Here is a 72,089-nt window from a genome sequence, read left to right on the forward strand (position 1 = left end):
ACTACTTTCTTCTTGTGCCTATCGTTCCCTGTGACTTTTATCAAAACACTGGAGGCTTTTTTTTTTTGCATTTTTACTCAGTGTCTGTCTTCCTCTTCTAGACTCAGATCAGGAACCCTATTTTATTCATCCTTGGATTGCACACCCTCAGCACAGCACCTGGCGGGTAGTAGGTATTCAATAAAAGTTTCTTGAGTGAATGAGCGCTGAGTCATCCTCAGACAAATAACAAGTATGTTTACACTTAGGATTCTCTTTCTCCTCGACTTTCTGATGTAAGACTTGAGAATACTAAATTAGAACTTCTTTGGCCGCAAATGTCAGAGACTCAACTCAAATTTGCTTTCTCAGACTGGTACAGGTAGCTGAGAGGGATACTGAGAAGCTCACAGAATTGAAGAAAGATATGAACAGTCGGAATTTGGAAGGGTAGAGCCCAGAGACACCGGGGGTCTCAGAAATAGGCTCTTTTTGGATTTTCCTTAGAAGGTGCCATTGGTTGAATCACCTGTGTATCTCTCATTTCTGCTGCTCTCTGCTTCTTTTTGTGTTGGCCTTTTAATCTCCTAATGCAGACAAGTCTACTGCAGGTTGTCAGACTTTGGGCCCTTAGCAGGCTCAATTTAACAAGATGGCAAAGAAAAGTCTCATGGCCATGGCAGGGTATGAGCGGTGAGAAGTAGTGTGTGTATGTGCGTGTGTATGTGTGTGTATGCATGTGTGTGCATGTGCGTGTATGTATGTGTCTTTGCGGGGGAAGGTGCGGAGGAGCAAGGTCTGTGAACAGAAGAAACGAGATGGATGTCTTACTACTTTAAAAAGAGTAGCCACTCTAGTCAACCAAATTACCTGCAGTTCAGAAAAATCGTGGGGAAAAGGGAGGGAGACAGATGGGCTGAGAGGAGGACTAATGCAGGGAAGCTAAATTCATCTTCTCCCATCTCCTCCCACTAGTGGCAAGCACTGGCGCAGTCTGTCGGGAGTACGCGGGAACCGACTGTCCGTGCGTGTCAGTACCCGCTCCCCAGGGCCTTTCAGCCGTGTGCGGCGTGCGCCAGCAGCACCGTAGAAGCCTTCCGGTCAGAAGGCGTGACTTTCAAATCACTGACTAGCTCTGGTTCTCTCATCTATAAAATATGACTAATTGTAACACCCACCTCACAGAGGTTTTGCGAGCCTTAAATGCATGCATGCAAAGCACTGACTTTTACTGAGCTAAGAGCAAGCAGTGGAAGCAGGACTGCGGTCCCTGCCCAGAGGTTCTGAGGGTTCAGGAAGTCGTCCTAGGTCACATAACTTGCAGCTTAAAGAATAGGGTTCTAGACTCAGTCTTTCTGATTTCTGGGCCCGTGCTTTTTTCACTAGATCTGTAAAGACGTGTCCTTTTCATACAGGGGTTTAAGGTAGAGAAATTTCCCCCTGCTTGTCACAGCCCGTTATTACACAAGAGAGCAGTTTGACCACAACTCCCCTGAGAGTCCCGGGGAGGGTGGGAAGAGCTACAGTGAAAAGCCTTTGCCAGGGACCACACATGGCAACTCCATCATTAGAATTAAGTCCTTAGAAACAAATGAGGACAAACCCCTGGGAGTTTGAAATATGAACAGTGGTTTATCTAAAAGAAATGCTTCTCCATGAAAAAAAAATAATCTAGCAGTATTCCACTTGAAAGACTGAATTTCCTCCTGATCTCTGTTTTTAGGTTATTTGCTTTGCAGTTGTTCTGTTGTCACTTTTTAACACTCTGAACTCTTTCTCGAGGTCACTGTCTTACCCCAATCGCTTGACCACCTCAAGAAATGCAAACTAACTTTAATATAGTCTAAGCAAAAACATAGGCTGGCTGTTGAAAAGGAAAACCGTGACACATACTTAAACGCATGAGAAGAACATGGTGGATAATACTCTAGTGTACATTAGCTCATCATGGCTTTCATAGGGACATGTCATCTACAGTGAAATGATATTCCGTTTTTCTTGCCTCAGTGACCATGACTTGTCTGTCAGGGATCTTTGGACTTGACTAGCAGCATAGCTAGTCCACTTTGGCTAATAACTCTGCCATACTCTCCTTCTTGTGATTAACTTTGAGGCAGTAACAAACAAAACAAAACCCAGAAAACAAAATTCAAACAAACAAAACCCACAAAACAAAATCCAGAAACAACACGATAAAGGGGGGGAAAAAAACAACCCAGAAATGTTTTCTTTGTCTTTTGAACCCTGTTCTATGGTTATTTTTTACATATTTTATAACCATTTTGTCTTTATCATTTTTTTACTCTTAGTAGCCATCAAGAAAAAATATCAAAAATGAACACATACACATCTCTTGCTAAATGTCTTTAGCCACTCTGAAATTGTCTTTGGAACAATCTGAGTGTTTTATCAGCAGTTGTGACTGATGAGTGAAGATTCTCAAGCACCTTAAGAAATGAGAACAACTGCCACACCCTGGGCACACACAGGTGCCAGGCAGAAGCCAGGAGCTTTACATCTTTCAACTTCTTTGATCGGAACAGCACCCCTTGAGGTAGGGCTTTTCCTTGAGCCCATTTTACAGATGAGAAAATCCAGGCTTATGTATCTAATTAGTAAATGGGGAGGCCTGATTTCAATAATCAGCATTTATTAAGCATTTATCATTTTCCAGGAACTCTTCTAAAGGCTTGGCATGTGTTAACTCACTTAAACTCCTTACAAGCTCTCAGAGGTAAGCACTATGAATACTTTCATTTAGGAGGTGAGGATATTGAAGGACAGAGAGAGATGCCCTATATGGATAGCTCAAAACTTGTGCTGTAGGCAGGGTTTGGAGCAGCTTCCTTCTCTGTGCTTTGCTTCTGCTTCGGATGTGTCCACCTCTCGGAGACTGTCCTCCGCCCCTGCAAAGTTCTGGAGGAGACAGCATTCAGAGGGTTGCTTGTATAAGCTCTATTGTGACCTCTTCTGGCTATTAGATTAGAAAACAATTCCATTTAGCTGCAGCATATTCACTGGGGGAGAGGGTTTCCTGGAAGTTGAGTCAAAATGGCATTCATTTCTCCAGAAAAAAAGAAATAGGACCATATTAAATATTTTCTTCTAAAACTTCATTCTCAGCTATTCTGCCTGAAAGTTAGTGTTGAAAGAAAGTGACTGAGGCTGGACCTGCCTCAAGGGCTGCAGGATGTTGCTGCCTTTGCTGCAGCAATTTTCTGCTCAGATGAGGGGAACAGGCCATGCCCTGCCAGGGGGTCAGGCACGGGGATCTCCTGGGTCATTTCCAAGTGGAAAATGAATATACCTGGGAGGAGGAGGGACCTAAGGACCCAGGAAATTTGGTCAATACTGGGCCAGTGTAGATACTCCTCTGGCTGCTACAGGATGTCATTGACCCTGGTGGATGGTAAAGGCCAGTGCATACCAGTGCTGGTTATATTTACACAGTGGGCTAAAATTAGCTGGCATACTCTCCTGGCAAGCAGGAAGATAGAAGGCTCCCAATTTATCTAGCAATGCTAATTTGGGCAAAACCAAAAATGGTTCTTCTGCTGTTCTCAGTGGATAGGCATTCAACAACAATAACATCCTTTTCCTTCCTCTTCCTCTTCTCTACATTTTAGGAAATTTCAAATATAAATCCAGGCTGATTTTCGTTCAGGACCAATACCTACAAATATGGAAACCTAACAGGGGTCCTATAAACACAAGAGTTTAGGGACTCCTCTGGCTTAGAAAAAGAACAAAAATAAAAACATTTTACTCACTATTTTCCATTAACACTGGAAGAACAGCGAAGTTAGAAGGGCACCAGCTGGAAGATTGGCATTGTGCAGCTGGAACATTCAGGGAGGGGTGAATAGAGGCCTTGAATGCCATGGTAAATGCCACCCAGGATGGAAGCAGACCTAGATCCACCCTGGCTGGGACTATGAATGTCTCTTCTTCTTTGAAGGGACTGTGGTCTGTCTAGAAGAAGAGTGAAGCCCAATGTAGGTGGGCTCACCATGAAAGGGTGATGAGATCAGTTATTCATGTCTACCAAGGAGCAGAATCAAGACATGTGGCACGTATTTGTGTTACATTCAGCAGACCCACCGATTGGAAGAGAGAGTAGAGTAACGAGAAGCACCAGTTTTAGGTGTTAAATAGACCTAGGTTCAAGCCACATGGTCTCGCTAGTAGCAGGTAATTGACTTGAATTTACTACTCAGCCCGAGACTTGTTCTTAAAGGGTTATCAGGGAAGCCAAGGATGATGAAACTTAAATTTAGTATCTGGTGTCTGAGGATGGCTAAATGAATAAACAGAAAACATAGAAGGAACATCATCTAAAAAAATAAGTTTCAACAAAGTATAACAATTATTATATTAAAGGTGTTAGAAAGATAGATTGGGAAATGAAAGAAAACCATTTTCACTAGGGTATTTTAAAATATATGTCTAAAAAATAAAACTTTGCTCATTTTTCTATTGTTGATCCTTTTTTATTTGTACTTACTATTATTAAATTAAGGCTGTTAGCTTTTGTCTACATCTGGGTTTTTTTTCCCTTCTACTTTGCCATTTGTATGTTGGATATGGCAGTATCTCTTGACATGTAAAAATATATATGTATGTGCTCCCATGTGTGTTTTTAAAAAGTTAATTATTAACCTGTTGTTTCACGGTTGGGTTTTGTGTCAAACTTATAAAGGTTTCTTTTTCTAGTACTTTTATGAATTCATTTTCCCATTCAAATCTTTGATCCTCTCTGTAACTCATTTTGGTGTGTGGTGTGAGGTCCATGACTTACTTTTATTTTTTTCCAGCTGGCCACCCATTTGTCTGAACATTATTTGTTGAATAATAATTTTCTACTAATTGAAATTCCTTTAACAATTTTGTCCATTTCTCAATTTATGTGTATCTGTAACTGGCTTTCTATGTTAATCCACTTATTTGTTTATTAATTCATTTAGCATGCTACTTAAATCATTTTAGTTTCATAATATGCATTAATATCTACTTATTAATTTTTTAGAATATCTTTGGCCATTTTATAATTTTTTCCCATACGAATTTTAGAATTAGCTTGTCTAGTTTCAAATGATTCCTAATGGTAACTTTATTGGGGAGTGTTTCAAAATTGTAAGTTAAACTTTGGGAGAATTGACATTTTCACAACCTGATGTTTCCTATCTAAGAACAAGGCATGCTTCTTCATTTGTTTAAGTCTTCTTTTGTTTCCTCTATAAAATGTTTCTTATAAACAGTATATAGTTAGATCTTTCTCTGAGTATCAGTTTGACATAATAGATGATTTTTACTTATTTGTAATTGTTGATATGACTGATACTTGAAATTAGATCCGTCATTCTGTTTTATATTACATGTGGTAAGCAGAAAGGCCTTATGCTTTCTCTTCTCAGAGATTAAATAAAACCTCACGTTGTATGATCTGTTTGCTTTTCTCTATTTATCCATCTTTGTGATAATGCCACACTGTTCTGATAGCTTTAACTTATAAATAAGTCTTGAATGGAGTACTGTAAGTCCTCCAACTTGCTGTATTCTTTTTATTTTCCATTAAATAGCTGGTGGATTGCATCTTAGTTCAAGTGATAGATACCTACATGCATGCGCGCATACACGCACATACAAACATAGCTGATGTCCTGAGTCCTCCCTACTCACAAGATGTAGTGGCTCTGTGAGTTCATGTAGGTTAGGACATTTTGTAGGAACTTAGTCTACATTGATTTTCTTACCTCATTTCCCTACCTCTGATCAAAATGACCTATAGCCAAAGACGAAACAGAGATTTCTTCTTACCCAAGGGCTGGACTTCTGAAGAGTTGGAGGGACAGAAGAATAGCAGAGGGGACAGGAGTATTCTCCTGACTGATAAAGGGAATCAGCCTTCCAGAAATTTCCCAGATCAGGTCCTATCAGAAGAGGAGTCCAAGTTTTGAAGCTCACCCAAGGCTGTGGTCATTACCATTATCTCAGCTATTTTGGTGTAATGAAATTATTTGCAGTCCGAACACCTGGGCTTAAATCCCAGCTCTTCCACTTACTGTGTGACCTGGGATGAATCATCTGACCTCACTCAGTTCTTTAATCTTTAAATGGAGATATTATTATTTTCTTTGCATATATCATAGAATAATTTTAATATATTTATGTATGACAGGGACAAGGAAGAGGACCATGGCTGTGGATAGAATGTGTGTGATGTAGGTGCGATTCAGAGGTATAGTCAAAACTGCTAGTGGTTAAGGGGCAGGACTCCAACTCATAGCAGGAAACCAAGGAGCAAGATTGGCCACAAAATGTGGTCAGCATGGCAGGGGTTAGAGGGAGGGTTAGCACAGTGGTCACGTGGTGGGAAACAGCATGCACAGGGACCGTAGAACATGTGCATCTATGCCACAAAGAATGATCTGGTAATGGGGAAGAGACATTGATGCAAAAGAAAGAGCCAAGTCCTGGGTAAGTTGAGAAGTTGGGGGGATGTGAATATTTTTGCATTTGAACCAGAAGGCAGGAAGCAGCAGTTAGGGGCAGATGTAGTAGGTTAGTAGAATTGCTCATGGGTAGATCAGAGAGTTCCCACACAATGTTTGCTATCCTTTTCAATGTCATATGAGATAAAGTCATCAGCTGAATGTAGTGGTTGATGAGTATTGAGAAATAAGGAAAAATATAGTGATTAACTTGGTTTTTATATATTTTTTGTATAATCCCAAGGTGAGGAAGAGGGCAAGGCTTTACCATTTTAAAATGGTAAGGTATAGAAGGTGTCTCAAATAACTCCCTCATTCTTGACTCTGTCTTCCCTATTTCCCCTGCTTTCTTCCTATAACTCTTCCCACCCTTCCATTGTATTCAGCCTCCATTCTCCTCTCTCAGTTAATTCCACTCTTTCTTGTAGCCCTCTGTCCTTTGCTACTTCCTAAGTCCTGCAAATTGCTGCCTCGACTATCAGCAGGATTTTTTTTTAGTGTCTTAGACAATATAGTTCGGGAATTAATTGAATTTTTATGATTTAATTTTGTCTTTGTTGGTTTATAAGTTTTAGCTTTTTGTTTTGTTATTTTAGTGATTACATTAGGGTTTACAGAATTTATCTTTAACTTATCACCATCTACATCCAAGTGAATACCACTTTATGCATGATATGAGAACCTTACAACAATATGCTTCCATTTTTCTCTTCCTGGACTTTATGATATAGTTATCATACATTTTACATGGTGTTATACACACACATATATATTATAAATCCCATACTACATTGTTATACTTTTTGTTTAAGTGATTATATTTTAAAGGTATTTAAATAAGAAGAATCATGTATCTATCCACGTAGTTACCATTTCTGAATCGCTTTGTTCCTTTGTGTACATTCATATTTCCATCTGCTATAATTTTGCTTAACATTTCTTATAGTGTGGGTGTGCTAGTGATGAACTATTTCAGCTTTTCCATTTCTGAAAAAGTATTTCACTTTTGTTTTTGAAAAATATTTTCTCTCTGAGTATAGAATTCTAGTTCAAAATTTTTTTTTCAGTAAAGATATTGCTCCACTGTCTTCTCACTTGTATTGTTTCTGATGAGAAATCTGTTGTTATAGTTTTCTTTTTGCCTCTGATTTTCTCTGTATCACCGATTTTTGAGCAATTTGATTATCATAATCCTTGGTGTCTTTTTCTTTTTTGTTTCTTTTCTTTTTCTTTTTACATTTCTTGTGTTTGGGCTTTGTTGACCTTTTTGGATCTGTGGGTTTATAGTTTCCATCAAACTTGGAAATATTGGCCATTATTTTTTCAAATTTTTTTTGTCTCTCGCCTCCTTTGGGGACTCCAATTATGCTTTCATTAAGCTGTTTGAGGTGCTCCTCTTCTCATTGATGCTCTGCTCATTTTTAAAGCCATTTTGAATAGTTTCTATTGTTCTGTCTTCAAATTCACTGATATTTTCCTCTGCAATGTCTGATCTGCCATCAATCCCACTCAAAGTATTTTTCACCTCACATGTTGCAGTTTTCATCTCTAGGAGCTGAGTTGGAGTCTTCTTTAAAAATATCTTCTATGTCTCTACTTAACTTTTGGAACATAAAGACTGTAGTTATAATAGCTGTTTCAATGTCCTTGTCTGCTGATTCTAACACCCATGTGAGCTCTGAATTCATTTTAATTGATTGGTTTTTCTCCTCATGATGAGCTGTGTCTTCCTGCTTCTTTATATGCTTGGAAATTTTTGATTGGATACTGCAAATTTTACTTTGTTGTGACCTGAATGTTTTTGTATTCCTATAAATATTCTTGAGCTTTTTTCCTGGGATACAGTCATTTGGGAATACTTTGACCCTTTTAGGTCTTGCTTTTAAGACCAGTTAAGCAGGAGTGGAGCAATACTCTGTGCAAGGCTAATTTTTCTTCACTTCCAACGTAAGTCTCTTCTGTGTACTTTACCCAAGGCTCATGAATCATAAGGCCTTTCGGTGCGGCTGGTGGGAACAGGTACTATTCCCACCTGTATGTGACTGCTGGGTGCTACTGCCTCTAATCCTCTCAAGTGGTTCTTTCCCCAGCCCCATGTCGCTCTTCACATGTATGCACTGATCATTACTCAGCCGAATACTAAAGGGGGACACTCTTGAGATTTTCAGAGCACTCTTTGCTTGCTGGTCTCTCCTCCCCAGTGTTCTGTGCTACGAATTCTGGCTGCCTTGGCCTCTCAGACTCTCAGCCCCATCCTTCCTTTCAGAGAGCCCACCACACTCTACCTGTGTTTTCTCTTCCTGAACTGCCACCTGTGAAGCCTCCCAAGCCAGTCAGCTGGGACAATCACTGTACTCATCTTCTTTGTTCTCAGTTCTCAGAGATCCTTTGTTGACTGCTGTTCAGGCATGAAAACTGTTCTTTCATGTATTTTGTCCATTTGTTTTGTTTTGTTTTTATTTGGGAAAGTAAATCTGATCCCTGTCAGTCCATCTTGACTAGAATTAGAAGCGCCAATCTAATTTTAAAATATTTCAAAGAGGCAGTTATCATGGAGCCTAAATGGCTACGAATTGTCCCAAGTAAAGGTCTGAGGGAGCTCTGGGCAGCATTTGCTGGGAGAGGCAACTAATGGTGGCTCCAAATCCTTCTCCCAAAGAACTTTATTTTGCCACACAAGCCATCTCTTTTTCATGCTCATTCTAAGCCAGTCTTGGATAAAGGTGATGTCCCCAGCTGGGTTACTGCTTTTTTTTTATAAATGGCAAATTACTGCAGTTTTACAGAGATATGTTCTACCACCTCCCTTGGGAATTTAAAGGGAATGACAAGGCCCAAAGACCATCAGCTGACTTCAATCAGCACAGCTCCAAGCTGTATAGAACTATAAGGATTGGAAAGTCATAGGCTTCTGGGCCAAAATGAGATTCACATTCGTTGTAAATAAGAATTAGTCTGTGATCCTGCAGTTTTGTTTCCTGACCCAGCACCTCCTGCAAAAATAGAAATGTCAGTGCCTGGCGGTGGTGGAACATGCCAATGATATTGTGATCTGAAGGACCAAGAAGGCGCTGGCTCCACAGCCAGCTGGCAGGCTGCCATTGCCAATGGGAAAATCATTCCTGTGTGATAAGACAGCGACAAATGCTTTCCCTGTGGCTGCGATTAAAGCGGGCTCTGCGTTATGACAACAGTGCTTCAAGCTTCGCATAGCAGTCATTTTTGCTAAATATTCATATGCTTATTTATACTCCCCCAGGCCTTGTCTGAAATCAGGGAGTTTAGAATTTCAGGCACCAACTATTCCCTTTTTGGGAAGAAAGATTAGTGGACACAAGCATGGAGGAGTTTAGGAGTTGAGACAGGGCTGAGGACAAAGGAAAGATGATTCTGTAATTAATCTTTAGGAGAACGTTGTGTGTCTCCAGATGCTCAGCACAAGGGAGTTGCTAATTGTGCAGGGCATGTGGCAGTGTAAGCTCCAATCCTGGGGGGCTGTATTTTTCCTAACCCAGCAACCCATAAATGTGTGTTGAATAAATGAACGAATGGTCTGTAAACGTGGTGCAGTGTCCTCTAGGGCAGAGACTGAAAGTTGTCTTTGTAACCATAGCATCTAAGAGGGTTCCTGGCTCATAGAAGAAACTCAAATACATGTTTAGTGTACGTGGATTAGTTAACGAGTGAAAAAGGAAGGGAGGAAAAGAAGGTGGGGAGGAAGGCAGAGAGGGCAGAAGGGAGGGAGGAAGGAAGGGTTTGAGGACAGACAGCTGGGCTGGCACCTCACTTCCCTGATGGGTATACCTGGCTGCCAAGAAGCAGCTTTGTTGGCCTTCTCTAGCATTTGTTATACCTGCTTTGGGGCCATAAAATCTCAGGCCTTTATAGGGAGCCTCTGCATAATTTGTTAGCCCTTTGTAATTTACAAAGCATCTCAAAGGTTTGTACCTGCTCTTGTACCCCTCCCCTAGCCTGGCACAGTGTGTATGTCTATGAGAGAGGGGGAGAGGGAGAGAGGGGACAGAGGGGAGGGGTAGAGGGAGAGGGAGGGAGGGGAAGAATGAGAGAGAGGCTGGGGCACAGCTGGAAGACAGCTCCCCCACCAGTCCTCTAGAAGCTCACACATCAGCATCCTTTGGCCTCCACATCCCCTTCCACATCTGCAAGGAGTTCTGGAATTTTGTTCCTGCTTATGTCAACATAAGACCTTATGGGCCTATGGCTTTGGGAGTGGAAATCAATAGCGACACTTTATGGCACCTGGGCAGGATTATGGAAGGGGATTATGGACATTTCACCCTCCTTTAAGTGTCCCCCAACAAAATCAGTGGACAAAATTTTCTCTGGGGTCTTCCTCTGTGTAATAAACTAGGGACTGGTCTGAGAATCAAGATCATTGGTCCCTGTGTTACCTCTGCCTCCGACTGGCTGTGTGACTGTGGGCAAGCCTGTTCTCTTCTCTGGGCCCTGGTTTGCCTGTGGTGACAGTGGAAAGGCTGTGTTGTAGGGTCTCTAGAGTCCTTCTTGGCGGTGGCTCTTCTGCAATTCCAAGGAAGGCCCTGACGCCCCCCACCCCCTGGTGATGCTGCTTCCCTGGAGCTCACTGCTCCCCGAGGAGCCGGAGAGAAAGGACACTGAGTAACCACTGTCCCCAAGCTACCCCTGTTTGATTTTCTCAAGCTTAGTATGTGCGGGAGAGAGAAAGATAACCTGGCACACGTTGGAGGCAGCCAGCCCTGGAGCCGTAGTGCTTTGAGGGCACAAGAGCGCCTCCTGCCTTGCCTCCCTGGTCCTCCTCACTGTATACACAAATATCTTCACTCTGCAGCTCAGCCTTAGCTAGTTCCTGGGCCAAGGCAGGGATTACTCTGGTGTAGATACAAAGTCTGGTGTGACTCTCAGATAATAATAAAAAAAAACCCAAAACGATGATGTATTCAATTGAATCTACACCCACAAATTTTGTAGTGCCAGAAATACTACATTTCTGTATTTTTAAAAAATAATATTAAACCTATCTCAGTCTCCATCCTGCCAAGCTAATGGGAAATCCATCTTAGTTATCACTGAGGCTCCGCGCTGATGGCTGTTGAGTAAAATGTTCCTGGGTTTTCCAGTGGCAGAGCATTTGCATGACCGCTTTGCTAATTGATTGGCTGGTTACTGCTAAGACCTTTGTTCAAGTCCAAATGGTCCCTTCATATGTGGCATCTCTGCGGATGTGCACACACACACACACTGCCATGGTATTCTAGAATGTGAGTTGGAGCTAGTGTGCCAGGGGCCAGCTTCCCTGGGGCACCATGCAGTGGTTCCCCCTAAGACAGGCCACTCCTGGGACTCTCCGTGGGGTGAGGGTCCCCACTGCTGATGGGCCCTGAAGACCTCCATCCTCTTCTCTTTCCTCTTGTCCAAAATTCATTCCTTACTCTCTCTTCCTTTCCCAGAAACATTATTCAATAAGTGTAGGTATTTAAACCCAAGAGAGACTTCAAGCAAATTTCCCCTTTGGCCTTTGGAAGAAAGCTTAGATACAAGGAAATAGCATGTGTTTTAGTTGGGGTACAGGCTAAGTTCCTGTGACAAGGGACCCAAAAGTAAGATGACTTGAAAAGCAGCCTGGAGCTGCGCCAGTAGCTGCAGCTGTATCTGCTCCGTGTGGTCACAAAGGGACGCAGCCTCCTTCCGCCTTCTAGTCCCACCATTTTCCCAGGTGTTGCCCCATCTGTATGGCCAAAGCTGGGTCACCTTCATGTCTGTGACCCAGCCCACAGAAAAGAGAAAGAGAGAAAGTCCAGGGTCAGAAACTCGTCTTTAAGGAGATAATCTAGAAGCTATCATGTCACTTTTATTCCCAAACCACTGACTGAACTAATTCACAAGGCCACACCTGGCTCAAAAGAAATATGGTACCAGAGGGAATTCTAGTACTAAGAAGAAGAGACTATATATTGGAGGACAACTGGGGCTATCTGATGAAAGTATAAGGGAAAATATAAGGAAAAGAAATCATAAATTAACATTTTACCAAATTATCCTGTTATTTTCATCAACAGCATTATCAGTCCCCTCTCATTATTGAGGCCAGTTATGTGTCTGTCACTCTACCCAGATGTACTGGTATTGTCTCTAGTCCTTTACGATAATTCTGCAAGGAAATTATCACCCCTCTGTTATTTGGGGGCTCTGTGGTGGCTTTTTACATTTAGAGAAGCACAGTTACATCTCTGTATGATTTGGGATTAGGTTTGGCCACCAGAGAAATCTGGATGAGATGTGGAAGACAGAAGTGAAGTAGCCTTTTCTGCCCCAGGCATGGTGGTGGCTCATGCACATTGTCGTTGATCTGCTGGCTCCGTCTGTTGGTCCCCTTGTTGGTGTGGGGCAGCACCCAGGCTCCCAGATCTTCCACCTTCCGCTGCATTTTCTCCTGCAACTTCTCCGAGGCATGGGCCAGGTGGACGTGCAGCTCAATGGCAAGGGCGCTGGCTTCTCCCACAGGTCACCCGTGTCATTGAGGTTGGAGGTAGTTTGTCCTTGTGTATTCCAGTTTGTCCTTGTGAGTGCCATTCGTCTGCACGGGTTCTAGTTCATCCTTTCTCTCCCCCATTTCCCGTGCAGCTTTCCTTCCTGGCAGCCTGGCTGATCTGTCGTGGCTCAGGTCCAACGGCAGGAACAGAGGCAACAGCCTTACATAGATTTCACACATCCCACCATTGTGTAAGGTCTGAATCCTATAAAAAAAAATCCCTTATCCCATAGCACTCATACTAGTCTGCTTTTCTGATCAAATCCTAAGTGATAGAGACATTTTGGTTGCAAGTAATAGGAAATCACCTTCACATAGCCTAAGCATGTAAAGGTAATTTATTTTAAGGGTATGGAGTATCTCAGGGAACCCAAGCATGGGAAGGCAGTTGTGTCCATATTAAAGCCAATAACAACACAAAAACTGTTGTTGAAACTGCAAGAGGGTTTTAGTCTAAGGCCAGTTGCTCATTGCATAAAGATCCAGTTATGGACACAATGAAGATTGCCAAGGAAGAAAGGAATTTTTTAATACAACAGACATCTTGTCGGGAGAAGGGGAGAAGTTGCCTCAAATCCATCTCTTCAAATAGACCATCTGTTTAAAATCATGGGCTTTTAAAGGAGGGGCAGAGCGTGGTGTAACTAACAAGGGGCCATGAGCACTGGGGTGAGGTTAAGGGGAACAGTGAATCTTGGAGTCAGGCAGTCTGCCCAGGGGCCTTTGGAATCTCAGGTCCTTTGTCTTGCAGAAAATCCATCATTTCTGGGAAACAATTCCGAAGGTCAAGTAGTCAGTTCAGGAAGCTGATTATATAGGGGTCATTGAAATTTTTTTATTAGGGGGCCAGTTACAAAACCCTTCTCTTATCCCCATTCCATTCTCTAGACTCTACCCCATGTTTGAGGTCCCCTTGAAATGCAAGAGTCATGGGCACACTCTCCTGCATTCTCTCACCTCCAGATTCTTCAACCCTCTAAACATTGAGTTCCAACCCACCATGCCACCAAGCCGTATTGTCAAGAACAATGTATACTTTCACACCCTCACCTCACCTGAACCTTCAGCACTGCTGACAACTTGTTCTCTCTGGGTGACGCTGAGACCCACCACCGAATCCCCCTTCGGTGAAGGGCCATAGCCCCAGCTGCTGGGGTGAGGAGGGCAGAGCCTTCAGCTGTGAGCCTGTTCAAGGACCACCTCAGCTGCACACAGCCCCTCAGCCAAGATCACGCTTCTTTCCACATGCAGTAGGACTGCATGGGGGTGGCGGGAGGCCTGGCCACCCCAGTGAGACTCCAGCTCCAGAGCAGCCTATGGGTGGCCAAGGTGCCTTTGGTTCTGCATGGAAGCTTGACTTGTCTTTCTGCCCACTCCCTCCTCCTTCCCTTCCTTCCATGGCTGTCAAACCCAAAGAGACCCCTCAGTTAGGGTCCTAGGATGCCAAAATTTGTCTCAGAGTCTGCTTCCGGAGGAGACTAGCCTCGAACACCTTCCCCTTCAAATGCTCCTCCTGACCCTACTTTCTCTTGGTCCTTCTCCCGCTTCTCTGTCCAGCCCCTGTTTCTCTGAAGGTTTTCAATCTTCTCTCTGCCTCTTCTAGATAGGAGTTTCTCACTTTTCTCCCCAGGTGAATTTATCCATTCCTCTGTTTTCAAGTGGCAACCAGGTGCTGATGAACCCCACCCCAATTTATATACCCAACCAGACTCCTCTTTAGGGTTCTGGTCTCTTCTATTCAATATCCAATTTCCTTCCTGACAATTGCACTTCAGTAACTTATAAGCATCTCAAACTTGACGTTTCCAAAACCAGACAATTTTATTCCCTCTGAAGCCCGTTTTGCCACCAGAGTTTTCCAACTCAGCAGACAGCATCCACCCCGTGGTTCAAGTCAGACACCTGACTCCATCTGCGATTCTCCTTATCCTTCGCCCCTGCGATCATTCAGCAAGTGCTGTCTCTCAATGTACACAGAGCCATGTACATGGTACAAAGCCTCCAAAATTTTTTTATGCTTCCTGCCTCTTGCTTCCACTATAAGAACAGTACAGGGTCTGGGAAATCCGTGCGGAGGCAGGCAGGTGTTGAACACAGGTCATGCACACAGCCTGTAGGTCAGCTCCCAACATGCCCTTTGAGGGCTACTGAGTCTCTAACAAAGGCACAGAGATGTGCAACAGGTGTGAGGCTCCTTAAGGCATTCTTACCATTGTGATGACACCATATTCTTTATTCTAAGGCATTGCCTAGAAATTGTCGCCACTGGTCACTTTTAACTGAATATATCCATATCCATATATACTTTGTATTAATATAAATGGTGTACATTCCTGGTATGGGTGGGGGGCAGGAGTTGCTTTGCTTTGTCCATAGCCCTTACTCCCTGGGAATTAAGAATAGGAAAATATTACAGATTTACAGCAGGAAGCCAAGCAAACAAAAGTAGAGTGCAAACCTTTTCTGTAAACAACACAGTCAATCAAATATTTATTAAACACTCACTTCCTACCAGGCACTCTGCTAAATGCTGTGAAGCAGTGTACTGGTGAATAAGATGTAGTTCCTGTGTGTTCACAAAACAGTTAAGAAAACAAGGCACAATAGGTCAAAAGTTAAATAATAAGAAGGAATTAAGTAAGGTGGCTTTGTTTGTACAAAGTAATACAGAGAAATTATATATTGGGATTGCTTCTAAACAATACTTTGCAAGTCATTGTAAAAGCAAGCACTGAACAATATGAAAAGATCCTTCGTTTGTTTTCAGTCCAGTGGAGTATGTACCTCGGTGAACATCAGCACCTCAGCTATGCGTTTCCATGGTAACTGACAAGTCTAGGGGAGTAATACCATTAATATGTACCAGGGTAATTAGAATAATGAGAGCATATGCCAAGGTTCGCCATGTCTCAGGCACGGGCAATACATTTTTTTCCTAGTATTATCTCATTTAAACCTCACAACAACCCTATGAGTTAGCAACTATTACTGAGGCTCAGAGAGGATAGAGGGTCTCCCAGCCTGTAAGTAGTAAGAGCTGGGACTTGAACCCAGGTCATGCTTCTAACCAGTAGGTGAAATACCAAAGTCAGGGTGGAAACTGGTGTCATCCCTTAGCTCCTCCTTCTAAGGGGAAAGAATGAAGAAAGACTTTAGTTGAGTTATATGGGGAAACAGGTTGGCTGGGAATAGGAAGTAGTGCACATGCTCTTGGGGACATTCCATTGACAAACTAATGGGAGAAGGAAGACTTTGTGGGTGTGCATTTACACACAGACTGCTGGAAAGTCAACTTTTCATTCAAAAGCACTCCTGCCTGTAGGGCTGGCTAAGTGTCATATAAAATGGATAAAGAAAAGAACATGGAGGGTCATTCCTGACCCTTGCAGGAGTGTGTATGTAAGAGTGGTCTGATTTTTCAAGATGAACTTATAAATTCAAGAAATAATCCAGAAAACTGGACTTTAGTTTCTAAAAAGTAAGCAAAACTCTTCCGTGGGAATTTATTATCCTTCTAGCAGAAAGTCTTAGGATTCCTTGGGAACAGTGACGTATTGCAACTGACTTGTACCAGCATGGGAGAGCTAATTGTTGAATTTCTAGAAACTTCCCAAACCGGTTGCTATCATGGTGGTTAGAAATCAGCATGTTGGGAGTACTTACACTATGGAAATCAGTAAATGCTACAAATGCCCCAGAGAACCAGTTGTTAAGCATTTACTGCACACCATTGCCTAGAAGCAACGAGGGTTTTAATTAACACCCCTTTGTTTACTCGCAGGGACCTTAGAAAAACTATTGTGGGGAAAACTGGGAGTAGAGTAAGTATAGAGAAGGGAGGTGGGGAATAGAGAAATAGAGTTAGAGCAAGTGATAAACATGCTACAGATTGTTTCCCGCATCTGGTTGTATGTGAAAATTACCTGGGGAACTCTTAAAAGATAGAGACCTCTAGATCCAGTGAAGAACCTGGCACATTTGACACCTGCAGCAGATAAACACCTTCCTCCTCTACGTGAGAAAATTATTTTCATAATAATTATGCAATGATCAGTACTAACTGATAATATATAAAAATCTATAAATGTTATATATGATGATATATGTTATATAATGTATATATGATAAAATAATATAATTTTATATATAAAATAACATTTTCTTGACTTATTTTTAGTTTATAAATAATTAAAATCAAAAAGAAAGAACTTTCCATTTAAATTATTATTCAGTAAAATAGTCCATGAATGAAAGAAAATTCATCCTTTTCAAAATGTAATAGTATACCCCATAATTTATACCCCGTGTCCCTGTTTTAAATTTGAAACACAAATAGAAACCTCCAGGTGATTACATAAAATGACAGAATTGAAGAAACTCAAGTTCTGCTTTTCAATCTTTACTAAGACCATTAACGCATGTGGGGTTTTTTGTGTTTTTTTGTTTTGTTTTGTTTTGTTTGTGTTAGTTTTTGTTGTTGTCTTGTTCACTTAGAATCTACGGTTTGCAGGAAATTGTAGAGCTGCAGGTGCCGAGGGCACAAATAATTAAGAACAAAGCAAACTCAAACCTCCCAATTGTTAAAAACTTTCTCTTCAAATGAATGTATAGGTGAGGCCGTGCGGCTGACTGTGTAGCCGGGAGTTCTCCAAATTCACTTCCAGGTAGAATACAGTGTAAATTAAAGGACAAGTAATAACAATGTGTAATTTAGAGTTTGCATATACATTACTTAAACTCAACAGTAACTGCTTAGAACTTAGACCAAAAAAAATTTGAGGGGGGGAAGCAGTATGTTATCACTTTGTTCCCTCCAAATCTCATATTGAAATTTGAACCCCAATGTTGGAGGTAGGGACTAGTGGGAGGTGTTTGGGTTGTGGGGACGGATCCCCCATGAAGGGTCTGGTGTCAATCTCACTCTTAGTGCCCATGAGAACTGATTGTTAAAATGAGCCTGGCACCCCCTCCCCTCTCTTTCTTCCTTCCTCTCACCGTATGATACCTGCTCTCCTTCACCTTCCACCATGATTGGAAGCTTCCTGAGGCTCTCCCCAGAAGTAGATGTTGGCACTATGTTCTTGTACAGTCTGCAGAACCATGAGCCAAATAAACTCTTCTTTATAAGTTACTAAAACAATCCTTTATAGCCACACAAAATGGACTAAGACGTTCACTGACATGGTTTAGAACTGCCAGCACTTGGGGATAATAAAAAGGAGACTGACTTTTGATTGGTTCTATGACTGTTCTTTAAATCTTCAAAGACAATGCACCCACTTATTGCCTGCACCTGGGTTTACTGCTGCCACCACCTTGCCCTTGACACATCACTGCCTAGATCCCACCTCCAGCTGAAGTGTTCAGAATCGCTTTTAGGGCGGGGGGGTGAGGCCCAGAAGTCTATTTTTGTAAAAAGTTCTAACATATGATTGTAATGATCGACAGGTTTGGGAACCACTGATATGGGAACAACAGGGACAGAAATACTTATGACTTAAAATCAAGGGAGTAGGCTGGGATTCCCAAGGAGCTGCTCAAGTCTCCAAATTCTAAAAACTCTATCCTTGGTTGCATTGGTTGGTAGATGAACCATATTAAAAGAATCTCCAAGGGCAACTACAGAAAGTTCTCCTGTTACGGTGTGAAAAATATTTAGCACATAGATATTTGCATGTTAAAACAAGAAAATATATCTTTTAATTTAGTGATAAATTAAGAGGAGAGCTTTTTTAAACTTTATTTCTTTGTTTATAATTTTAAAAATTCTTATCAACTGGTCTTCATCCTTATTGGTCCCGCTGCTCCCTCCCCTGAAAATTTCAGAAAAGTCTATTGTAAAAAAAGTCAGAATTTTAAACAAATAAATAAAACTTGGATGTTATTCCTTTGCTCAAGTCCCTTTAATGGGGTTTCTCTCACCTTACTCAGACTAAAGGTCAAAGTCTGGCTGTAGCTACAAAGCCTTACACCATGTTTCTTCCATCCCAACACCACTACCTCTCTGAATGTGTCTCTTCACTCTGTTCCAGTCACAATAGTCTCTTGCTGTTCCTCAAATGCACTAGGCCCTGCCACCTCAGGGCCTTTGCACTGGCTATTTGCTCTGCCTGGAGCACTCTTCCCTCTGGAATCCACACAACTCCCTCCCTCACCTCTTTCAAGTCTGTGTTTAAATCTCTCACCTCATATACGTGAGCTTTATTTTTCTTAATTGCACCCAACACCATCTGACATACCACATATCTTACTTGCTAATTAATTTTCTGTTTCCTCTACTACATCTTTGAGGGCAGGATTTTTGTTATGTTTAATGTGGTATTTCCAGTGCCTAGCCTCTGTCTTGCCCATTAAGTTGGCACTTAATGATATTTGTTGAATGAACAAATGAATCAAAATGCAGATGATCAAAAATCAAATAACAAAGAAATAATAATAAAAGAACTTATAAAACCTCCTTTGTCCTAAACCTTCTTAGTCAATCATGCTACTAGAGGTGATCTCTTAGAACTTTTTAAGCTATGTCTTCCGCATGTTACCCCCAGATCTCTGAAGAACATGCTTCTACCTACATTTCTTTATAGACTTTCAACATTATCTATTGACCCCCTGCTATGATAGAGCTGGGGTTAACACACTTGTACCTCTGCCTTCCACTATAATCACTATTACTATTTTTAGTTTGTTTAAAAAAAGTTTACTTGTAACTCAGTTATATTATACCATGTTTATTTTCATGTCTTTGATGCACTATTTATTGTCTCCCCGGTTTCTGAGATGAAGTTATCAACCACTTGTTCTTTCCTCTCTGGCTTCCTCCCAGTTTTCATTGTCTTTCCTGAGCCATTAGTTTTTATCGCCACAATGTGACTTGGATCTCAAGTCTCATCCCTGAAACTGTCCAGAAGATCTCTAAGAGCGGGTGGCTGGTCCTAATGAACATTTCACTTTCCCTGATCTCCTGTATTAAATTTGGAAAGACTCAGAGGCAAGATTGGGATTTTGCCCAGAGAGGGTGGAGGGCAGGTGACCCCCCTCGGGTGGGGGCGTGCGAGGACAGCCTTCTGTGGCATGCAAGCTCTGAAACCTGCTTCCTGCTGCCCGCCCAGGGGGCTCTACCCCTCGAGAGGGAACCCAAGTTAACCATGTCCCCACGACTGTTGTGCCAATGCATGTCTTTCCAATGAGAAACAGAACTGTGACACCAAAAGGGACATGCATATTGGCAAGATTAACTTACTTTCTCCCAGTAGATAGACTTATGTAAGAAACCAAATTATAATCAAAGGTAGCTTGGTAAGCATACAGCCAAAACACGCAGTTAGATGAAATGGATGTTAAATCTGAATAGACACAGGTAGCCTGATCAATCCTCTCACCAGGAAGAAAAGGTTTTGTCAATGCAACCATAGTTCCTCAAGTTCTGATGCCTGTGACCTCTTCTGCTGCTGCTTTTCTTCCTTTCTGTGTCTCCATTGCTGATCAACATGTATTTTAAATGTTTCCATGGTTCTCATTACAATCGAGTCTAATTGTTCTGAGAGCCACGCTCCCTAAAGTAAGTTAGCACATCTCTGGATTAAAATAATTCTCTGAGAGCCATCTTATTCCCCTCACTCCCAAATTCACAGGCAGTCACAACACTAGTGCCTTCAGGTAAGAATATAATATCTATGTTCTATTGATTGAAGGCATCCTGAAAATTCAGTGTCTCATAAATATAGCAAGCTGAGCGTCGTATTTCTGTAGTAAGCACATTTCTGAAATGGATGGTGGCATTTCTGTGACAGCCAGAAGACTGTTTGGATGTCAGACCAGGTTCATGCTGGGCCTTAACATGTTTATAGCTGCTGTGACTTAAATGATTTACCACCAGATGGTCTATCAGACCTTAAGGGGAACTGCACAAGGAATATTAGAGTTAGTCAGCTATGTGCAAGGCTTAGGATTTCTTTTGAGTTGTTTACCATTGTACGGAATTATGTAATAGTGCAGCTTATGATAATACAAAATAGAAGGAAGGGAGGAATTAGACAAATAAAGCTAACGTGAAAAGTTTTTAAATGAATTCATTCATTTATTGGATATCTAATTAATATTATTGAGCATCTAGTAATACTATTTGCTGGGTACTGTACTAAATCCCAGGGATACAGCACAGTGATGAACAGGGCAGATTACAGTATTTGACTTCATGGGAGCTAACAATCCAGAGGATAAAATAAAATTAAACAATAAATACACAAATAATTCAGCAATTATATTCATGAAAAGTGTTATGAAAGAGAAAAACAGGGTACTATGAAAATACAAAACAGAAAAAAATAATCTGATCTGTGCTAGGTAGGGTGAACAGAGATGACATTCCCAAGGATTATGAGTTGAGGCTGAGGATGGGCACAAGTTAACTTGGGAAGAGTGTTTCCTGTAGAGGGAACAGCACGTGCAAAGACTCAGAGGCAGGCAGGAGAGCAGCATATTGAAAGAACTGCAAGGCCAGTAAAGGGTACACACCAACAGACTTAGGTGGTTAATATAAGCACAGGAAAGCAAGTCATCAAATTCTTAGCTGGTGACAATTAGACCACTTTCTGGATGGAGGAGTTGTTTAGTTCATATGGGTAGAATTTAGTTACCTGTTCGATAAAGGAGAAAGTCAATATTGTAGTCCATGAATGGTAAAGTTTTGAGGTAAACTAATAATTCTGATAGCTGGGACTTCATCTATTCCATCTCATGTAATTTTAATTACTTTGAAATAAATACTTCTGCAAATCAGAGTGCCTGCAATTTTCTTGATGAATGAATTCAGTCATCCTCACTAAGAAGCGCTTGCTTCCCTCTGTTGCCTATGCCCTTTGGAGTTGCTCCCAGTTATCAAGGCCATCCTTAAGAGTTCGAGTCTGCCTTACAAGGACGTGTGCCATTTGTAAAGGTCTTTTCCTAAAAGATTAAAAGATCGGGGGGAAACAAGCTTGGGCTTCCAAACCACTGGTGGTCTCATTGGATTTTCTTTCCTTTTATTTTTGTTATCAGTTAAAAAAGTAGTATCACCCCAATTCACTTTGCTGTCAGACACACCCGTGTCCTTCTTGTTCCAATTCTAGTTACCATGGTGACCCATGCACTATTTCCAGTTTCAATTTTTATTGTTCTTTCCCTTCCACAGGAATAACTCAAGTGTCTCATTTATGCAATTGTGTCTAGTTGTGTCTGTATGTACATGCTTGAGGTATAGAAGCATGTGCAAATACAAAACTATTTATGTAGGTAGGTATGCATATATGTGTAGACACATGTATTGGTGTGCAAGTGTCCTGTCATTATAACACTGTAAGGATGCACTGTCCAATATGGGTGGCCATTAGCCATGTTTGCCTATTTTAATGAGCTAAAATTGACAAAAATTAAAAAATTCAGTACCTCTGTTGCACTAGCCACATTTTAAGTCTCCCAGCTGACCTGCCTGCCCAGCTTATTTGTGTAACTGACAGAAAGGCACGATCCTTGCCGTCCTGTCCAGGCGGATGTTAGAGTTTGGCAGCACGGCCCACATAAAAGTTTGTCTTTACACTTCATACTTTCACAAACCCATAAGTGGATCCAAACACTTAAACACTTAGAAATTCATTAAAATCACTTATCCTCTTCTATTTTTAGCACCCCGAAACTCCTTGGTGTTTCTCTTTCCTCTGCCCCCTCGGTCCCTTGATCCCCCCTTCCCTGTGCCGTGTGTCATTCTACACAGATTCCAACCCCACAAACCACCCTGAAGATTGAGGGTTGCGTTCTATGCTAATTGCTCTTATAACAACAGTCAGATTTTTTCCTCCTTTTTTTCATAGAAAGTGAGAGAGGAATAAGGAACTTAGTGGGCAAAGATGGAGGGAGAATGCTATGAACCCCCAAACATTAATGATTGTTATCCCATCATGTGTAAATTGAAGTGTATAATTAAACATTCATCTGTGGAATGGCTTCAGCTCTTCATTGGTCTTAGAGCCAATGTTCTTATAAAGAATTGAACGAAAAGGTTCTCTTTGGGCATTAAGGGGATGGCTTAAGAAAGTGAGTACAAAACCCAATTTTCTCTTATTTTCCCAGTGCCCTCACTATATAGTGTAAATATCGAAGGCTTATAAAATTGGCTCCCTTCCAGGGTGCAGGCCAGTCCATGTACAATGGATGAGATAGCACTTTATGTCAGTAAGTGAAAGGAAGAGGCAGTGCCGTATGCACTGCCTGGCACACAGCAGGGCTCAGTGAGTCTCCAACGAGAGGAAGAATCCAGAGCAGTGTTCTCAGCCCTGGCTTCACACTGGAAGCACCTGGGGTACTTGAAACACTGTCGTTCCCTGGTTCACTCCCCTAGAAATGCTGATGGAATTGGTCTCAGGTGTGGTCTGAGTGCTGGCAATTTTAAAAGCCCACCAGGTGATTCCATTGCATAGCCAAGGTTTAGAAACACAGCTTGATCCATACAGAGAAACCGTGAGTCCTTCTCTACCATCCTCCTTCAGATCTTTACAGGCATACTGTATCATTTTTGGCTCAGCCATGGGGTTGGAGGGTCTGGGGCTGATTGATTTGAGATAAAGATTTTATTTTGGAATTATTCTACTAGCTGTGGTCAGTTCAATTTTATTAATACAAAGTGGTGTGTGGATGTGATGTGTGTGTGCACATATGTGTGTGATGCATTTCTTCTGAGCCCTTTGAAGTGCCATGTCCTTACCAGGGTTCCCTACACTTAGAAATTTGGGAGTCTTCCTTCAAGTAACACTCTAGTTTTGCATCCAAATCCAAAATAAAAGTGGTAGTAATTATTAGCATAAATCAACAAACAGAATGTGGCAACCAGTACAGAGAGGCTGGCCTGATGGTAGTCAATGATACTTTTATTTTTATATATCCCTGAAGTTCAAGGTTAGTTTATTGATTCTGGAGCAGGTTAAGGGAAAGGAGGCAGCTGGTAATCATCATTAATTTATATTTTCATTCAACAGCCATCTGCTGAACATCTTCTATGTGCCAGGCCCTGGGCAGGGTTGGGGACACAATGGTGAATAAGATTGCAGAGCCCCTGTCCTCAGCCTAGTGGGAGAGAGAGGTAAGTAAACAAGCAATTGCACTCAGTGTGAATGTGCAGCGATGGGGGAGTACAGGACGCTGAGAGAGCACATAGTTGGGACATCCAACCCATACATGGTTCGCAGGCTGGGGGGTGGCTCTGGGGAAAGCCTCTTGGGAAAAATTACCTTGCAGAGAGTGGCAGCCGTGCAAGTCAATCACTTGGGATTTCCTTTCAAGAAAGAACGTGCTGTTCAGCTATTGGGAATGCAGTTATCTGATAGCATCCAGCTGTAAGGCTCTTGGGATTGGCCTTAGCGTTTGAGCTGAATCCATGCTCCTCTAGGCGGGGGGAACAGCTTTGTCGCCCTCTATGTTGTTGTGCAGAGAATGGAGTGAATAGTAGAAGGAAAGGGAGAAGAGAGAGGTAAGCAGTGGGGGGGCTGGAGCCCAGACCGTGGAGGTCCTTGGAGGCCAGCGTGAGAACAGTGGTGTCTACTCAAAGTGATGTAGGGTGAGACGAGGGCGTTGAGTGGGCTGTGAACTGTTCTTTCTCTGAGCCTGGGCGTAGTCCCAAGTGCTTATTCTGTATGATTTCATTCATTCTTCATAGAACACAGAGGTAGGTGTCATTTTCTCCACTTCACAGATGAGGAAACTGAGACTCAGAAAACTAACTTGCCCAAGATTACACAATGCTAGTAAACACTGAAGTTTGGAAATTCACGCTATGTCCATAACTCATTCTGAAAATACACGTGTATGTGTGTGTTTGCATGTGAGTACCCAGTGAATGCTCCTTTGGCAAGGATGCAGTTCCCCCCCCCAACATGCAGTCACCTGAAGCCCGGAGAGGTGAAGTGACTCACCTGTGGCCACAGAGACAGCATGAGAACACAGGCCACCTGATTAAGAGTCTAAGTGAATAAAGTATGATTTGCAGTCGCATCTCAAACTGGCTGGGCAAAAGCTTTGAAGTGGAGCACAGGCTTTGGGTGCTAGCAGCCATTATGAGAGAGAAGAGAATTACGGAAAGCAAGAGAAACTATGGCAGATGATGCCTGTAAAGGCTGGTTCAGGGTCCCCATTCTCCCAGGATCTGGGGCAGGGGTGGGGGTGCTTCCAGAAAGGCAGATCTGGGGGTCTTACTGCCTTAGGACCAGGAGAGTTGGGGGAATGTCTTCAGTATTTGGAGAGATACAGCAGCAAATGGTATTGGGAAGAAAAATTCAGACTCAGGGAGCCAGACAGGAAAAGAAAGGGGCTGTGCTATAAAAACTGCCTTTGTCCTAAGATAGGTCTTGAAAATGTCCCAGTATTCCTCACACTCTTGTAAAGTCACTTCTCTCAATCAATGACCTGAATGTGGTGCTTCTGGTGGTCAACTTCTAGGAAGAGGGATAGAAAATAAAGGAGCAAGAGCTGCCCTCCAAGATCATCGTCCCAAAGAGGGTCTTTATGATCCTCTTTTGTATCTTTTTGATGGTTTGTCACGAGATTTTGGGCTTTTCCATGTGAAAGCACTCCATGGCAGCTAATGGTGGAAGCATTACAGAGAACACTTTCCAGAGAAGCTATAATATTTAATGATGATAAGAATCAGTGTGTTTGAATATTAGATGACCTTGTGAGTCATTGTCTTCTGCACTTTTATAAGACTATGAGTTTTTAGAGGGCAGGATTCATGTTTATCCATCTTTGAATCTCCTTTAGGGCCTAATGTGGTATCTTTCTCACAAATATGAGGTGAATGAAAGGCATTCAAGTGTCTTTCCAGAGTCATGTTGGAAAACCTAAGACCTATCATCTTACGAATACCTTTGGATTTGCCACATTGGAATTCCTCTTTTTGCCTCTTATTCAGTAAGTACTGAGAGATTTTCCTTTGGTTGGTTTTCATACTCCAAGGCCAAGTTTAGCCATAAGAGAAATGTTTCCGAGAAATGTAATAGATTTTGTCATCTCTGTTTGATGTAGAATGTTTGAGAAGATGGCAGAGCTAGCCATCTCCAACTGCAAACACAACCCCATTGCAAATCTACAAATGGTTAACTTTATAGTATTTGCATGTTGGTTGTTTCATGATACCATTGGCCCTTCCTTGGTAAGACATAATGTTTCAAATAGTTTTTGCATAGCGTGATGGAATGATATGGCCAGATAGGAAACATAATGGGGTGACTAGCCCATGAACAGAATCATCACTACTTCCCGCCAATCTTTCACATTTCTAAGTTTTCTTCTTTGTTCACTATAAGTATCAATATAGGTTAAAAACCAACTGCACTTTTTTTTATTAGCCTAGGAATTCCTGACCACTTACCATGAGCCAGGTATTGTGCGATGTCCTTTACATGTAACCCTTCGCCTCCATATCATTCCATTTTATAGTAGAGGAAACAGTCCCAGAGAAACTAAGTAGATTGTCTGAGACCAAACGGCTCTTAAATAGCACTTAGGATTTGAATGCAGGTCTGTTAAAGTTCAAATTTTTGCTCCTTCTACTAAACCACAGTTCCTTGGTCACACTCCTACTTGGATGGAATGACTTTGCCATCTGGACTACTCATCCCAAAATTGCCTTTATTATGGAACCCTATCAAAGGCTTGTACCAATACAAAAATCTAAGTAAATCATGAAGATTGCTTTCCCTTTTTTGAAATCTGTATTCTGTTCTTCAAATAATTCCACGAAGCCAAAGAGATGGTTAATGGAAGGCTCTGATCATCCCAAATCAGTCTCTATTTGATTCAGGAGCAAGAGCTTCCGAGAGGGATTGAACAGAAGGTTGCTTTTTCACAAGACTGAGATGTAAAGCAGCTATTTTCTTCTAGAGTTGAGGAAAGTTTTTCTAATGTCTCTTTAAAATCACTTTGGAAATCTGAATCCAATGGAATAAACTAGATAAGGCTGTTCATTGTGGGGGACAGCTATCACCTACTTTAAACTTTTCTTTTTTAAAATTCTTTTTGAAGTTGTAAATACAACATATGCTTATTGTAAGACATTCAAACAATACAGAGGTACATAGATATAAAAGTGAACATTCTCATTGATAGCCCCTTTCTCTCACTCCCACCTTTGGAGGTAACCATTAGGCATTACCGTTACCACCTTAGGAGGTAACTAGACTGTATACTGCAAGATCTCGTGCCAAACTTATACACCCACCTCCACACACAAGTGCATATGTGTGCACACAAACAGAGCTTTGTGACTTTTCTTTTATACAAAAATGAGATCATACTCTCTATTGCATTCTGCATCTTGCAAATTAATATGCCACACATAGATTTTTATGTCCATCAGTCATAATTCTGTTCTCTTATCATTCACAAATAGGAGTAACACTGTTGCCCCCTCCTTACCTTATAAGTTTGCCATGAGGGATTAATCATATGTTATAAAGTATTCAAGGATTGTTGTAAAAAAGAGGTACCTAGGTTTTGAGATGGCCACTAATGTATTATTTTACGGAAACATCATACAGATTGTATGATGAGTTCCAAAAAAGAGTAAGGATGAGGAAGTAATTTCTTGTTTTCCCCACTCTGAACGGGACACTTCGTGATCTGCATATTATAAAAAACATGAAAGTGAGGTCAGGCTTGGCAGGGAAATTGCTGGCTACAAGCTTTTAGGACAATTAAGAAACAGCAGGATCACTCTGGCACAAGCTTCAACCAGTTGGCAGAAAAATGCCTCTTCTGCTCCTATGGTGACTGGCAATTCTAAGTAAATGGCTAAAATTGCCTTTCATGTCTGCCGGCAACCCCCTTCCTGAACTCTTTGAGTCTTGTTGAATTCTCTTTGATAATGGACACTCTATATGGATTCTCTATGAGGGTAAATTTGACATCTGTGAGGATTATTTCAAATCTGACAGGACAAAAATTCATTTGTTTCCAGAATTAGGAATACTTGAAAACTTGCTCAGGTCTAAAAATGAAATGTTTCCCTAAAAGTTTTCTTCTTTAAGACTTACCAACTACAAAGACTATGTTTTATATGATTAGTGACATACTAATAGACATTTTGAGATATTAGAAATAGCTCACAGGCCCCTCTTATTATCTTTGGTGAAGTCCAAGGACTTGGAACCCCAGGTAGGATGTTATTAACTTAAAATGTCCCTGCTCACTTAAGTTATAAGCTGTCAATAAATATTACTTTTCTTCCAGCTTCAGTTTACACTTTGTCCTGAAGCTGCACTGCTGACCATGCTCCGCCCACCCTCACACCTGGCCAGCGCAACCTCGATAATTGCTCGTTGTCTTGCCCCTGAAAGCACAGCGTTGAGAGGACGTACAGTACAATGGTTGGGAGCAGACGTTGGAGCCCCAGTGGCTCTGCATGTTAGCTTAGAGCCCCCCTAAAATGGAGAAGGTGGTGGCACCTACCTCAGAAGATTGCTGAGACAATTAATGAACCCATAGAAGAAAGCACCTAGAACACTGTGTGGACCATAAAGAGTTAGTTATTACTGTATCTTTCGTATTTAAGGCCATTGTCTTTAACTTTGGTTATCGGACTGAGGCCAGTAGTTGTTTTTGCTACTGAGAGAGGAAAACCTCTTCATCTTGTTCCCTGTGTCACAATAAAAACAAAGAGGAAGAAGATAAGTCCAGTAACTCTTCCCCTTATATTTGGTCAGATAAGAGCAGGGGCTTGGAGCCAGGCCTCCTGGCTTGACCACTTACCGTGGGTAGTTTCTTAACCTGTCCAGCCTATCAAAGGGATAACGACCACCCCAGTCATAGGGCTGTTGGGAAGACTGAGACAGTGGGAATAAATGGACTTCCACCTAGTGAGTGCTCAAGGTAGATAGCTACTAAGTTAATTCAACTGCAACAGCTTCAAGTCTACTTTGACTGAACACCTACCATGTGTCTGCTCTATGTACAGACTTCATTTAACAAGGAATGCTCAAGGAACACTCAATCTTCACTTAACTGATAAGGAGACTAAGGCTTTGAAAGGTTAAATGGCATGTAGCAGTTCTCAATGTTAGAAGGTGATGGAGCTGAAATGCGACCCCAGGTGTTCCGATTCACAGGCTATGGTTCTTTCTCCTACTCCTGGGTATCTCCATGAGCCACGAATCTCTGATTAACCCAAGGATTCTCAGAGTCAATTAGTAAACAGGGTAGAGGGACTGTTAGAAACCTTTGGCTTACTGTCAGAAACCTTTTCAATTATTTTTTAATGGCCAACACATATGTAAATGCACAACATAATTTTAACAGTTAAGCAATATGATAGTTTTTCTGTAATCACACTCTTGGTTTCTTCCTCCTCAAAGTTTCATAGACTTTCTAGAATGTCTAAATAACTTTCAGAATGTTTTCAACCAGAAGAGTTTTTGGGGTTTTTTTTTTTTTTCTTTTTTCCATTGATTGCAAAACAGTGAGTTAACTCCTCTTCTTCCTGGAGTTCTTCTAAGTCATTACAAATAGCATTTTTCTTTATAGTTCTCAAATGACCTTTAGTGCAAACATTTCTTTCTTCTTCCTGGGATGGGTCCTGACATCATTCTCCAAGAACACAAAGGCCTCCACAAGATTGATTTATCCTGCTGAGACTGTGGAAAGGGTCTCTTCTTCTCTGACCATGTCTTAATTCAACTGGGGGGAAAATATTTAGCAATGCCTCTTTTCCTAATTTTCTTTGAGGTTGTTTTTAAAAAGTCAGTTATTCTAACGCTGGCTTGGAAAACTTTATTGTCCCCAGTCAGAAGTATGGTTTTGTATCTTTTAGCCAATTATTTCTTATCTTTGGTTACTTCTGCTCTTTTTTTATTCAAATCAGCCAGCATCTGTTCCCAGGATTTGGTGCCAGGGTGCCACCCTGTTTAGAGAAACTAATCTTTGATCTTTTTCTTTTGCCTCTTCTTATCATCCCAAATTCCCTCACATTCTCATGCTTCCCTTTGCAAATTTACTTGGGATTTTAAAAAGAAAAGAAAACTTTGAAAGGAGAGCTATGATGCTTATTCAACTAAAATGCTGAATTACGGCAGCCAAAAGCTGTGTGGTTTTCCCTGGGTTCACTCTGTTCTGCCTAGATGTCATGTGGCTTAATGGGGAGAAAACCTGCCAACTTAGAGCAGAAGGATTTTCAGCATCGACTCCTCCCATGTCGTGGGTCCCTGGTAAGTTTCCCAGCCTTTTGTTACCCAGGTAGCTTTTTCATGTCATGGGCATAATGGTAGAAGCCACCTCCATGGGCAAAATGGAAGGCACAAAATTAATATCAGGAGAGAGGCCCAGGGTGGCTCTTTTCTTACCAACAGCAGTCTCTGATATTTGCAGTTACTTTTCTTTCACTTCTTGGTACAAACAGGTCCTCTTTTAAACAGAGCTAACAATAATTTGACAGTTTCACACTGACATGGAATTTTTGTCCAGCTTTTGAAGGAAATCTATTTATGCACGAAGATTCTTCTGAATTCAAAATCACTGTTACAGACATTTTTAAAGGGAGTGTTGTGTAACGCATGTTAAGATAGAGTGATAAAACAATTTTTAAAAGTGCTGAAAAGGACTTTTCAATCACTCAATTATTCAATCAACAAACATCTATTTAATGACTACTCTGTGTCAGATACTACCTTAGACCCCAGGAATACAGTAGCAAGGAAACAGATACAGGCCACGTCTTCCTGGCACTGAGAGCCCAGCGGATATCTTCTGCAACCACAGCAGTAGTTTGAATGTGAGTGTGGCTTTTCTAAGTCAAAGGTAAAGCTTGTCCCTTGTTTTGAAACTATGTGAAAAGCCACAGCATAGTGGAAGAGAAAAGATATAGGGAAAAAAAAAAGATTCGTGATTCCCAGGGAGACTTGATCACCTTAGGGCACTTTTCTAAGCAGTTGAACCCTTTTACCCAGAGCCATGAACCTGAATAAACTAGTGTTCAGTGTGCAGATCAGTGACCAGCCTGAAATAAGGGTTGGCAAACTACTGCCGGTGGCCAAATCCAGTCTACCACCTGTGTTTTCATGGCTTGTGAGCTCAGAATAGTTTTTACATTTTTTTTTTAATGCTGGAAAAAAATCAAAAGTAAAATAATATTTGTGAAGGAGGAAAATTATGTGAAATTTATATTTCAGTTTCCATGAATAAAATTTTATTGGAACACAGCCTGGCCCATTCGTTTATGTATTGCGTATGACCACGTTTGTGCGATGATGGCAGAGTTGAAGAGTTGCAACAGAGATTGTATAGTTGGCAAAGCCTAAAGTGTTCATTATCTGACCCTTTAAAGAAAATATTTTCTGACCTGTGCTCTAAAAGACTTTCTGGTGCTGTCATGTCACGCTGCGTGACTGTAGCCATCTCTTAAATTGCTGAGAGACACACTCACCCCAAACAGCCACTTCCCCCTCGGTATAGCACGAAATACAGGGATGGCACCTGCGTGGGGTAGCCTACATGGCATTCTGGGAAGGGCTGCCTCTCCTGAGATGTATCCCCCTCTGGTTACTGGCATTCCAGGGGTGTCCATGACCTCACCCGGTCTTGCTGCTTTCTGTTACAATGTACCTTTGTCACTTCTGCCAGATACCTGGCTCTATCAGCGCTCTGCTACTCTTGAGCTGTCCTTGAGCACGTGGAAACTTTGCACAGCTCTTGCATGTTTTCTCAGGGGCTGCTGGGGAAGAGTCAGGATAGCCGTCTCTGGCGCCGGTACCCCAGGACGCTGGGACGGGAACCAGGTCTATCTGACAAGGTCCTTACGCTTAATATTGCCAGCATCTTGAGTGGGAAACACCCCCAGCCAGCTATTGCGCCACCCGCAGTGGCGTCTGTGGAGCTGGAAGAACAACAGGACGTCTTCTCTTTCAGGGCTGGGATCTGAGGCAGGCAGGGAGGAGGGAGGAGCCAGCTGCTGCTCCAGAGCCCTTGCGAAAAGAAGCCTGTTTTCCTTTCCCAGTTCTGGGCATGCTCCAGCCAGCTCAAGTCGGACCTACTGGCTCTGTTCGATTCAGCAACTTCAGGCTCTGGTTAGGCCAGATGGAAAATCAGTGCTGGAGAAACGAAAATGTGAAAAACCGTGGCAGAAGAAGGTCATTCACCCCCTCATAAATCTAAACACACTAAGCCCATTGAAGGACTTGCCAGGAAAATGTGATTTTCAGTTTTCTCTTTGGGTTCAATTTATCTTTACTGCTAAGTAGTCAGGTTGAATTAGATCCAGAACCAGATACAGTTCGACCCATTTTCTTTGAAGGGAGCGGCCCCCACCTTCCTGTCAGTGGCCTAGCTACCCCAAGGACTGGTTTGTCCCAAATTAGGAATTGTAGCAGATTTTCCTTTAGGTATCTGAATTGGGTGTCAGTTGTTTCCTTCTCTCAGATAAATGAGTAATTGCATCTTTTCTGCTATGCCTCACTAAAGATGAGAAACAATTACTCAGGATTGCATTTTACTTCACTGGTTTTTGCTTTTTGCAGATGGCCATTTTTCTGCTTCTTATGATGTACCTTGGCTTGAAGCACAGCCCCATCTATCATCCTGACCGTTCAAGTTTGGAGTTTTGAAAGATATGTAATAGGATGGAATACAAAAAAGACACACCTGTCCAGGCCATTTCGGTGGCCAAATTAACCCTCATGCCAAAGAGGTGATTAGAGTAGGCACAGAAATACCCACACTCCCATGATGTTACTACAATTATTTGTAAAAATAAAACACACAGAGCATCCTTTTATGGGCAAGAATCCTAGTTCCCATCCTGTAAAGGAGCAGAATAGAAGAGAGTAGTCCAGGTGTATTTCCTGTCTGAATGGCAAAGTAGAGATTGATTTATGATTTTCCATATGGAAGTCCGAGTGTATTTCCTGTCTGCATGGCAAAGTGGAGATTGATTTATGATTTTCCATATTGAAACAACTTGTTTCCCCACATTCATTCCCTACATAAGCACAGGTGTCCGATTCTGAAGGCAGATACCTTCAGGATAGAGTGAGAGAAACCTTCCTTCCAACTCCCTCTGGTAGTCTTAAGATATAACCACTAAGTCTTTGCTACATCTCCCTCCAAGAGGTGAAGCTTGATTCCCTTCCTCTGGAATGTGAGCTTGGCTTAGCAACTCACTTCTGATGCATGGAACATGGCAGAGATGACAGCGTGTCATTTATAAAGACTAGAACATAAAAGATACCTATGGGTTCCTCTTTGCTGTCTGTCTCTAGCATCTCTTAGGCTGGAAGAAGCCAGCTGTTGTGTCATGAGAACACTGAAGCATCCTTTGGAGAGGCACACATGAGAGTAAGCCATGCTGGAATAGATCCTTCAGCCCCAGTCAAGCCTTCAGATGACATAGTCCTGACCAACATCGTGACTACAACCCCATGAGAGACACTGAAGCAGAGCCACTGAGCTAAGCTGTTCACAAATTCCTGACCCACAGAAGCTGTGGGATAGTAAATGTTTTTTGTTTTAAAGCCACTAAATTATAATTTGTTATGCAGCAATAAATAATGAATCTGCCTTAGAAAATATTTCATTGGTGATGAAAATTTTGTTAGATGTGTTATTTATGATGTATACCTTTAGGTTTAATGTTCATGAAAAAATAAGTAGTCAGCTCTCACAAAGAATAGGGCTGGTAAAATCAATAACCATATTAGTTTATACCTGAGCCACCAGAACTTGGCAAGACATGTTTCTAGATGGGTTAATGGACACACTCAAATGCTCCCCTATATGGATCACTTGAGTGGACTAAGAGAAAGGGGGGGTCCAGGTTTATCAATCCCACTTCACCATAAGAGCAGAATTAAGAGGATATTGTGCTGGTTTTAAAATATGCACGCAAATTCTTGACCCCCTTCCCATTGAGAGCTGGGAGTCTCTGCCCCCTGCCCTGGAATCTGGGCCAACTGTAGTGACCAGCTTGTAATCAGTAGATTGCTCAGCAGACAGCCCCAGCTGAACTGTCAGCCAACAGCCAGTATCAACTACCAGACACACAAGTGAAGACACCTCCTGATAATTTCTGCCCCCAACCATCAAGTCACTCTCAGCTGTTAATTCACTTCCAGCTTGAATCTTCCAACTTGAGACCCCAGATGTCATGGAGCAGAGACAAGTTATCCCCACTGTGTCCTGTCCAAATTCTTGTCCCACAGAATCCATAAGCATCATAAAATGGTTGTTATACGCCACTAAGTTTTTGGGTAGTTTGTTACATGCAATAGCAACCAGAACAGATATATAGAAACAGTATTTCTTCATCGTTCAGATGAGTTGGAAACAATTAAATTTGGAGACAAGAACTGATGAGTCAATGGAGTTTAAGCTATGACCTTTAAAGGACTTTAATTTCAGAGCAAAGTGTAAGGTTCATCAGAAGGCTGGCAATTTGAGAGACCAAGTGGAGAGACACTGTACGGTTTTTGTTCTGTTGTAGCTTTCTGTTGCAAATAGCGTATCTCTGAGGAGAACATTAAGGAGCGCCTTAGGCAATTATGTATAGAGCTATAAAAAACAGTAAGCATAAGTTTTACCTTGGAGTCCTTCCCCCTACTTTTAAAAATATTTGAAATTATGAAAATATTCAAACACGGGGAGATATAGAAAATAATGAGACATCTAAGTATTCAACCCTGTCACCGAGAACTCATCCAACATTTTTGGACATTTTTGCTTCGTATCTCTTTTTAAATAAGAAATAAGCTGTCAAATACATGTAGGGTTCCCTTCTCCCACCCAAGAGGTTTATCCCATCCCCAGAAGTAATCACTATCCTGAAGTTAGTGTTTCTCCCTTACTTTTGCCTTTTCAATATTTTAAGGATAAATAGCTCTGAAAGTTATCTTATAACCACATTTATTGAGAGCTAGTTTTAATGATGTTGTCATTGAATAAGTTGATTTGGTTAAGACGCCATAGACAAATGTTTGCTCACTCACTCACTGATGGATTAAAACTTCTAGGATACGTGCTCTCCATCTAGTGGTAAAAATGGGATAACCAGAGGTGCGCTTATGTCTGATGTAGAGGAATGAACACACGCAAAGTGACTTCTGTGGACAGGACACTCTTCTAGTTGCTGTGACAAATACAAAGGTGAACAAAACACAGACTCTGGCCCTCAGGGTGCTACAATCCATGGAATACTTACCACGTGCTCAACAACCACGTGAGGGACACAGAGGCTCAGAGAGGTCAAGGAACTCGCTCCAGGTCATACAACAAGTGACTGGCAGAACAGCAAGCCTCAACTTACCTTTCTGACTTCAAAGCCCGTTCTCTAAACTGGAAGGCTCGATGGTACTTTAAAACATTATTTTTATATTAAAAGAAATACAGATTTCCTATGGGAGAATGCAAATGCTAATGAATTTTAAGAATTAAAGAGAAGAGCCTTCAAATAAATTTGGCTTATTTCTTGGGTGGCGTCACAACCTCAAATCCTGGAATGTCTTCCTTTAGGGGTCTCAGGGAGAAAAATGTTGAGAAGCTCTTCTTGGGGATGGCATCTAGCACAGAGCAGAGGAGGGTTCCGAGTGGGAAGCATGACACTTGAAAGACCACCAGCAGCTGTGATATTGAAAAATATTAACACCTGGATCACTTGGGCACCGACCTATCAGAACATGGCATTGGCCAAGCAGACCAGACACCGAGCATAGCCATAAGCTTAGCTGTAACTATGCCCAACACCTTCTTCATGAGAAAAGAAGCCTGTATGAGCTAGATAAGGGACAGGACTTAAAGAAGGGTGAAGATTTAATAAACTATCAGATAATCCTTTAACAGATCCCGAACCTGCTCTTCCACTTCTATACTCCTGCCTTTGTTAGTCTCCCCAGTTAGAAGCCTTAATGTCATCTTCCACTTAATTTCTCAATTGAACTAGAATCCAATCTTGATTTCTGCTGCTTTTCTCATTGGTCCCTTGGTCCTATTTTGAGGATACAGAGAGAATTACGTGTGCCTGGAGCAAACAACCCAGGACGTGAGTCCACTGGGAAGGGAATTTCTTTAGTAGGTGAAAGAGCAGGCAGAATTGGTGGGGTGTGGTCTGGGCGAAGGTGGTGAGGGGGTAGTGGGTGAGGAGAAGTGCACAGGAGGGAAGGTCAGAGAGATGGTGGGGGTAGGAGGCCAGCTATGTGGCTTGTGTTAGTGTTCTGAGGGCAGTTAGGAGCCGTTGGAGGATTTTAGGCAGTGGGGGAGGAGGGTGAGATATAATTTGTGTTTTCAAAAGATTACTCTAACTGTAGTAATGAACTCCAACATGGCAAGACCAGAAGCAGGGAGACCAGGAGCTTTTACAGGTGTAGAGGAGCGAGACAGTGTTGTTTGGGTGGGGGTGGCGGTGGAGATGGAGATCCGAGAAGAGAGTGTGAATCTGGGATGGAGGTAGCAGCCATAAGGAGTCCTCTGATATGATCTAGCCCAACTTCTTCACCTTACAGATGAGGAACTTGGAAGTCAGAGAACTAATGTGGAGTCATCACTGATAGATGGCAAGACCACCACTCTGACATAGGCTCTTGATTTCCAGCCCAAAACACTTCCTGTTGCAACACACTACTTTATATATCTTTCCTATGTGTGTGTGCCTTTATCTCTCTCACCAGATTATAAATTTCCTGCAAGCAGAGAAGTTCCCTTATACTCAAATGACTGATTAACTTTCCTTTTCCAAAGGCTTTGGGCAAGCCACATGGTAGGTAAAATATGGTAGGACATCGTCCTACAGTCCCAGGATCACTCAACTCTAGGCACATAGAGGGAGCTCGTTGACACTTCTTAAAGTGAAGTTGAATTGCACACAAATGTTCCAATCCACATAAAGGAAAATCCCATTGAGATCCAGACTCTAAGAGAAGGTTTGGAATCTTGCTTGAGTTAAGAGAAGGGGCAATCCTAGAGGAAACCCATATTATTTGTTTATGGAGGGAAAGAGAACAGCCCTTGCAGGAACTTTCCCAACTGACCCTCACTTAGGAAGGCGTTTGCACACTCTTTCCCCCCCAACTCAAAGTCACGGAGGAGCATTACAGAAGCTTAGCAGTGGGTCCACATGTTCTTCTTCAAGACTCAGCAATGGAGACTCTGGTGCAGAGGGAGAATAGACAACAGATAGCTCTGGGGAACTCTCTCTTTTCACTTCTGCCTCCAGAATAATAAAACAGCATTGGCTGAGCCTTCATTGTAGGAGCTGTTTTTATCAAGAGGAATATGCAGGGCCATGTGGGAGCCCAGGGGAAAGCAAACCAAGGACGGACTTCTCATACCTTGTTGTGGCTTAGGTTTTAGGCTAAAATAAAGGAAAATGGCAGAGAGACTTTGAGTTTATAAGTTATTTGATCTAATTCACTAAGGTAAGAGAGCAGAAAGGGGTTAAGCATATAACCAGATACATACCATAACCAGGGGTTAAGTCCTAACCAGAAATAAAAAGTGTTCATTGAACTCAGCCACTTCCAGTGTTAGCTCATTCAGGAGCACAGGCTTGACGGGGAACAACTGGAGAGAGATATAGATTCAGTCTGGGTAGTGGAACCCTTCCCATCTGGTGTAGTTGGAAGGATTGAACGCAGCCATCCGGAAAACCTCTAATAAAAAGATGCCACTTGGTTTTAGAAAGAATGCCAAACACCTGTGTCTGTTATTAATCCTGAAGTTATTGAGAATTAGCTTTGAATAGCTCAGGTCCTCATGACAAGCGAATTTAAGACCACGCCCCATAGCTCACAGTCCTGCTTTCTCTAGGTATGTGCAGTGTTGGGTGAGACCCTGGGGACAGATCTGTTTCTGGTGCTCTCAGCCTCTCATTCTGTGTCCTCCTCCTTCTCTGGCACCTGGTGCTTTCTTGCTGCAAATAGGGCTTTGGCAGCTCCCCTACTAGGCTTGCCCACCAAACGATGTCCCGTGTTCCCAAATTATTCCCTTACTCCCCATCAATTCCATAAATCCTCCCACTTCCCCAGAAGACTGAACTCATGAATCTGTTTGGAGGAAACAATCTGATTGCACTTTTCATGCCATGGGTTGGATGACTTACGTGTTAACTCATCCATTCTTCCCATGGAGAGATCTTAATGGTGGGGTGCTGTGGGAACAAGGGCCACTCCTCAGCATTTCTAACATTATCACAGTTTGTAATTATATCATTGTAGAATTATATTATATAATTGAACTAATTAATTTCTTTCTTTCAATTAGATGACAAGCGCTAAGAGAGGAAGGCACATGACTGATGGGCGTTTCTTAGCTTTAAGCACCATCACTGGAGCAACGTAGGAGACTAGGGAAAACTTCTTGTGTGAATGAATGAATGAAGAAAATGAATGGATTGAAAATGAATGAACTGAATTTTCAAGTGCAGGTGAGACAACTCTTTGTCGTATCTGCTCCAAAGCACAAAAGCCACACACACACACACACACACACACACACACACACACACACACACAAAGTGAAATAGTATCAGGAAAATTGAAAGATTAGGGAACTGAAAAATTACTAATGTCTTGTTTTAAAATGTAGCACTGTGTAGAAAATTCTTTAAATTAAAAAAGGCAGAGAGACGTCATTGGGGCTGAGGGGTAGGTTTCAAGGAAGCAAGCTCCAGTTACTTAACACCCTTTGCTAGCAGGGCATCGCTCTCTTCAGGTAAGAAAATGAATCAATACCATTCTGTCCCACTCCTTCCCTTCTGCTCTGATGAGACAGTCTGAGCCCTGTGTTTTCAGCTCCCCCACTGACATTCCTGCCACCATCCTCCTGCTCCTGCCTCCTCCCTCATGCAGACTCTCCCTCTAATCCCTTCTCTTTCTCTGGCTTCCCTGGTGACGAGTTGCAGGAGTAGGATGTCGCACATGAAATTTGCCAATTTCGCATAAGGCTCGGCCTGCCTTGCAGAGGTGTCCTTGTTCTGCCTGGATTTCTATGAAAAGGAGACAAATTAGGTAAAAGTGTCTGGTGCACAGTACGCACTCATAATATGGGACTCCCCCCCACCCCACCCCCCACTCCCCAGCCTCCTTCATTCTTAGTTCATTAAAACACTTCTAAACTGCCACTGTCTAGCAAGAATCTCTCTTTATTTTCTGGCCTAAAAAAAATTTGTAATTAATTAAACCATAAAACAGTGAACTGGGGTTAGACATGTACATATGGATATACATGACAAAAAGCTATGAAATTCTAAGTGGCAATAGCCTGTAATTCCCTAGAATGGAGGACTTTTTAAAGAGGGTGATTTATCTTTAAAGCATCACTCAGGTGCCTTTTTTTATACAGTCCTACTGTTGCTATGGAAATCGCCTCTGTAGGAATGTGTGCAAATGCAGAATGGATTGCCAGTTGCGTGAATAGGGCGGTGTGGGCAAGGGGCAGCAGGCATGTTGACACTTGTCAGTCTCCAGCTTTGGTCCTGAATAGAAAGAACTAGAATGTGGTTGAGGAACATGGAGGGCGTGCTGTGGGGCAGGCACTGCTACAGATATCTCAGTGCCTGAGAGACCCCCAAGATCTTCTAGAATCTCCAGTCTCCACTCTACTACTACTTAGGGTGACCATTGTGTCTGCTAAGTATTTGCTTTCACTGTCAATGTCATCCTGGTTTAGTTGATAAACCAAATAGCCACAAAGCACTACAGAATGTAATTTCCCCTCCCCCCAAAATGAGAGAAGCAAGCCGAAGTGATTTCTCAGTAAGAACATCTCTTCCTTTCTTTGCACTTCTGTCGCTTTTTCCACAGCTGCAATTGAACAGTCCCCCTTTCCACCCTCTCCAAAGAAACAAGTGTCTTTCATCACTTCACAAGGAAAAACTAAAGTTGTGTTGAGTCACGGCACCTGTGGTCTGCTAGGCTCACTCACTAATGAAGTGACCAGCTCTTACGTATCAGCCATCCAGATTATGTATTTCAAATTTGTGCTGCAGGAAAAATAAAAATGACTGCGTACGGTGAACTCTGTGAGGGTGTGTCATTCATGGTTTCTTGCTGTGAGCAACTTAAATGAGAAAGGACACTGGGGACATCACAGAATCCTTGGGGAAGGCTAGAGAAACAGGTTTAGAAAATAAGCAGGCATCCAGACCATAGCCAAGGTCAATGTCACACAAGCTGTCCAGTTTGGACAGTGCTGCCCCTGCCAGGAGGCACTGGACCCCACTGGTGCCACAGCGGCCATGACTGCCCCACAGACTGCATGCTGCTGCTGCTGCTGCTGCTGCCTTTGCTGCCACTGACAGATGAATAATCCATGTGTCCTCCTTGTTTGCCTAATTAGCTTCTGATTCTAAGCCCGAGATGTGTGCATCTGACGGGCCACGCCTCCTTTGGGTGCTTAGGCTCTAGCAGCAAGCAAGGCTGGGAGAGTGAACATCAGCCCTTTTCAGCTTCTGCAGAAGAAAGTGCATTCTGCCTCCCACCAATTTCACAAACATAGGAAGGAAATTCAAATGCTCTGCAGCCTTCAAAATATCTGCTACATGGGGTGATGGTGAGTATTAAATCTGAGAATGTCAAGGGCCTCTATATATAGTCTTTAGAAATAAGATCTCTAAAAGGCTATTGGAATCAAGGTCAAATGTTCCAAAATAAAGCCATAAAGCAGGGCTCTCTCAGATTCTTTAAAAGGGGAGATAATTTTTAATTGTCCATGGCTTTGGGTCAAATGCTAAAAGAGGAAAGGGAAAGGAAGAAGAAAGGATACTGATTACAATTCCTGGGGGCAGGGAAGCTCACAGTCCTGATGGAGCAAGGGGAATATTGGCCAATTGTGCACCATCATCTGCCAGGAATCCCACGCAACCACAGAGAAGGGATGCAATGGAAGGATGGGAAGATTTTGAGCCAGAAGACCTAGAATTCCACTCACAGGGAGAAGGTGTGGCCCGCAGCAGAGGGGAAGAATGCCAGGTGAGTGTAGGGCTGCAAGGGAGTGGTATCCTCAAGAAATGTTGAACACCTGGGTGGCCCATGCAGCAGGCTGTGACTGAGGCATCCTTGAGGAAAGAGGGGACACAGGGATGATTTGAGGCAAAAAAACATAGGAAGAAAGGTCATCTAATTGTGGGACAGGCCAGCTGTCAGGACATGAAAATTTCCCAAGGTGTCATTTTGCCTAAAAGTAATAGAAACCCAACACTAATTAGCTCAGGCAAAAAGAGAATTTATTGGAGGGATAAGGGGGTGCCTCATATAACTGCCAACAAAGAGGAGAAGGGCAGCGGGACTCCAGGGATCAAGCATCCCCAGGACTCCCTGTCTCTGTCTCTCATCTCTGCTTCTCTGTCTGGAGAGAAGAGCATCACTGCCTTGACCTGTGGACCAGCAACTTCAGCCTCATGGGGAACAGGATTGCTCACAGGGCTAAAGTCTTATGTCCTGTGGCTTCTGCCTCCAGAGGGGAGATGATCCTCTTCTTTTAACTCCAGTTCTGTAGAAATAATCTAATGAGCCTGGCCTACCCAGGCCAGGTGTCCCAGTTTAAGTTTCTGGCCATTTGAAAGGACAATTGCTAGTTGTGGGCAAACTGCTAACATTTTATCTTCCCCCGGGGGCAATCAACTGTGGAGAGGAAGGTGGGGTCCTGATCAACGCATTTTGGGTTCATTCTCTCCTAGATCTGTCAGGTACTCAAGGAATAGGGCCATGTAACACAGACGTAGCTGCTGGGGTCCCATCCTGTGAGTCTGTTCTCAGAAAAGGGAGACTCACTGTAAGCTCCAGGTGGAGTCTCTTATATCCAAGAATCCAGATGGGAATTGGAGCACAGAGTCTTCTCCTGGGAGGAACCAGGTAGGCAGCCCTGATTTTCAATACCCTACTTTGCCATTGCTGGTAATTAGGCAGTTGGCTTGAGAGTTTTCTCAAGCATTGCTGTGAGCTCCTGAAGGGACAGGACCATGCCACCTCACCTCGGGGTGCATCCCAGGACCCTTGTGGGTGATTCATGATGGTGGGGTTGAGGGGAGTTTGTTAATCCAAATGTCAGTCCAATAAAGTGCTGGTGAGCAGTGCACCCATAGTCTGAGCACGGGAAGCACCCACTGTACTTACTCAACAATGGAGGAGGCGCTGAGCTTAAGGAGGACCTGGAGCAGGGATGACATGCACCAGAGCCCTCTAAGAGGAAGTGATCGTGGTGGTGATACTCAGAGGTGGCCAAGTCCTCATTCCACACTCAACTTATCATCCCGAGTTTCCACCTCATCCCCTGCCATTGCAGTGCCTGATTGGTTTTACAAGGGGCCAGCTTGGAACTGTCCAAATGTAAAGCGAGCTGACCTTCCTTGCCCACTGTTCACTCCCAGGCCACACAATGCACATTTGGAAAGTAAAAAAGCAGTCAGTCTCTATTTATGTTCCAAGCAACTGCCCTGAGGGATTCTTAATGGAACTGATTCAATCACACAGTTGTTTTGATATCACACAATCAGCCACAATTTGTAGTTTGGGAAAAAAGTCAGCGTGCGTTGACCTGAGCTGATGCCATCTGATGTCAGCTGCATCTCCCAGCCTGGCCTGGCGTTGCTGCAACCAGACCCTAAAGAGACCACTTATAATATTAAACTTGTAGTTCCTGGTGTTGGTAGAATTTTCACTTTCTTAACAAAACTGGATCATTGGGAAAGGACAGGGAGAAAGAGGCTCTTGGAAACTATGGTTGAGTTTATACTTCACTGTTCGTGAGATTTGAAACTGGCGTCCCTTCCAAAGTCACATGTGCTACCGAACATTGCATATAAAGTTATATTTCAGGGACCCAATTAAACCCATCTTCCATCCAACTCTTCCTGTATAATAAGTCATGGTCTAGCAGCCTTCTTCTAAGGAAAAATAAAGTTCCACGAGTTGGATTCAACTGTCATTTGCTACTTGAAAATGCCTCAGGTTCATCTTTTTTCTATTTTTACTTTTATTCAAGTTTCTGACTTTTGGACACATTCTTATTTTTAAAAAATTAAAGCTCTATCCTTTTAGGGATATATGTCAACATGTCAACTGCTTTGTCACATCCTTTGGTAATGCCAATGTCATCAGAATAGAAAAAGCTGAAGCGAGGAATTGCATTTTGGAATGAGCACCACGTGAGCAGTAAGGGCAGACAGCCAGAACGTTTTGAGGAAGAGAATGAAAGCGGAGCTGCGGTGGAGAGGTTTAAATCCCCTTCACGGCTCTGATCTTCCTCCTGCTCTCCCAGCCTCCATGGCCCACGGGAACAAAGGTGGTGTCATGTTCCCCGGGCTCGCTGCCTGCCACCGCACTTTTGTTTTTTCCAGTCTTTTTTTTTTTTAAGACTTTTTTATTAAGAACAGTTTTAGGATCACAGCAAAATTGGGAGGAAGGTACAGAGATTTATTCCCCATATACCCCCTGCCCCTACACATGCATAACCCTCCCCCCTTACCAACATCCCCCACCAGAGTGCTACATTTATTATAACTGATGAACCTGCATTGACACATCATTATCACTCAGAGTCTCTAGTTTACATCGGGGTTCACTCTTGGTGGTGTACATTCTATGGGTTTGGACAAAAGGATAATGACATGTACCTACCACTATAGTATCATACAGAGCAGTTTCACTGCCCTAAATATCCCCTCTGCTCTGCCTGTTCTTCCCTCCCCCCCCCAACCTCTAGCAACCACTGTTGTTTTTATTGTTTCCATAGTTTTGCCTTTTCCAGAATGTCACATTGTTGAAATCATACAGTCTGTAGCCTTTTCAGATGGGCTTCTTCCACTTAGTAATGTGCATGTAAGATTCCTCCGTGTCTTTTGGTGGCTTGAAATGACAGCTCATTTCTTACCACCACATTTTTAGTGTCAGCACCAAGCTGTCACTTTTCCTGTCCCCACCCTGACAAAGTAAACATCTAAGAATTACTTCTTAGCCACCAACTTCCCCTGTGCAGGTGACAGAAAATCAGATTATACGCCAAAGTCTAAACATCATGCTTTCTCCTCTAGTTTCCTGGTACCCAGTGTCCTGTTGTGCTTAGAGGTTTCCTGTTTGAAAACCAAAAGTGTTGGCCGCCTCATGGTCTGTGTTTTTTAAAATCTATTTGCAACCAGACATTATCAATACATGCAGTGCACAGGGGCATGTATTCCAGGTGTTTGTCCTTGTTCGGGATTTCTCTGCCATGATAACGATGACGTTTAAAGTTAGGAAGCTATTCATATTGGACATTTTTACAAAAGAAGTACAGAAGTGTCTCTGAGAACCCCACATTTCAGAACAGTTAGCAGCAGCATGTGGAAAAGTATCCAAGAAGCGATTTCATTTCCATGGCAGCCAGGACCCAGACGCTGAAGCTTTATAGATTAAAATCAATGCCTGAATTGCATTCAGAAAGCCTGAATTGCCTGTCAGACTTCAGGACCAGCAGCTCAACGTGATAAATGAGGTGAAGAGCCCGGTCCAGGCGAGGGAGTGCGAGCCGCATTAGCGAGCACTTCGGATTCCTTTTCAAAGCAAATACCAAATGGAATGAATTACTGGGAAACACCAAATGAATGTCAAGAATTTCAGATGCGGGGGTTATAATTTACTAATTACTGGGAAAAGATGAACACAAAGTCAATGTGTGAAAGAATGTAGGTAGGGAGAAGGTTGGATCGGGGTGGGGGTGGGGGAAGAAAGCGGGCTGTGTACGAGGCTCCTGTTTTTCAACCTGATAAAAAGAGATGAATTTTAGATGTGTGGATACCTGGTTCAACTCCCAGCTTGGTTATTACCAGACTGTGTCTTGAACTGTAATGAACATGAAATGAGTGCATAAACACCCAGACTAGTGCTTGGCACATAGTAGGCAGTCAATAAATGTTATATCTGTCTCTTCCCAGCTCCCATTCTACTCTTTTCTTATTTAGTACAGGAATCTCAGCACTAAGATATAACTGATTTTGCACAATTCAGTGATAGAGAATGAGCCTCACTGCCTCTCACAGCAGGTCATCGAAAAATTCACAGAAACACTGCAACAAACTAGGTTCGCTATAAAATTGCATGAATAATATAACTTTTGATGCTGTCCTCTGCCTGTTAGTACAGAGCTGTCCAGCGGACAAAATAATAACCACAATTTTATTTTCCATGTCTTTGCCTCTCTGTGTGACACTAATGCATTTTCTGAGCCCAGTGGGAGCTGGGCAGGGCAGTCCATCCACCAGGTGCTTCTAACAGGGCTAGCTTCGGGCAGCCAAGACAGGAACTCCCTAGGGTCCCCTCTCTGCCACCAGGGATAGGAAGAATGTCATCTGAAGATGAATTGTGGAGTAATTCAGCAAGACATGGAATGGGAGCCAAGAGACTCAGATGTCCTGGCTCATTGTCCTGGCTCATTCACCAGCCAGGTGTGCAAAATGAAGGGGTCAGACCAGAGCATCATTCCCCAGACTATTTTTACTAGTTCTTTAAAAGATCGTGATGCAAAGAGCTTGTTATTCCCCAATATCCACTCCCCCCGCTTCTTGGTACTAGTGCCCCTTGGTTTTTGGCTGTGACTGTGGCTACTGGGAATGAAGACCACATTGCCCAGTCATCCTTGCACTGTTGCCACGTGATGAGGTTCCGGCCAATGATAGGAAAGCAAAGATAGTGTGTGCAACTCCTTGGAAGTGTCGTTGGAAAGGACAGTGCCCATGTCCTTCTCCTGCCCTCCCTGTTCCTGCTGACTTTATGTGTTTGTGATGGCTGAAACTGGAGCAGCCGTCTTGGACGCTGATGTGGAAGCCACATGCTCAGGAGGGTAGAACAGCACACCAGCACAAGACAGGGGCCCTGAGGCTGTTAGGAGACACGCCAACCTTAGACTATCCAGGTTTCTTTTACATGGAAAGAAAAAATGTCATTGTTATTTTGGATTTTCTGTTATTCAGAATTGAACCTTAATCTTAACTAATAGATATTTTAATAGATGTTCTACTTAAAGGGGTTCCTTGGGCAAATAAATCCTGAAAATTCTGTATATTACGGACTTTTCTTAAAGATTTGCAACGTACCCTCACACATTCCAGGCTAATGTCCCATCAATGCTTGCAACTCAGAGTGTGGTCCGTGGACCAGCCCCAACAGCATCACCCAAGAGCTTGTTTAGAAATGCAGAATCTCAGGCAACCCCAGACCTACTGAATCAGAATCTGCATTTTAACAGGACTCCCAGGTCATTTGTCTGCGCATTAGTTTGAGATGCACTGCCATAGCTTACATTGTGGAAATGGTGTCCTATGGTCTTGGAGTCTGGAATAAAAGCAGCAATATACTGTCAGTGGGTATGTCTGGAACCCCTGGGGCAGAGGAACAAGCCTGAGTGATTCCTACTCCCCCAGAATGGCCATGAGCTTTTCAGGCCTCAGGCTGCTGCTGTCAACTCCGTGAATCCTCCAGACAGTTTCAGCTCCAAGTTTTGAGTCATTTTCAGGACCAAGCCTTCCTGGTGGTCACTGACTGAGGCAAGAGTCTCTGGCAGACATCCTCTTCTCCTGCTCCCAGCCACCTCTGCTTCCGTGGGGACCTGGGTCACCCACCAGAGCATCCCCCTGCTGCTGTGCACCTTTGTGTCCTGGGACTGCTTTTCTGGGCAAGTTAGACCTGGATCTACAGAAGAGGTAAGAAGGGACCTCCAGGAGACCCAGCACTACCCACCAGGGCCCGCAGGAGCAGCTGGGTAGGCAAACCTCTTGTCAGTCATTTTCAATCTCACGCAAACTCACATGAGCACCTAGTCTAGCAAAATCAAAATATCAGTTGAATCAGGTTATATTATTTGTGAAACAGTAACCAATTTGCTCAATTCCATTTATTTTTTTGCTTCACAATTTATCTGGCAGTAAGAGGCCATAGTAGGTAGTGGTAAAGATCTTGTTCTTTGGAGTCAGACACCTGGGTTTGGCTCCAAGCTCACCATGTCTCGGCTGCAAGACTTTAGTCAAGTTGCTTAATCTCAACCCTTCCAAGCCTCAGTTTCCTCACCCTGGTAAGGATTACATATGAAATATTTGTGAAGTACTTAGACTTATTCCTGGCTCATAAGAAGCACTATATAACCATAATAAAAATTTAAATAAATATCCACACACCACACACACCCCTACAAGTAATAAATTATTACCACTGTATTACAGTTTGGGGGGATAAAAATCTGAATTATGTGAATAAATATCTAAAAATCAGGAAAGAAGTACAGGTATGAGTTGACAAAGTTTTCAGCCCTGTTTCTCCATGGGTTATTAGCTAAACAAATGTTTGTCAGTTTCATTAACACAAAGCAGGCAATTTGAGCAAACACACATTTAATAAACGTCTACTGAGTGTCAAGGTACAAGGTCCGTGCAGGGCACTATGGGGAATGCAAAGATGTAACAGATGAGGTTCTGGCACTGTGATTCAGTGAAGGAGAAAGGCAAATGTAGGCTGGGCAAGGTGGCTTACACCTGTAATCCCAGCACTTTGGGAGGCAAAGGTGGGAGATTGCTTGAGGCCAGGAGTTCAAGACCAGCCCGGGCAACATAGCAAGAATCACATCTCTACAAAAAATTAAAAAAATTAGCCAGGCGTGGTGGCATGTGCCTGTAGTCCTGGCTACTTGGGAGGCTGAGGCAAGAGGATCGCTTAAGCCCAAGAATTCAAGGTTATAGTGAGCTATAATTGGGCCACTGCATTCCAGCTGGGGTGACAAAGTGAAACCCTGTCTCTGGTAAAGAAAAAAGACAAATGTAGAAAGTGCTATAGTATATTCTGTGAAAGAAGAAAAGCACATAATAATGATAGATACCTGTGCCACGAGTTACATATGTACTCTAACATACATGATTTATTTTAAAATTCAAAACAAGCCTTTAGTGGCAGTATAAATTATTCTCATTTTACAAATCATTAGGTGGAGCTTCAAAGATATTAAGAAAATTGCTAAGTTACCATACCTAATAAGTGAAAGAGCTGGGATTCGAACTCAGGTCTGGCTGATGTCTGCCTATGCTTTCTCTGCCACACTAGGCTGACTACAAAGGATAACAGATACTTCATGGAAAAGGTAACATTTAAACTTGACCTTGAAAGATAAGTTGGACTTTCAGGCAGAGTTGGGAATCAGAGGCGAGAGGGTTGTGGTGAGCCAAGGAGCAGTCCCTGCCCAATGCAGAGGGGCTCGGGGCTGGCAGAAGAGACCAGAGGCTGGCAGAGGTACAAGGACTGAGATAGGTACCCATGGGAAAGTGGCAGGGGTCTCGAGTACCCTGCATCCTCAGCCTCCCCACCTCCCTTTCTTATTCAAGACCCTCCACTTTTGATTAAAAGCATTCAAAATCTGAAAAACCAAACCAAACCAAGCAACCCACTGGACTTGCAAAGCCAAACAAGTCTGGAGTGAGTCTGGCCCCCTGATGACCATTTTTCAAATCCTGGTGTCCCCGTGAGATGAGGACACAAAGCTGGAGGCAAGGGGACCAATTAGGAGGCTGTGTGGGGAGGATGATGAGAAACAAAACTAAGACATTGGCTGTGGGGCAGAATCCGATGTGTAGCTAAGAAATTGAAAAATTCTCCTATAAATTACTACACAGCTGGATTTTAAATCTGGCCATATCACTTCCTTAATTATCCCTCGCAGCGGGGGAAAGAGATACGTCAACCGAGCATTATCCATAGGTCTGCTTTTGAAGCTTCTGAAATCCAAATGGATGGAATTACTTTCTGTAATTCTTGTGATTTAACTGCATGCAGCCTCACAGCCGGCAAGGGGGGTGCGGGGAGGAGGGAGGATGGTTAAATAAAAACAGTTCTATTTCTGGCATGCTTTAATGACAACCTTGTCTTAGAAATATTTTGCGTGCAATGTCTTTTCTCTTCAGAGTCATTGAAAGTGTTTTTAATTTCAAAGAGAGGCTGTGGCCCGGGATGTTAATCAATGAAATTCTGGCATGCTTTTCTATGAACGGGGCTCATTATTTATATTTACCAGTGACAGAAATGAGTTCTTCAGCCCAGGCAATATTATCATTCATGCCTAGTTAATTAAGAAGGAAACAAATGCCTTAGGAAACTCATCCTGATGTTGGAGGAAGGGAGAAGGACCTATTTTAGGCCTTTGGGATATTTCATTACCCCAAGGCCCTCCCTGTGAGTCACAGGACAGATATTTGAGTCAGAGAAGGCAGAATAGCATAGTCTCCAGACGAAAAAATAAGTTTTGGCTGAAATACTGGATAATGGTATTTATGTATTCCTTGCGAGTTTCTGCAATGCTTTCTGTTATGTATGCAAGGGAGGGCAGCAGGCAATGCCAGCGTTTTTGTTCCTCTGAATTCCTGTCGTTGGACACTGCCAGGATTTAGGGTGGGGTCAGCCCTGGGCCATTTCAGCCCCAATAAAGGTCTGTTTTATTAAAGGCCTGCTTGTCCCTTGCCTGTTTACTGCTGCCTAATACAACACTTTCTTTATCTCTTTTTGGCTCTGCCCCCAAAGAAACCAGGGAGACTTGCTGCTGCTGCTGCGATTCCAGTTTCTATCTCTAGTCTGGTCTTGTAGGGTTTAGGGGCTCAAAATGGGGAAGAGCTAGAGTGCAGCATTTGGGATAAAGTTTCACACTATTCCATACTCTGATGATGAAAACAATGAAGATGAAATGATGCTTCTGACCTGCCCTGTTGAGCTGTCTCTTCCACATGGTTTTGATGAGGCGCTATGCTGTGTCATTCACACGCTCCCCTTTCCTTCTGGTGATGACAAAGCCTGTGTTAGAGGCGACAGAGGTGAGAAGGGAAAACTGTGAACATGGATGGTGTTTCCCTGGGAAAACGAGCTGGTACCTTGGGAATGTGAGCTGTGAGCGTATCTGAATTCTTACCATGTTCTCACTAGCTTATCTGGTCCTGATAGTGGCCAGGCTGGCAGGCTGGGAAACCATGAGCAGGGCCAACTTCCTGAGCGTGTGACCTGTGCAGCTACACAGGCCCCGCACTGAAAAAAGCCCTGCTCTGTGTTTAATGCTCTACTGCCATTGCCTTGCAATTTCTTACTACTTCTTAAATAAGGGGCCAGTATTGTCGTTTTGCACTGGGCTCTGCAAATTATATAGCTGGTCCTGACTGTGAGACCAGATCGTTAAGCATTCCTGACTAAGACAATCAATTGTGAGGATAGTTCATCTTTTAGGCTCCCACGGTGTTATTCTAACTTCCAGAGGATTAAAGGAAGCACATGAGACAGTGACAAGTAGGAATGCTTGCTAAATCCCGAGGTCTGTCTGCAGTGGAGGAATTCTGTGCAAAGGCAAAGTGTGTGTAGCCTTGAACATGACTAGCAGCAGGGCCAGGGTGCTCGGAGAAGAGGTGATTGGCAGTGGCAGGTACAGCTGTGAGGTCAAGGAGGCGGAGAATAGACTTTTGAATATGCCCCTGCAGAGGTAATTGGAGACCTGGAGAAGCTGTGGAAGAGAAGGGTAAAAGCTGGCGGGAATCCAGAGGAGCATTCCAAAAGTGGAATTGGAGTTAGCAAGAAAAGAACATGTTGGAGGGAGTTTAGAGTGGCTGAAGGTTTGTGGATGAGTGGCCTGTCCCTGTCTGAAGGTCACTGGGAGGCAGTAGGACAGAGGGCAGGAGTGGTGAAGGAGTGGAGAAGGAGAACACAGCCCGGGAAACTGAGGTTGCCAAGGGGAGGGTGGCAGAAGGGATGCATGTTCCAGAGGACCCTGCACATACCTGAGAGCCTGTGCGGACGCCTCACCACCTCTGCCTGTCCAGTGGGTAAGGCCCTGAGCAGCGAGGGAGTGAAGCACAAGGAAAGTGCAATGCGATGCTTCTGGAATCCTAGTCTGGGAACACCAGCAGCAGAATGACTTTATAGTGCTTGTTACAACCAGATTTTCTGGGTCTTACTATCAGAATCCCCCAGGGCCCTGCTGGTGGGAGTGGTAGTTCTGGTGGAGGATAAACAGGTGGCAAGGACACGGCAAGGGGCAGAAATCAGGAACAGAATTGTAGCTAGGAACCAAACTGCAGCTAGGAACTGTTCCCTGAGGGAACATACGTGGTAAAAAAGTTCCCAGTAACCTTTAACTGAGAGCTCATTACCATCTAATTAACATTACATGGGTGGAGCTTCATGGAGAATTCTAGAAAAGACACATGCGCAGGAAGGGAAACTGTTACATAACCTACTTTGTTATGCAACCTGCCATGTGATCTGTTATATAACCACAACCTGTCAATCACCCCCAAAGCAGGAAACCGCCACCAATAGTGACAGGGGAGAGGCGGGACAAACTAGTGGGCTTATAAAAGGCAACATGTGCTCAACCCCCAGCATTTTTCGCCACTCGTGGGGACTGGCCTGTTCCACTCTCTTCGGAATGTATTTTCCTTTTGTGTAGCTTCTTTTACTTTCATTCTTTGTTCTATGTGATGAAATGTTTGTATTATGTTGCTCTGTGTGTGTGATCACTCCGTCATCGGCTCCACTCAGTACTAGTACTCGTTCTTGACACCGGGAACCGGGGACCAGGGAACGTCCACACAAACCTAACAGGAGGGCGGGAGTCCGCGTTGTAAACTAGAGTTCCCAGGTAATCCTGATGATAGGCAGCATGTGAAAGCCAGGAGGGTGGAGGAACACAGACAGCTGAGGCAAATTTTGCAGGCCTGGCTGTGTGGCGCGGTGGTGCAGAGGTTGGGTGAAGAAGGGAGGGTTGGGGTGGCCCAAGCCCCCAAGTGTCAATGCTGACTGACCTGAGATGACCGTCACGCGTATCTGTCACAAAGGGATGTTCCTGCCTGCAAAGTCCCCAAAGGGGCCTCCTGCCAACCACATTCCCACTGCCCCTTGCCTTGCTGGAAGTAATTGTCTCCTGCAATCACCAAGGAGGATAAAGAATTTTCAGTGACATCTATGCTCTCGAAAACTGTGGTCTGGGCTGTCTTGCTTTTTTTTCAAGATTATGCTTTGTTCTTAGATCCAGCCTCTTACTCAGTTTCCCCAGCTGCCAGCTTTCTGTTCTCTTTCAGATTCTCTTTCAAATCCTTCTTGCTTAACCCCGATTGATGTTTCACTAACCGACTGCTGATTCCTTCCAGACAGACAAGCTTTATCTCTCAGCTGTCTGATCCCCAGAGAACTTCTCAATGCTCCAGTCATCTCACTGTTTCCGAGGGTCTTAGACAGCAGTCCTCAAACTTGAATGTGCAGACAAATCGCCTGGGAATGCACATTCTGGCTTAGTGGGGTGGGGTGGGACCTGAGATTCTGCTTTTCGAACAAGCTCCCAGGCGATGCTGACGCTGCCGGTCCATGGCAGCGCTGCTGCACGCTGAGCAGCTCATTTTACAAGACGAGCAGATCATAATTCTCTTCCTTATCCAGCACCACCTACTCCAGTTTTTGATAGTCTCAGCATTCTGCTTTAAACATAGGAACAGAAAAATAATCTATCTGCAGTTAACTTCATTTTTCTACTTCTTAGATTGATTTCTTCAAATCAATTTCAAATTGGTGAAGATCTGAGATGGGGCACTGGCGTCCCCACACACAGTTTTCCAGCATCTTCTTTGCATGATTTTCTTGGGACTTTATTGAAAAATGTCTTGTGCATAAGGCATATTGCATTATATGGAGAGAAGAATGGTGAACTGTACAAAGCTGATAACAAGCAGGTGTCCTCCACGACACTTTAGCCTGGTGGCAGAAGTTCCCCAAGGTTGGCCTTAGGGAGGTCAGTCTCCCCCACCCCCAACCATGCCATTGGCCAAGTTGCGTTCACACACTCCCTTCTCCGAAGCTCTCCCACCCAACTCTCCAATTCCCTTCCTCCCTCACATTAGCAATTGGTAAGTAAAAAGGAGCCAGTTGCTGGAACTCCTGACTGACTTCGACCAAAAAAAAAAAATCATAATTTTTCCACTTGTATTAAGGATTTGAAAACAGCATTTATTGCTTGTAACATTTACATTTTAAATGCAAATTTCTTTATTTTTATACTAGGTGGGTGAATTGAGTGAATTAGCTCTCTAAAAATAAAGCTTTGGATATAGCAAATGTTTTACAGTATTAATATTTGAGGATGGGGAAAATGGTCATTGCTAAACGTACATCCTAGGTTTTTCCTATCAGTAAATTCTTCTACTTATTCCTCTTGTTCCCCACTCACACCACAGCTGAGTTTCCTTACTTTTCACAGCCAAATTCTTCCAATGATCTATGCTTATTCAGAGGTGTCTTCATCCCCACCCTCTTCTTAAAGTGTCTGAAGTTGAATTCTGCCTTCACAATTTTACTGAAATTGGACTTTTTAGGACATCAGCAATCTCTCAGTCACTGGGTCTAATGGTTCCTCAGCCTCAATATGCTTCCCTTCTCTGAAGAGTCAGATGCTATTAACTTCACCCTTTCTTCCCTTGGCTTCCTGGCTGTTGGAGTATGCGGACTCATCACGTGCCCCATCATGTCTGCACCTTCTTTGCTGTTTCCTTTTCCTGTACCCACCCTCACTGCACATACCAGGGTAGGGACCTACATCGAGGACTGTTCTTTGTCTACCCTCACTCCCTGGGAGCTCTCATCTGTTTACGTGGCTTTAACTACTTGCCCCAGGCAAATGTCTATCACAGCTACAACCTCCAGTGCTGACCTCTCTCTTGCAGCTCTAGCCCTCCTGTTTAATTGCCTGCCCCATGTTTCCAGCTACCTCTAAACTCTCCCTTCCAACCAATTTCTCTATGTCTGTTTGTAGCAAATATAAATTTCCCATCATGAATTCCAAGTGGTCAAGCAATATCATACTTCTTATTTTTCTTTAAGTCGATATAAATCTGACTCCGCAATCCCTTCCCCCCAAGCTTGCAGGAAGTTCAGTCTCATTCATTTTAGGGGCTAAGCCCTGCCCTTTAAAGCTTATGCCAAGATACCTGCAGGTTCTTAAGCATTAATAAATGGAACTTTATCAAAATTAAGAACTGCTCTTTGAATGACTTTGTTAAGCAAATGAAAAAAAGGAACCACAGATTGGGAAAAAATATTTGCAAATCACATATCTTGATAAATGACTCTACCCAGAATTTATAAAACATTTTCAAATCTCAATCCTACAGTCCATCAACAGATAAATATATAAATAAATTGTGGTATATCCATACAATGGAATACTACTTAGCAATAAAAAGAAATGAGCTACTGATAACAACATAGATGATGTCAGTATAATTATGCTGAGTGAAAAAAGCTGGTCAACAAAGAACTCAAACTGTATGATTCTATTTACATATATTTCTATAAAATTCAAATCAATTTATAGGAACTGAAAACAGATCACTGGTTGACCCAGAGCAGGGGTGGCATGGGGAGGAAGGTAAAAGGAGCATGAGGAAATTCGGGGGTGATAGATGTGTTCATTATCTTTATTGCTGTGATGGTTTCTTCAAGGATGTATGTGAATATCAAAATTTATCAAATTGTTCACTTTAAACATATGCCTCAATAAAGCTGTTAAAATATAATTTAAAAATAGTTTTGTAAAGTATTAATATTTCAGAAGTTCAGATCAACAAATGATGATACAAGAAACATCTGTGTAGCCCTCTAAGTTTTGACAGATCTTGACATTTTGATATAGTCCCTTCAGTTTATTTTTTGTTTAAGAAATAAATCATTATATAGTCAAAGCTTCTATAATCCCATCTTAATCCAATTTCCCTTCTCCCCCGTTTCCCCCAAATGTAACTGTTATCCCAACTTTAATGGTTGTGAATTTCATGCTGGCTTGACTCTTTTGCTTTGTGTATATGCCCATAAATAATACATAATATACGTTTGCATGGTTTGCATATTGAAAATCTTTATATAAATGGTAATTTCCTCCCAAAACTTGTTCTTTATATTCAACACTGTGTTTTTTGAAATCTTTCCATGTTGCTCTAGTTTGTTCATTTAGTGGTCCACTTTGTGGATATACACAATATGTTTATACATTCTCTTCTTGGATTTTAAACTGTTTCCAATTTCCCACTCTTACAAACAATGTTGCCCTTCAATATTCTTGCACCTATCTCCTTGGGCCCACATGTGGTTATATATTTAGGGGATTTCTGGGACTCTTCAGTTGTACTAGCTAGAGCTATTAATAAATGGCTCTCCAAAGTGGGCTATATTCACCCAGCACCTAGTACTCTGATTACTCCTCATCCTTACCCATGCTCGGTTCTGCCACACTTTTAAATGTGAGGCATGGGACTCTTTGACTCTTCCTGGGAGGACCTAGCTTCTGGTTTCTCCAAGAACACCTTGCAGCCATCCTCTCTGAAGCTAGCCAACTTCCTGGTGGGCAGCCAGGGGCCCACTGGGGGCACACTTGTCAGGGGGCCCTTTTCCTAGTCTCTTGGAATCCACCTTTGCTGCCCTCTCTCCCCGTGACCTTCAAAGACCTCCTTTCTTGGATATTTGTGGTCATCATTCTGGTACATCCAACACCTTGGTGAGTTTTGGCTTTAAAAAAGACAAGTGGAGGCCGGGCACAGTGGCTCATGCCTGTAATCCCAGCATTCTGGGAGGCTGGAGGATCGTTTGAGGCCAGAAGTTCAAGACCAGCCTGAGCAAGAGTAGAATCCTGTCTCTAGAAAAAATAGGAAAAAAAAAATTAGCCAGGTGTGGCGGCACGTGCCTGCAGTCCCAGCTTCTCAGGAGGCTGAGGCAGGAGGATTGCCGGAGCCCAGGAGCTGGAGTTTGCAGTGAGCTGTACTCTAGCCTGAGCAACAGAGCAAGGCCCTGTCTCAAAACAAAAACAAAAACAAAAAAATACAAGTAGAGCTGACAGCTTCAGGCAGAAATCCTTTAAGCAAAGAAATAGAAAATGACTTCCTGCTTTGGTGGAATTAGTGAGAGTTGGAAGCGGGGAGGGTAGTTAGGAAAATTCAGAGCAAAGTGAAAATTGATATCCCCAGAACTATCCTCCCCATGCAAATGGTACCTTCTCATTCTGATGCCAAACCTCACATCATTCATCAATATCTGTTTACGTAGTTCTCACAGCCAGTCTTCACTTTCTGTCCATTCTTCTTTCCAGATGCCCTGCGTAGTCTGTGCACTTACCCTATTCCAGACATTTATCTCACAGTCAGCACCTGGACCCCGTCTCCTTCTCTGGGAACTTCACTCACCTCATTCACCCCTGATCTTTTCTGCAAATGAGCACCAGGGTAATTGTCTTACAAGACCACTTCGACCACTTCAGCACCCTGCTTAGAGGCTTTTAAAGGCTCCCTATTGCCTGCAAGATAAGTTTCAGACTTCCTACCCTGGCAGTCATGGTCCTTGACAATCTGGTCCTATATGATGAGCTCTCTGCTGTAGCCGGCTGGTCTCCGTCATCCTCCAAATAGCTCCATCACTTTTCAGCTGCTTCTCCTCCTTGGCAAACACATTCCTTCTTTCCAGGCTCAGCCCCAGCTCTTTCTGCTCTGCCCAGCCTTTGTAACTCTAAGCCACCACTATCTTTTCGCTTTCAGATCCAGACCAAACATTTGGGCAGTTAATTCCAGCTTGCTTTATGGCAGTTTTATTTTGCTGTTTGACTTTTCACATGTGTATTTATGTTTCTCTCTCCACGAAGCCCATTGCTTCCCTAACATACCTCGCACAGACATTAGTTCCATTAATTCCTCTAGCTGCCCAAACCAGAAAGCTAATTGTGTCACAATAATTTTGGAAAAGGTTGTATACTATGCCCCTCCCTAGAAGATTCACATTGCACATTGGCACATTAAAAGATCTGAAAATTTCCATGCTAATAAAACTTTGCTTAACTATTTTCTGGTTTTTAATCATCAACAAAATCTTTTTTTGTCTTATAACAATATTAATATTCCTCAGAATTCAGTGCTCCTCAGAGGATACTTTGGGAAGCATGGAATTAGGTCAGAAACTTCTTACCCATCGTTGTCACCCTGCCATGCATGGCACCTAGCCCAATGCCCTAGTACTTAGAAGGTGTCAGGAAATATTGGGGGACTTGGTGAATAACTGTGAATGTTTTAGTCACTTACTGATCTAAACTCTTCTAAGAGTTTCTCTCTGTGCAGTCTTTAGAATGCTGTAAAACAAATAAATAACCTTGCTTCCATTTCTTACGAAATTTATTGGCACTGGACTCTGAAACTAATGGAATTTCTAAGTCCTCTATATGCTTCTGTGTCTGCCCGAGAAAGATAATCTGTGCTCATACACAGTGGGAACCTAAAAAGTTCACGGGATTTTCCACCTCTAGCACACCAGACCCAGGGTTGGCTTGTTGTCATTCAAATGTCTGCCTTATCATTCTACTTAGAGAAATTATTCAGAGAAAAGCTCAGGAGCTGTCTGGACGCCCTGAAAGGGAACTGACTCAGGACTTTTACATAGATGAATTGTACTTGTAGTTCTATTTTTTTTTTTTTTTTCACATTTATGGGTTTGGATGTACTTTTACCAGCATGTTGGATAGAAAAGCTAACAGTGGTTTGAATCTGAATCTGAGATAGCAGAAGAAAAATAACTACAATTAGTTCAATAGCCAAAGTTGTGGTAGAGTTCCTAGTCATTTGAAGCCAAAGTTTGACCTTGGAATTCAAAAGTAAAAGGAGATTTTAGAGAGGATTGACAATAAGTTAGTGATTTTTTTTTTGTAAATAGGACTTTTTTCTTAAATTTTTTAATGGGTTAATATAAATAATATATTCTATACATTTATCATACATATTGTTACGTTATATAATACATAATGTATTATCTACATATTATTTATTTTATATATAATTCAACATATACAAAAGAGTATATAGCAAAAAACTAATTCCCTCGCATCTCTGTCTCCTGCCAGCCATCTCTAGAGACACCCTTTTCTAAAAGATGCTTTTCAGGGCCAGGGCGGTGGCTCACGCCTGTAATCCTAGAACTCTGGGAGGCCAAGGCGGGTGGATCACTAGAGGTCAGGAGTTCGAGACCAGCCTGAGCAAGAGCAAGACCCCATCTCTACTAAAATTAGAAAGAAATTATATGGACAACTAAAAAAATATATATAGAAAAAATTAGCTGGGCATGGTGGCGCATGCCTGTAGTCCCAGCTACTCAGGAGGCTGAGGCAGTAGGATTGCTTAAGCCCAGGAGTTTGAGGTTGCTGTGAGCTAGGCTGATGCCTCAGCACTCACTCTAGCCCAGGCAACAAAGAGAGACTCTGTTTCAAAAAATAAATAAATAAATAAAAGATGCTTTTCAAACCTTCTAGAGATATAGTATGCAAACGAAGTACATGTTTATACAATCCCATATGTTATTATACAATTTTCACCTCTTAATCTTGCTCTTTCACTTAATATATATCAGAGAAGTGACCATTTCAGTATGTATAGAGCCTCTTCTTTTTAATGGCTTCAGTGTACTCTATTGCTTGGGTGTATTATCATTTTATTTTCATATTGATGGACATTAAGTTTATTTGAAATAATTTGCTGTTATAAATGATACTATAATGAATATTTCTATAAATAAGTCCTTCCACAAATGTGTGAATAAGGATACGTAATTAATTCTTAGATTTAGAAATTTCTGGGTTGAAGAGTATACATATTTTTAATTTTAATGCAGCCTGGCAATTTATTCTTCTTCCTTTTTTTTTTTTTTTGAGACAGAGTCTCACTGTGTTGCCCGGGCTAGAGCGAGTGCTGTGGAGTCAGCCTAGCTCACAGCAACCTCAAACTCCTGGGCTTAAGCAATTCTACTGCCTCAGCCTCCTGAGTAGCTGAGACTACAGGCATGCGCCACCATGCCCGGCTAACTTTTTCTATATATATATTTTTAATTGGCCAGATAATTTCTTTCTATTTTTAGTAGAGATGGGGTCTTGCTCTTGCTCAGGCTGGTCTCGAACTCCTGACCTCGAGCGATCCACCCGCCTTGGCCTCCCAGAGTGCTAGGATTACAGGTGTGAGCCACCGCACCCGGCCTACTCTTCTTAGTAGAAATGCCAGTTTTTAGTAGAAATGCCAGTTTAAAATTTCACCACCAGTGTATGATAGTGCCAGTTTTCCAACATCTTAGCCAACACAGTGTATAATCTAAATTTCTTTTTAACTTTTTCTGATATTACAGGTTAAAAACATTGTTATAATTTGGATTTCTCAGATGATAAATGAAGTCAAACATTTTTATAGGTTTAAAAACCTAAAGTATTTTTTTCTGGGAGTTGTACATGTGCCTTTGGGGTACTGTCTTATTAATTCACAAGAACTCTTTATATACTGTCTGGGATGCATGTTGAAATGATTGACTTTAATTGGCAGTGCTAGTTCCTGAAAGAGAGGCTAGACCAGGATCTTTTCCAAAGTGTCATTCTCCTCCATCCTGACTTTTTAAAGACATAAATCAGAGACTACTTTAGAGAAGATCAGTTTCCTTCCTTCTTGTTCAGCTTTATAAAATTTTTCCCACAAGACTAAACTTACATATCAGTATATTTTCTATTATCTTTTCAAACTTAGCCAGTGGATTTAATAGGATTTTTTTTCTTTTTTGAAACGGTATGCTCCCACGACTTGTTTACATTCTAGCAGAAGCAGCCCGTATATCTGCCATGGCTGGTGGGATTTATTCAAAGAACAACCTCCCATTCCCTCTAGACCAGAGTTTACAAATTGGCCATGCAAGGGTTTGTTTGGCCCTTGTTTTATTTGGCCAGCATGGTGTTTAGAAAAAAATTTGAATTTGTTGTCCACATTAAAGACAGTGGGTGATTTTACAGGAATATCTAGATTTCTGGCTTCTCTTGAAAAATCACAAGATCTGGCAACACTGCATGTCCACATGACAGCAGTTGGCTGGAGCTTGTGGGTATCTGCCCCTTCCACAAACCATGCACTTCCATGTCCTTAAACCAAGCCTGCTTCACTTATTTATGTCACCTGCCTGGCTCCTGGAGCTGTTTGCCTTTGGAGTCTCTGACCCTTTGTTTCCAGAGTTTTCCTCTGTCTCTTCCCTTCCATCAGAAGGGGAAAAAAATCCTCCCAAGTGTTTTGTCTCACTCAGACTCGGGTCCTTCCGCTTCACCCCAGCCTTCTTGCCTTGTCTTCTCTGAAAAGCTCTGTCCCTGCTTCCCATAGAACACTTGCACTTTGCACCGTGTCCTCCCTTCCAGCATTTCCCTTAGTCTGTACTTTCCAAAAGATTTCAGGATGATAAAAGTTTGCTCTACTAGGGCATCAATTTTAGAATACAGTTAAACAGACTTTAACAAATTTTCAACAAAGATGAATAAAAGCATATTCCTGAGGCTCTCTTAGGGCGCTATTGGGTGCTTTAACACGAAAACATTTTCCAGCATGGAGTATGTTCACCCAAGGTGGGTTTGCTCCTCTCTGTCCCTACTGCTTGTCTCTTTGTTCAAGTTCTTGTCACCTTGCCCCTGAAACTACTGACTTAGCCTTATAACTAATCTCCATGCTGACAGTCTCTCTTCTTCAACTCTGTTTTCCAGATATAATTTCCTACAGTGTGAATCTTACTTCATCACTCCCTACCCTCTTAAAAACCTTCAGTCACTCTCTGTTTCCCAGAGGAAATGTCTCATGTCAACAGGGCTCATAAGGTCCTTTACGATTGGGCCTTAGGACTTCATTTCCAACCAGTTTGCAACCCCCTTGTCCTAGGTACATCAGACCCTTTCCTAGCCCCTGAGCACACCAAGAACATGACATCCACCTGCTGCTGCAAACGGTGCTCCTTTTAATTGAAACGTCTCTCTCAGTGTGGATTTGTACCACACTATCCCTAAGACAGTGCATGTGCCCAATTTAACAGGTCGGTGACTGAAAGGGCTGATATGCCTGCAGCTCCTACTGGGAGGAGTATTGAAATGAATTCGTGGCCAGAAGGAGCCACATGTATCCATGATCATAGGATTTTTTGTTTGTTTGTTTAAAGATTTGGGTGGCAATGGGCATCTCTGACCATCCAGCAGTGCTATTTTAGACTGGAAATTGACTTGGGATCTTACACGGGGAAAGAAGAAGAATGAATCCAAGAAATGAGACTTCTCCCTGTAGATAAGGGTGGGGTTTTTCTTGAGGAGGTGGCCAAAGATTTAGACAAGACCTAAGGAAGAAGGTGCTTGGGGAGGGGGCTCAAACTTGAGGGCAAGTGAGCCAAGTCAGGTGTGGGAGAGAACCAGAGCCGGGGCTCATCCCACACAGGGACACAAGTCTTCAGGATCTACCTCCTTGTGACACTCAAGAAAGTTAAAGTTGGTGAAACCCCTAACCTTACTGACTGGTGTGCTCAATGTCAGAAGGGAGTTAGAATGAAGGAGGGATCCTTACCTGTAATTCTCTGCTGTCCTTGACTCTCTGTTCTGTGTGCTCATGTGTTTATGTCTGCAAAGCCTAGTGCGGAGAGTGAAAGGGCAGAAAATGGAGCATTGCCCACCTGTACCTTCCCTGGATCCAGAAGAGAAGATGCACATCTTTTTTTTTTTTTTCTGAGACAGAGTCTCGCTTTGTTGCCCGGGCTAGAGTGAGTGCCATGGCATCAGCCTAGCTCACAGCAACCTCAAACTCCTGGGCTTAAGCAATCCTCCTGCCTCAGCCTCCCGAGTAGCTGGGACTACAGGCATGCACCACCATGCCCGGCTAATCTTTTTCTATATATATTTTAGTTGGCCAGATAATTTCTTTCTATTTTTAGTAGAGACGGGGTCTCGCTCTTGCTCAGGCTGGTCTCGAACTCCTGACCTCAAGCGATCCACCCGCCTCGGCCTCCCAGAGTGCTAGGATTACAGGCGTGAGCCACTGCGCCCGGCCAAGATGCACATCTTTACACCTCTGTATCCAGTGGATACTGCCTGGGAGCTCTGACGAAGCAGCACCTTCGGAAAATAGATCCCTGGTAGATCTGGTAGAAGAAGCATTCCAGAGAGGACAAACTCTGGCTAAGAGTATAAAACCAAACCTTTTTCCTACCCCAAAGTTTGGAAAAAATGCCCTCTGAAAGACAACAGGGATCCCAGATAACAGGGTAACATCTGATTGCATTGCTGTTGGTTTGCACTCTAAGAAGAGGACTCGCACTGGCATTCCAGGCTAATGTAGACGCGTGTCTGAACGTGCAGAACACATGATCCTGGAGCTTTGGAGCTTGAGGAGATGCCAGTGGTCATGACTGTCTAGTTCATCAGCATCCCTAACCGAGCTCTCAAATACCCAGAGTGGGAGGGCACCTGGGACTCTGCAAAGGTAAATAACAAAAGACATTAGCTACTCCGAGAGACCTTGCACAAGGCCTGGAGGTTTGTGGCTGTTTTGTTTTTAATCAGTGACTTTCCCAGGGGCAGCCCCCTTGATAGAGTACAGAATCTGCTCTTTTTTTTTTTTTTTTTTTTGCTGCTCTTCCCACTCTCCACGATGAAAGAATAGATTCTTAACCCCCAATTAGGGTTGCCAGATAAAATCCAGGACACTCCATTAAATTTGAATTTAAATAAACATCGAAGAATTTTTTAGTATAAATGTGTCCCAAATACTGCAAAAAATTTAAATTACAGGTGTCCTGTATTTTTATTTGCTAAATCCTACTCCCAAGGAACACCTGTTTCTATTCTTGTGAGTAATTGGCTTTAGTCCTTTCTCCTCCTTTGACTTTGGCTTTATTATTATGAAAACCTGCATGGTCTTTAAGGAGATGTGAGAAAAGAATATTTCTCAAGTTCTTTGGCTACTCACACATTTTTTTTTTTTGTTCTTACCTAATATGGCAGTCTGGTAAGAAAATTGAGAGGAAAAAAAAAAAACAGGATTATTAGTTTGCCATGATGCCCCATGCCCCCAGGTATTAACTGGACAGTGTTGGCATGTGAACTCCAGACAGACGAGGAGAGCTCAGATGGTACCAAAGTGATGCAATCTGAAACTATCAGAAGAGGATTGTTTTACAACCCCCTTTCAGACCACAACTCCTTTGTTGGTTAGTTGTGAGTGGGTTTTATAGAACTAGTACTGTACTTTCATTTTGAGAAAGCAACTTGCTTTTAGCCTGAGTGAGAGCTAGATAAATTATTTCCCTCAGCTCAGATTATTAATGACTGAAACTCTGCCGAAAGATTTTTGAAACTTTGATCAGTGTGAACTGCAAAAACCATCGCTTAAATGCTGCAAGTGATTTTCCACCTTGTAGGAAGTGGAGAGTTCAATAATCCTGTCAGGGTAGACTGTCTCTTTATTAGAACCACCAGGTGGGTATCTTTACACAGGCGTGAAGCAAGCACCTACCCACTGCTTCTTGTTGGGGAGGTGGGGGGGGTGGAGAAGAAGGAAGTATCAAGTAACCTTTAACCTGAATGTTGTGTAGACTAGAAGCTCATTGTTCTGTTTGGAAATACAAATTGCGTGTTTGCTGGAGTCAGAATGCCTCTCTGCATATTTTCTTTGGTTCTGGGGCTTACATATCGGAGCTGAAGAACTGGGTATAGAAAACAGAACAGAAGACCTGGATACAGTTCCTAGAGGAGCCGGATGGAGTTTGGCACAGCTCAGCCCAGACTGGGCCATTGCTGTCACAAGCACGCTGTTATTTAAGACTGAATTACACCAGAGTACTGATGTAGGACTCATGCAGCGATGTAATTGTCATGGTGAGGCCTACAGGGCAAGGCCACCCCCTAGTGGTGGGGGTTGGGATTGCTCTGTAAGGAAGGAGAAATTCCCCCTATCCATCATCCCAAGAAAGACCAATTATATCAGGATTAGGTTAAACCCCAAATAACAATGGCTTAAATACATAAGAATTTTTATCTCTTTCTAAAATAAAGTCTAGAATGGACATTCAGAGTTACTAGGGTAACCCCTTGGTTCCCAAGGACTCGGGATTCCTTCTTTCTGCTTCATTAGTCTCAATGAATGGCTTGTTCTCAAGGTCACAGGATGGCTGCTGGAGCTCCAGCCATCATACCCACATCAAAGCCTGGAAGGAGGAAAAATAATTGTCTGTGCGATTGTATGTGTTTTGGGGTGAGACCGCCCCAGCTGATTCTCCCTTTAAATAGTCTTTCTGAAGTCCCCAAACACTTCCACAGCTGGCTGTGATATTGAGAAATAGTCTTATATCTGGGCACTTTGCCATGCTAAATAAATCAGAGTGCTATGTCTAAGAAAGCAGGAGAATGAATATTGGGTGGCAGTAGTAGTTTCTGCCTCTCTGGGAGACCAGCCTGAAACTGAGGGGATGGAGAAGTCTTTTCTCTCTCCAGACCATTTGACAGTGAGGCCAAACTTTCTGGTGCCAGATATATGCTTGATCCTTTCACACGGAGCCTGACCCAGTACCAGGAACACCTGAGGAGAGGTCTGGCAGGTGTGCGTCAGGTAGCTGCCTCTGCCAAAAGCTGAAATTACTCTTGAGGCTGAGCTTTCCCTCCGTTATCCCTGAACCTGAGAAGTTTGGTTCATCCTCTGTTGGGCTGTGGGAAATCAAAGGGGGTGGGGGGGGCGGTTGAGCATTCAGGCCTGAAATTGAGGAGGGCTATGTCCCCCCTCCCAAAGCTAGAAGGTGGCAGCTATTGCCAGACAGAGATTGGCCAGGGAGAGCTGCTGGAGGCCATCAGAGCCCCCTGGGGTGTTTGGCTGGGGCAGTGGCTTGGAGGCTTGGCAGCTTGAGGAGGGGCCCTGAGCAGAAAAACACGAGCAGGCCATGCGTGTTTCTAAACACGCTTAGGATGATCTTCCAGGTTTGCCCTGGACTGAGAGGTTTCCTGGGCCACAGGATGTGCAGTGCTAAAACCTAGCTAGGATGAGCCAGTTATCTTAATAACACACATAAGAAAGAAAGCATCTGTAGGGACCCTTAGAACTGCTCGGGGGACCCTCGGGGCCCAGGGCTAAGTGCCTGCGACAGGGCAGCTGGGGCTGAGTCACTGGGGTCTTATGTTTACTGGTATGAGCTGTGGGGAATTAGTTTTGATGATGCCTGGAGTTTCTGATTCCACAAACTCTACCTCTTAGAAATAAATTGTGTCTGCATTAGATGACAAAAGAGCAACAACTAAAAAGGCCAGAACGAGCACGGCAATACCCAAATGAAAGCAGAAATGGAAACGTCTGTGCTTTCTCTGCAGCCTCATCTTCTACCTACCAGGCCCCCTCTCCGCTGCCATGACAGGATGCCACGGCCCGGGCAATTTATAAAGAAAAGAGATTTATTGGCTCACGGTTTTGGAGCGTGGGAAGTCCACGACTGAGGGGCCGCATCTGGTGAGGGTCTTTCTTGCTGCATCGCATCACCCCGGAAGGCAGCACGTGGCTCGGAAGTGCGCGTGGCAGACAGAGAGGAAATTGAGCCGAACTCATTCTTTTATCAGGAACTCACTCCTTTGATACCTAACCCACTCTTGCAATAATAGCATTAATCCATTCCTGAGGGCAGAGCCTCATGTGCTAATTACCTCTTAAAGATCCTCCTCTTAATACCATCACGATGGCAATTAAATTTCAATGTGAGTTTTGGAGGAGACCAAACCACAGCGCGCTGCAAGGTTACCTCGCCGGCTCTGTCGGTCCCGAATGCGTTCTGCTAGTTCCCACGTCCCCGCCTGAAACGCCTTTCCCTCCTTCATGTGCCTGGTGAGCCCCCACTGTTCTTCCAGCTGCACCTTAAGAGTCATCTCTGTGGGACCCTCTCTGGCCCTCTCCGGGCAGAGCTGAGTGTGCTCCCTCCCTCCGGCCACCTGGGTGCCCTGTCATATGTCACCGCACGGGATCCCAACGGCCAGCTTGGATACCGTCTACCTCTCCCACTGACCAGTCAGCTCCCTGAGGCTGGGACACCCTCACCGTGTAGCAAAACATCAGGAACATGACACATATACTAGATGCTTAATTAGTGTTGGTTAAAAGCATCGATCAATGTGTGTGTGCACATATTTATTTATATTTATATTTATTGGATCTTTTCTATTCAAGGCATCAGAATACTGACTGCAATTCTCAGTTGGATCTACTCTGTTTAGATTCATTTGTTAAAACATCTGACTGGTTTATTTAACTTGAGGCTTTATAAATACTCGAAAAAGAATTCATTAGAAGTACTACCTTTAGAATAACTAAAATTTATAAACCCAACAAAAAGACTTGTTAGAAATATTATTATTGAAAATAACTAAATCTATGATATGGGGTGAACTATGTACAGTTAACCTCAGCAGACATTCATGACAACTAATATTTTAGAGTGTGTTCAAATAGTAAATTCTGATTGCTTCTCACTCTGGAATTAGAAAAGTCTTTCCATGAATGTGGCTGATGCATTGGATAAAACAGAATAAGTTAGGCTTTGTTGAGAAAACAAAATACAAAAAAACAAAACAAATCCCAAATCTCAGAGATTTAACCCAGGGAAGGCGTATTTTCCAGCCGTGCAAGTCTCCTCTGTGCAGTGTCAGGGCCGTGTGACCCACGATGCCCTGACGGGCACCATGATAGGGGCAGACAGTGCTGTGCCGTCCCCAGGCCAGTTCACTCTGCCACTTCCCAGTGGCCAGGGCCCTGACACAGGGTCCCAATCCACCCGCTAGGAAATGCAGAGGAGCCTGTGGCTGATCAGTGACAGTCCCAGTCCTCCAGGGAAGGAGAGTCTGAGTGACGATTAGCATGCAGCACGTCTGTTGGGAGTGCTCTTGGCGTCTGTGGCTATGGAGGGGACAGAAAGGAAGCAGGACTGGGCACAGGGAGAGGTCAAGCCTCAAGGCCATCTCCTCAGGAGACTTAGCTGTTTTTCTGGGGAGTCCTGAAGACCGTATGACTTCAGGACAGTCCTGAGTTGGGACAAGAAGACTGGACCTTTGTACCCCTAAGTTGTCAGTCATTGGATTAGGCTGTCCTGGGAAGGGATGCGACCCTGCAGGAGGCAGCTCAGCCAAGGCAACGCTACAGAAGATTCACACCTGAGGGCTGTGTGCGGGGGACTCCCACCCCCACTGGAGGATCTGGGGGGCTCATCCTAGCACCCCACAGTGAGCATGACTGTCTCTTCCAAGCAGATGTCTCTGTACAGATCACATCTGAATGTGGCCACGTGTGAATCCTCTTTCATCATTCTGGCTTGACATCAATTGCTGGGCTTGGCCTGCGAGCCACACCAGTTGTCTCTGCTAGCAGTTCCGCTAAGCTTGGGCTTAAAGCACACTCTTCACCCCAAACTGCTCTAGCTGTCCCCACTGACTACTGCACAGATTTGGGCACCGCAGAGCCCCCAAAACACCTTCTGCAAAATTCCTGCTGCGCACGTAACCAAAGGATGGCCTCTCCTCTTCTGCACTAGGTCTTTGCTGAGCTTGCTATAAATCAGGGATATCTGTCTCTCTTTGAGCTGTCTCTGGCTACCATGGGCCAAGACTCTTCAAAGAGCCTCTCTCAGGCTGGACTTCTTATTCAGCATCATGAAACATCCACCCCTCCAGTAGTGGAAACCATCCTTGATTTTTCTGTTTAACCATTTCATGCCTATTATACACCAGTTACACTGGAAATGTCACAGCTCTGTCGAGGAAATTCGGCATTTGTTTATTGGGTCTTCAGTGGAAGAGGATATTGAGCTGAACCCTCATGTTCAAGAGGATGCTACTAGGACCCCGCTTTTACTTGGTCTAAAAATGCTCTTTCTGTGGAGACAAGAATAATGGTTGGCATATATTGCAAAGCATTTTGTACATGATAACTTAATTTGCACAACTACCCTATGCAGAAGTACTATTATTTTTCCTGACTCACATCTAAGAAAGCCAAGGTACAGACAGTTTAAGACACTTGCCCAAGGCCACATGAGATATAAATGGGGAAATTAATATTTAAACCCAGGTAGTCAGATTGCAGAGTTCAGGCTCTTAATCACTATGTCATGCAGCCTGTCAATGCCCAGGGCTTCTTGAAACTCAAGGATTTATGTGTCCCTGGGGGCAGGCCCATAAGTCAGGAAGGCATATTTCCATGGAACCCCGAGGGGTTTAATGCATTAAAGCCCAAGGCCTGCATGGAAAACCCAATAAGGAATAAAGCGCTAGTTGGGAACTCCTTTTACAAGCCAGAAAAAGAAATTTAAAGTGACTAAATTTAGAGAGGGAGATTCCCCATAAAGAATTCGAGGTATGTATTAAAACAGGAAATTTGTGGATTTTGGTATTTGTGGCATGGGACAACTTATGACTAGCTTTTTTGAATATATATTGTAGTACCATAAGGCAATAAGGTAGTAAAATACATTTAGATTTGGAGGAGAGATAGCAACCACTATTTGTGGGTGGGGTGGGGTGAAGCAAGAAGAAGGAACTGCCCCCACCAACACTGAGCCTACTGTGTCTCTCCCTGCACAGGCAGGTGGCTGTGGCCCCATCGCCCTTGCCCCCCTCCATTTGCAAAGGAAGCCAAGTTGTCTCCAGAGAGAGTCTCCAAGTTATAAGGTGGCATCCTCTATATTAAGTTACCTGGTCAGAATTGTGGGACACTTTACATACCCAAGCTAAACGCTGTACAAATTGCTCCTTCATCTTCAGGTGTGACAATCTGATGGACTCTCTCCATGCCACATTACCTGGGAAATGGAGCTGAAAGGAAGCTTGGTGTCACATTCCTTTGATGGGAATTCTAACCTGTCATGTTGGCTCCAGTGTCAGGATACAAATAGCCAAAATGAGGCCATCCACCAAACTTAGCAAGTCCTGCCCGGTGATGAAATGTGCTTGCAATAGGCAGGTTCTGGAGGCGATTTGGGCCTGACAGCTCAGCCTCCAAACCACATTTTCCATGTGTCAGGAAAATGAACACCATGTCCGCTCCACGTGGTTTTAGCAATTAGACCTTTATTAATACCGCGGAGCAGCTGGAACTGGAAATAGTCTCAAGTGCTCACATTCTTTGAACATACAGATTTCCAGAGTGGGTGGCAGCTGTTGAGGCCAGGTTTATTCATCTTGGGCCAAAATTCTCATGCTCTTGACCCTATGTATTATTGGGCCTGACTTAGTGGCTCCAGGAAAACATGGCTGCAAAGCTCCGCTCATTAGAGTAAGTATCTTCTCCCCCACCTCCTTTGTTCCCTCCATTGCCGTTGGCTCGGGTTTTAGAAAAGAACTACCCTTCCTATATTTGGGGTTTTGTTTCTCCCCATATGGGGGTGTCATTAGTGCATAACTCTTACACCTGTCCCTTACCAAAGGCTTCTCCCTGTATACCTGGGCAGGCTGGATTTCACAAGAGGACTAGAATTGGCTTAATCCAACTGGCTTCCCAGGGAAGGACCTTCTGTGGATTCTGCCTCAGTTTCCCCCAGGCATGCACTTACTTGTGGGATGGCTGATTTCCATCCCAAGACAACTCTTCTTCTTTGTATTCAACTTTGATCTACTGGCCTCCTTAGTTCTGTCTCTTGTTATGTTCACTGCATTGACTGAAACCTTTATTTCCAGGCGGACAGGTTTCCCGAGTGTGCTGGTCATATATAATCCTCAGTGCCAACCTCTCACTCTCCCATGTTGCTCCAGGGAAAGAGGGGAGGGGGCTGTGAAGTTAACTCCCTCTCTCTGGCAAACGATGAAGACCAATTTATCCTTCAAGAATGCAGTCCAATGCTACCTTCTCTAGAAAAAGAGTGTATTTATAAATACATGCTAAGGTAATGTTTAGGAGGAGGGCAAAGATATTGATTATGTCAAAAATCATGATGTCAAAATTCCAGTGTGAGGATGGCAGTAAAAGTCAGTGTTTCTAGGAAAGCATCCAAAAGCAACCAGAAGAATGGAAAATAGAATTCAATCTTCAATTTTAGCAAAACTGGGAGATGGCCAAAAGTTGAATCACAAAATAAGTTGAAATGCTCCCTGACAGCCCCGGACATCGAGCAAGGAGGTGCACAGGTGGAAACAGGAAGAGCATCGTGCGGCAAAGTTCCCAAAATCTGCTTCTGGAAGGTGGGCTGTAAAACCTACTCCAAGGGCAGTGGGGATGGGGTATGGGCAATGGTGTCAGGGTCCCCTGGGCCTGATGTAGTTCCAAGAGGAAGAACAGGTAAAGGCAAAGGAGGTATTATTGCGTAGGTAGGCTAGGAACCGCTCCACAAGATCTAAAAATTCTGAAATTATGGATTTTTAAGAATGTAGTCTCAAAATATGTGAACCACAAATGACCAGAATCACACATACACACACAAAAATTAAGAAATCCACAACCACAATAAGATATTTTAACACAATGCTCAATACTAAATAGCTCAAGCAAACAAAATAATTAGTAAACACATAAAAGGTTGAAACAACACATTTAATAACTTGAACATAACATTTCCTGTACCTAACAATTAGAGAATACACATTGAGCTTATTTTTGAATGACCACATTCTTAGCCACAAAAAGTATCTAAAAATAACAAATGAATCAATTATACAGACCACATTCCCTTTCAAAATGCCATTAAACTGAAAATAAATTATAAAAATGAAACTAGAAAAAGAAACCACGTTTGGAAATTTAAAAACACTTCTAAATAATTAATGAGTCAAAGTGGCAATCATAATGGAAATTTAAAAATATCTAGACCTGAATGACTAGGAGAAAACTGAATATCAAAATCATGAGATGTAGCTAAAGCAATATTTCAGAGAGAAAATTATAGACATACATTCACATGTATAGACACACACCTGAAAAGAAGAAAGTTTGAAAATTAATGAACACATATAATCCAGGAAGTTAGAAAAAAGTAAGTGTAAATGCAAGAAAATACAAAGGAAAGAAGATATAGCTAGGGGCAAAAATTAGTGAAATTGAAAACAATTAAGCAACTGAGATGGCCAACAAAAGTAAAAGATCAGGAGAAAAATAAAGAGAGAACAAATGAATCATACTGGGAAAGAAAAATATGTAAATATAGATATAATACACATTTACAAAGTCATGAGACTACTATATATGACTGTATGCCAATAACATTGAAATTTTAGATAAAATAAAAACATTTCTATAAAACATAACTCAAAAAAATTAGAAGACCTAAATAAACATATGGTCTTAAACATTTAATAAATAATTAAATATCAATAATTGAAAATCTATCCCTCAGATAGTTTTACAGGTAAGTTTTCCCAGTTTTCAAGAAAAATTTAATTTCTATTTTGTACACTCTGTTCCAGAAAAAAGAAAATGAGGGAAAACTTTTCAACTCATTATATGATATTAGTATAACATTGACAACAAAAACTGGAAAAGATAATACAAAAGAGGAAAAGTATAGGCCAGATTCATTTATGAACATGCATAATATTTTGAAATCAAATATTAGCAAACCGAATCTATTAGTGTTTAAAAACACACCATGACCAAGTTGGGTTACTCAAGACATAGAAGTTTAACAGTAGAAAAGCTATTGAGTAATTTACTACACATGCATTATAAAGAAGAAAAAATATATGATCACCCCAAAAGACAGAAAATGATTTGATAAAATTCAATGCACATTAATAGCCAAAATCTCTTAGCATGTTAGGAATAAAAAGAATAACCCAATAAAAATATCTACTATAAATCTGCAGTGAAAGTCATACATTGTGAATCCCTAAAATAATTCCACTTAAGTACAAGAACAAGGCAAGGATGCCTACTATCAAAAGCTTTGTAAGTCCTATCAGGTGAAGTGATAACAAGAAGAAGAAATAAAGATTCAAAAGGAATAAATGTATGTATCATTATTTATGGATCTTATTATTATCTATTATTTAAAATCCAAAAGAAGTAATAGTCAACTATTAAAAGAAATAAGGAAATTCAACAGGTTGCCTAATTTAAAACTGATTTTTTTCAACAGTTCCTGAACTCCCATAATAAATTATTAGGAACTGTAATTTTAAAAAAGAGATACTACTTACAGTTACAGCAAGCACTGTAAATATCTCATGATATGGCTAATAAAATGTGCAAAATCTTTACAGAAAAAAATCATAAATCCATATTAAATAATATAAATATAAAAAGAAACCCTAAATAGATTTTGTGGTTG

This window comes from Lemur catta, chromosome 14 (genome assembly GCF_020740605.2).
Source record: "Lemur catta isolate mLemCat1 chromosome 14, mLemCat1.pri, whole genome shotgun sequence".
NCBI classification, from domain to species: domain Eukaryota; kingdom Metazoa; phylum Chordata; class Mammalia; order Primates; family Lemuridae; genus Lemur; species Lemur catta.